This window comes from Nicotiana sylvestris, chromosome 5 (genome assembly GCF_000393655.2).
Source record: "Nicotiana sylvestris chromosome 5, ASM39365v2, whole genome shotgun sequence".
Classification (NCBI taxonomy): domain Eukaryota; kingdom Viridiplantae; phylum Streptophyta; class Magnoliopsida; order Solanales; family Solanaceae; genus Nicotiana; species Nicotiana sylvestris.
Genome location: NC_091061.1, coordinates 181,082,523 through 181,143,470, shown reverse-complemented (window position 1 = coordinate 181,143,470; position 60,948 = coordinate 181,082,523). Strand labels below are relative to the sequence as shown.

Sequence of the window (60,948 nt, the reverse complement as noted above, 5' to 3'; positions counted from 1 at the left end):
CTCTTTTATGTTTTTAACATCCAATAAAACTGGAACTGTATAAACTAGTTAATTAAGTACAATTTCTTTGTTGTTAGAGATTAAAGGTTCACTTAACAGGATATTTTTATTTTGAAAAACATAAATTATTCTAGCTTTTTTCATAAAATGTCTATACCTCGAATATGTAAGTGACTTTTGTCATTCTACTCCTTTTGAAATAATTTTCAGTAAAATAAAAAATTGACAAATACGTTATGATAAAATTGCCAGCCTGAATAAAAACATTAGTACTAAATTTTACTACAATAGGATGAAGTTAAAAATTAAATAAATTCAAATCACTTTAAACAATCTTATACACTGGTTTAGTTACAAATGCATTATCGTAGTTCTAAAGCAAATCACTTAATATCCTTCTACTGACAAATCATAAACAAACATTATTATAGTTCATAATTTTTTTCCTAATCGTGCAGTTAAAACTCCACTAACCTTTTTAAATTTCATATAATAGTTAATCCACATACAACTGCCCTTAGGTACATGTTAACTTGTACATGCTTCTTGAGTTTCTTTTTAATACCTCTTTTTAATATGGAAAGGTATTAAAAAAGGGGTGAATGAGAAATGAAGGAAAATGAAAAATTTAAGTTTTTTTCTCTTTTTAATGAGACATTGTCCCTCATTAGTAGAGGGAAAAGAGTTTGGTGGGTTTATATATAAATGCACTTCATGTAGCTCTTAAAGAGTTAGGAAGAAGGCAAGCCTCACGCCGCCGTCGTCGCTCGGCTTCGGCTTTGGATTTGGTCAAATGATTGATTGATTGATTGATTAATTTTTGGACTAAATTTATTTGTTAATAGTGAATATTAACGTAATATTATCCGTGTTTGTAACAAATATTTTCCAATCATGAGCAAGTGCTCATTCCACCATGTTGAGTGCTTCCTCCATTAATTAAAAGTCTTAGTGCTCCAGCCACCATGAGAAAATGCTTCACCAAATGAGTGTGTTTACCAGCTGATTACACTATAAAAGAAAGGTGCCAGCAGCTTGTTGAAACACAAGAAAAAACGGACAGAAAACAGAAAGCAACGAGCAATCTGATTTCCTCTTCTGTTATCGCTCAACATTGGCTATAAATTGCATTCCTTCCTCTCAGAATTTCCATTCGACTTCTGAGTTCTCCTCCTTTCTTGTGCATTGCTTTAAACTACAAACAAAGCAACCATAGGTGTGATTTGCTGCCGAACTTTGTGTTCGCTGAAACACTGGGGGTTGAAGTAAAGCTACACCAGTGTGTAATTCGTTCTATCCTGGGAGGAAATAATCCATAACCTTGGGTACTAGGAGAGGATTAAATTCCTTAAGAAAACACTATGAATTCAGTGGGCTCAAATTAGTTACTGCTTCATTTATATTTACGTTTATATGCTAACGTTCTTTTCTCTAGAATTATTATTTACAAATACAGGTCAAATAAAAGTTAACAAGTTTAAGGAATTTAATAATTTTAATTTATGTATTTGTATTGTTGTTGTTGTTGTTGTGTATTATTCTTATTATTCTAGAAACTAAAACCTTTGTGGTTTTGGGTACTCCCGTTTGGAGAGTAAAACCTTCGTGGCGGTTTATTGGACATTAAAATCTACGTGATTTTTTTTCTCCAAGTTTAAACGTTTATTAAACGTTTGTTTGTGTCATTCTTTTACAAACAAAGCAACCAAATGGAAAATGACAACGGAAACCGAGTTGTTCCGATGATGACAGCCAACACATCAACAAGCCGAACACCGGCGTTGGCAGCGACAGAGAAACCCGAAAAATTTTCCGGGATTGATTTCAAGCGCTGGAAGCAGAAGATGTTCTTCTACTTGACTACGTTATGTCTACATAAGTTCATCAAGGAAGATGTTCCTGATCTGCCAGATGAAACTCCAGAGAATGAAAGCTTTCTCGTGATTGAGGCGTGGAAGCATTCTGATTTTTTGTGCAAGAATTATATTCTTAGCGGACTGGATGATAATCTGTATAATGTATACAGTGGCGTGGAGACATCAAAAGAATTGTGGAATGTGCTTGAAAAGAAATACAAAACTGAAGATGCCGAGATGAAGAAATTCATCGCTGCAAAATTTTTGGACTACAAAATGGTAGATAGCAAGTCTATTATTACCCAAGTCCAGGAATTGCAAGTAATTATTCATGATCTACTTGCTGAAGGTCTTGTCATCAATGAAGCATTCCAAGTAGCAGCAATAATTGAGAAGTTGCCTCCATTGTGGAAGGACTTCAAAAATTATTTCAAACACAAACGAAAGGAGATGTCCCTTGAAGATCTCATTGTTCGATTGAGAATCGAAGGGGACAATAATGCTGCTGAAAAGAGAGGTCGTAGAAATTCAACAATAATGGGAGAAAATATTGTTGAAGATAACAAAAAGAGAAAGAAGGCTTCTGGTCCGAAATACAACCCAAGCAAGAAGCGGTTCAGTGGAAATTGCTACAACTGTAGGAAAACCGGACACAAATCTACGGAATGTCGTGCTCGAAAGAAAGACAGGAAAATGGGTCAAGCAAACATGGTAGAAAAGCATGATGATGTTGATGACTTGTGTGTCATGCTTTTTGAATGCAACCTGGTAGGAAATCCTAAGGAGTGGTGGATTGATTCTAGAGCCACTCGCCATGTTTGTGCTGTGAGGGAAGCATTTTCTACCTATGCTTCTGCTGGACCCGAAGAGACGCTTTCTATGGGAAATGCTGCTACAGCAAAAATTGAAGGATATGGGAAGATATTTCTCAAGATGACTTCTGGCAAGGTCATGACTTTGAACAACGTCCTTCATGTTCCCGAAATTAGGAAGAATTCAGTCTCTATTGGACTTCTTGTAAAGCACGGTTTCAAGTGCATTTTTGTATCCGACAAGGTTGTAATAAGTAAGAATGAAATGTTTGTAGGAAAAGGTTACCTCACCGAGGGCCTTTTCAAGCTCAATGTAATAGTTGTTGACAATAATAATAAGACTTCAACTTCTTCTTACTTACTTGAGTCAAATGATTTATGGCGTGTACGTTTGGGTCATGTCAATTATAAAACGTTACGGAAAATGATTAAGTTTGAATGCGAAAAATCAAAATATCAAATATGTGTGGAATCTAAGTATGTTAAACATCCTTATAAGTTGGTTGAAAGGAATTCAAATCCTTTAGACTTAATTCACACAGATATTTGTGACATGAAGTCAATACCATCTCGCGGTGGAAAGAAGTATTTCATAACTTGTATTGACGACAGTACTCGATATTGTTATGTTTACTTACTTAATAGTAAAGATGAAGCAATAGATGTATTCAGGCAATATAAAAATGAAGTTGAAACACAACTTAACAAGAAAGTCAAAATGATAAGAAGTGATAGGGGTGGTGAATATGAATCTTCTTTTGAAGAAATATGTCTAGAATATGGAATTATTCACCAAACAACAACCCTTACATGCCCCAATCCAATGGGATTGCGGAAAGAAAGAATCGTTCATTAAAGGAGATGATGAACGCATTGTTGATAGTTCTGGTTTGCCACAAAACTTGTGGGGGGAAGCCGTTCTTACGGCTAGCCGAATACTAAATCGAGTACCCCATAGCAAAACACAATCCATTCCATATGAAAAATAGAAAGGAAGGAAGCCCAACTTGAATTATTTTAAAGTGTGGAGGTGTTTGGCAAAAGTACAAATTCCTAAACCCAAAAGGGTAAAAATAAGACCGAAAATAGTTGATTGTGTTTTCATAGGATATGCGACCAATAGTAAAGCATATCGATTTCTGGTTCATAAATCAGAAAATCCCGACATTCATAATAATACGGTTATAGAATCAGATAATGCTGAGTTCTTTAAAAATATATATCCATATAAAAAGGAATGTGAGTTATTTGGTGAAGGATCTAAACGACCCCGGGAAGAAACAAAAGAAAGTACATTTAATCAGGAGGATCCAAGACGTAGTAAACGTCAAAGAACGTCTACTTCATTTGGACCAAATTTTGTGACTTTCTTATTGGAGAATGAGCCTCAAACATTTAAAGAAGCTATGTCTTCTTCGGAATCATTGTCTTGGAAATAGGCAGTCAATAGTGAAATAGAATCCATTTTGAACAACCATACATGAAAATTGGTTGATCTTCCTCCTGGAAATAAACCTTTGGGTTGTAAATGGATTTTAAAAGAAAAATGAAAGATGATGGCACTATTGATAAATTTAAGGCAAGACTTGTTATCAAAGGATATAGACAACGAGAAAGTCTTGACTACTTTGATACATATTCTCCAGTGACGAGAATTACGTCCATACGAATGTTAGTAGCTTTAGCTGCAGTTTATGGTCTTGAAATTCATCAAATGGACATAAAAACAACCTTCTTAAATAGAGATTTGGAGGAAGAAATTTACATGGAACAACCTGAAGGGTTTGTGGTTCCAGGTAAAGAAAAGAAGGTATGTAGACTTGTTAAGTCCCTTTACGGACTAAAACAAGCACCCAAACAATGACATGCGAAATTTGACCAAACAATGTTGTCAAATAGTTTTAAGATAAATGAATGTGATAAATGTGTGTACATTAAAAATGTTCCAAATCACATAGTCATTGTTTGCCTATATGTGGATGATATGTTGATAATGAGTAATGACATTGCCAACATAAATGCTACGAAGCATATGCTCACTAGCAAGTTTGATATGAAAGACTTGGGAGTTACTGATTTGATTCTGGGAATTAAAATCCATAAGACTCCTTAAGGTCTGGCATTGTCACAATCTCATTATATTAAGACAGTACTTGAAAATACAAGCACTTGGGCTTTAAAGTTGCAAAGACTCCAATTGACGTGAATCTTGCACTAGCAAAGAATAAAGGCCAAAGCATATCACAATTGGATTATGCTCGTGTGTTGGGATGCTTAATGTATATCGAATAGTGTATCTACGAGATAACACATTTAGGAATCACATATGTAAGTGTGAAGTGTTAGCCGCTTCAAGGAGAATTCTGCAAGGCCAATTCTCTAAGCACTTATGAAACCAGGCGGTGTTCATGGCTGAAACGAACACAACAATGAGAACCAAAGACAGTTAAGGGTTGATTGTGTGACTTATGGTTATCTAGGTATACACTAAAGTTCGACGGTTTAAAGATATCAAATCTACCGATTGACCGAGTATATCCGACATAAGTTCACTACGGAAAGTTCAAAGGGAAACCTACGTATCCAGATGCAATTAATCCTTGCTTGCAAATTACATAAGTTTATCATGCATACTTCCGTAATATAGTCATTCCCCATTCATGTGGGGGATTGTTAAGTTTCTTTTTAATATGGAAAGGTATTAAAAAGAGGGTGAATGAGAAATAGAGGGAAATAAAAATTTTGAGTAAAATTTTAAGTTTTTCTCTCTTTTTAATGAGACATTGTCCCTCATTGGTAGAGGAAAAGGAGTTTGGTGGGTTTATATACAAATGCACTTCATGTAGCTCTTAAAGAGTTAGGAAGAAGGCAAGCCTCGCGCCGCCGCCGTCGCTCGCTCGGCTCGGCTTCAGCTTCGGATTTGGATTTGGTCAAATGATCGATTGATTGATTAATTTTTGGACCAAATTTATTTGTTAATAATGAATATTAACGTAATATTATCCGTGTTTGTAACGGATGTTTTCCAATCCGTGAATATTAATAAGCAAGTGTTCATTCCACCATGTTGAGTGTTTCCTCCATTAATTAAAAGCCTTAGTGCTCCAGCCACCATGAGAAAATGCTTCGCCAAATGAATGTGTTTACCAGCTGATTACACTATAAAAGAAAGGTGCCAGCAGCTTGTTGAAACACAGAAAAAAACGGACAGAAAACAGAAAGCAACGAGCAATCTGATTTCCTCTTCTGTTATCGCTCAACATTGGCTATAAATTGCATTCCTTCCTCTCAGAATTTCCATTCGACTTCTGAGTTCTCCTCTTTTCTTGTGCATTGCTTTAAACTACAAACAAAGCAACCGTAAGTGTGATTTGCTGCCGAACTTTGTGTTCGCTGAAATACTAGGGTTTGAAGTACCACTACACCAGTGTGTAATTCGTTTTATCCTGGGAGGAAATAATCCATAACCTTGGGTACTAGGAGAGGATTAAATTACTTAAGGAAACATTGTGAATTCAGTGGGCTCGAATTAATTACTGTTTCATTTATATTTACGTTTATATGCTAACATTCTTTTCTCCAGAATTATTATTTACAAATACAGGTCAAATAAAAGTTAACAATACTTGCTTGTGCGTAAGAAAAAAACTGAATTAAAACAAAGGGGATATTTGTATTAAAAGTTCAACTCGAGAGGAAAGGGAACGATTTTCTCTATTCAATGGAATGATCTCATTCAATCTGAAATCTTAATGGCTTCATAAGTATCCCTTTTTTAAAATCTTTTTTTATAATCGTGATGTCGGACGAGTTTGTGAACACTTTAATTATTCCACCAAAGAGGTACCAGATAAGTTTATCCATTAAGATTCGGACAAACGAGAAGAAATTACCTAATATTCTTATCTCAGATGTAATTTAAACATGAGACTTTATGATTTTCAACCCGTTTACGTCACGTATCACTAAGTTAAGGAAATTAATTGTAACATCATCCAATTATCGTGGCTTATGGACCAGTTTGTGCACACTTTTACTGTTCCATCTGAGAGGTGCCTGCCGATCCACCAAGATCTAATCTAGACAAATGAAAAGAAATTACCGTGTATTTTTTACTTTTGTTGGAATTTGAACTAAAACCTTATGGTTTTCAACCCATATATATTTCATACTGCTCAGTTACCAAAATTAATGGGCAACATCATCCAAAACCGGATGCATATCTCTTAATCTATCCTCAACATCTCTTATTTACAATATACTTAATATACATCACAAGTATAGGAGGTAAATTTTTTGGTTCGATTGATCTTTTATTCTAGTTCAATTCGTTAATTTCAAGACAAATATTGTTTGAGCATGCACGTACGTTGTATTCTTTTGATTGATTTTGCATTGTCAATTGCGCATACAATTTGTCATGTGTCTTAGGTCAAAAACATCTATTGGAACAGATTTCTTATGTTTCGAGGTGTTGTCTAACTTAAACATCTATTAGAATGACTTCTTATGTTTCGAGGTATTGTCAAACTTATGACTTGTATTTAATTTCAAAACAAATGATCTAGTCATGCAAATACACTATCATATGATAATTTTTCTATAACTAGAATAAATTTGGTAATTTTATAGTTTCTTAATGTCTTCTCTGCAAGATATGCCAACGGAGAAAGGTTCTGCAATTGAAATAACAGAAAAGTTCTGGCTCAATATAAATTTCATAGGTGATGAATGTATGTTTTTAAGAGCTAGGAAGTTAAGACTACCCGCTTTAGGGCCTCACAAGCAAATGGTTCTAAGGCATCTAAATTCTCTTGCCGCCTATTTCTTAGGGCAAAGAGCGCTCCTAACTCCTTCTAGTTCTCCCAGGGACAGGAACTACAGCTTGACATTCGGGGAAGAAGTCTATGGAACCTCTACTTCGAGGACACCTAAATAGTGAAAGGTCATCTCTTTTTGCAATGTTGGAAGCTAAGCAAAGTCACGAAGCTGGTTGACTATGCAAGGTGATATGGTTGGGCCTGCAACTATGATTGGAAATATAGTGAATGCAATTTATATGTCGTCTTCCATCAATGTTTTACGAGTGCCAAATGCAATTTATAAGTTGTATATATCAGATTTATCATTTATAAGTAGCACACAACAAATGCGACTTATAAGTCGCATATTAAGAGTGCGATTTATAAGTCTGTATTTTTTGAATGAGATTTATAAGTTAACATTTGACAAGTACGATTTATAAATTGTATTCAGCGAATGCGAGTTATAAGGCTCATCCGAATGTGATTGTAAGTCCAATATAAGCACGATTTATAAGAAGTTCTAATCCCACTTATAAGTTTCAGAGAGAAAACTGAAACGCCTAAAATAGTCCATTATCGTTGTGTTTGGTCTCAAAATCATCCACATTCTTTTATTTGGACCACTAATAGTCCATAAGTTTTTATTAAAATGGTGTACTTTTGATCATAACCAAAATATTATTTTATTTTTAAAATTGAGAGTAAACACAACGTTTCATATCCCTCAACTAAGACACATATCCAACCTTTCCATCCCTTTCTTCACCAAATAACATATCATGTGGACTCTAATTAAGCAAATCTAATAACTTTTTTATACTAACAACTCATAAATAATATTATCTTGTTATAAAATTATACATAATCCATGTATAAATACCCGCATAACTTAACTCATTTCATGATAATAATAACAAATAAATAACTGAAAATTATTTATTGCTTTCACATAAGCTTGCGAAACCAATACAAATTGAAAGTAGAAAACATATTTGATTTAACGACCCTGCTAAGTAAGAACATTGAAGAGTGTGTGATATAATGATTATCCAGCTGTCACGATCCGAATTTCTCATCGTCGGGACAGTGATGGCGCCTAGCATCGCACTCGCTAGGCAAGTCAACGTTAGAGTTCTATTCACCTTTTTCATTTAGTTTTTATAGTTAAAATTTGACAAAATTAAATCAACGAAAATAAAAGCGGAAGTACATAATTAACTGATTATTCTTATACTATTAACAAAATCGAAATAGTTACCACCCAGAAACTGGTGCCACAACTCACGAACATTCTAATGAATATCTACAAGTATTGGTCTGAAAGAAAAGTACATCTGTCTTGAAAGAAAATAAAATAGAAATGTAGAGCATAGGAGGGGATGCCAAGGCCTGCGGACGTCTGGAGGACTACCTTGGGTCTCCTAGACGAATGCCTCCAACCGACCTCTCGATCGGCCATAACCAGCTCCAAAATCTGCACAAAAAGTGTAGAGTGCAATATCAGTACAACCGACACATGTACTGGTAAGTGTAGAGCCTAACCTCGACGAGGTAATGACGAGGCTAAGGCGGGGCATTTACAATATATCCTGCATACATTTGATAATAAAGCAAAAGAAAGTACAGAACGAAATAGAATAGTAACTTGCAGTAAAATAAATACGGAACTCAATTCTTGCCAATACTCAGCTATAACCAATCCTTAAGAGAGTTACAATGCTACAGAATAAAATCACTGTTGGATTTTGTTTAATAACAAAAGAAGGGTGAATGGAAAATGGTGGGAAAGAAATGGAGGGAAGTGAAATTTTGAATGAGTTCACTAATGCACTTTGTCCCTCATTGGTAGGAAGAAAGAAAGTCTTGGTGTTTATATAGAGAAGCTCATCTTTTAGCTCTTAAAGAGCTAGTAAGAAGGCAAGCCTCGCGTCGTCGTCGTCGTCGTCGCTCGCTCGGCTCGGCTTCGGATTTGTCAAAGATTGATTGATTAATCTTTTTGGACAAAATTCTTTTCAAATATTTAATTAAATTAATTAAAGAAAATTCAATCTGAAATAACCAATGACCTGCGACCCAGTCCAGTCCGACCCGCTTTTCTTTCATGGATTAAGTTAAATTCGTTTTAAATTTCCCGCAAAAAATTTCCAACAGTCATGACTGTTCTGAAAGGTTGCAAACCTCTTCAGAGTGTCACACCTGTTCCAACAGCTATGACTGTTCTGAAAGGTTGCAAACCTCTTCAGAGTGTCATACATGTTCCAACAGCCATGACTGTTCTGAAAGGTTGCAAACCTCTTCAGAAACATCACCAAGTTGGCTATAAATAGACCTTCAAATCCCAGAATAAAAACTTACGAAATTTTCTAAATCTTCTTCTTCTTCTGCACAAAATATTCCAGTGTGTTTTACGACCATTGAGTGGTTCGCCGATCACCAGAGTTTTAGGTACCGATACACTAGTGAGTTAAATCGTTCTATCCTGGGAGGATATATTCCAAAACCTCGGATACTTGAGGGGAATAATTTCCTTAAGGACACACTGTGTATTCAGTGGGCTCGATTTGTTCCTACAACGTTTTTTTCAGAATTTATTTTGAAGAAGTTTACTGTTTTCGGAATTTAATTTCTACTAACTTTCTGTTTCTGTTTTCAGAAAGATTATTATTTAATATATTTACAGAAATACAGATTTATAACAATCACAACAGAGGAAGAATACATAAATAACAAAATGATGCGGCACTCATCCCGATCCCACCATATAATCAGTAGCACTATGAACATTCATCCTTATTATTCCTTATTGCGGCGTGCAACCCGATCCCACCAGTCCACACTTATTACTCCTCAATATATCACCCTTATTCCTCATGTTGCGGCGTGCAACCCAATCCCACCTGTCCACCTTTATTACTCCTTGTTGCGGCACGCAACCCGATCCCACCTGACAATCACATTTCACCCTTATTTCTCATGTTGTGACGTGCAACCCGATCCCATCATATCAATACCAATCACACAATAAGAACAAGTATTTCACAATTTAGCTCAACCCTCCACAACATTTATACCTCAAACCAAACTAAACGGAAATCTATACAATTATGAAATCTCATCAATTATTACTATACAGCGAGACCAACCAAAATGTATCATGAACACCAATAAACTAACTTAAACCAATAATGCAACACAATGAAACTACGGAATAATTAATACCTTCAATAAAGAAAACAACATATAACAAGAAGCAGTTAGACATGAAAGCATCAATAAGCATGTAGTAGTTAAGACATGAAGACAATATATTAGAAATGGGGAAGGGAACAGGCTAAACAATTAATTTGGCGGCGCATAAGTATTCGTCACCACACCTATACGCCATGCACATGAAATTTAACATAGCAATTAAGTCGGGGATCCCTAATCTCTCGAGTCAAAGTTAGACCAAACATTTACTTCAATCCAACGGCCAATTCAAAGCTCAATTATCGCTTTACCTCTCGATTCCACCTCCAATCCACTCGTATCTAGTCATAATTAACTTAATAATATTAATTATCGCTAAATAAATCAATTCCAATGCATTATTATAGGTTTCCCAACATTTTTCCCAAAAAGTAAAAAACCGACCCCGTGCTCGCTTGGTCAAAATCCGAAATTTGGACCAAAATCTGATTACCCATTCACTCCCGAGCCCGGATATACAATTGATTTTGGAATCTGACCTCAATTTGAGGTCTAAATTTCCAAAATTCGGAATTCCTAAGTTCTCCCCAAAAATCCCCAATTCCACTATGAAAAACCCTAGATTCTAGAATGAAATTTTGTGAAAAGAAGTAAAAGATTGAAAGAAATGAGATAAAAATCATTTATCTGTGATTTGGGGAAGAACTCACCTTTGGAAAATCGCCTCTTAGAGTTTAGGTTTTGAAAAATGGGATAATGAATGAAAAATTCCCCTCTAAGTCTAAAATTATCAATTGCAAATATCGCATTTGCGACATGAGCTTCGCAAACGCGAAGGAGCCATCGCAAATGCGAAGCCCTTCACAGTCCTGCTGCCTTTGCAAATGCGAGGAAAGTGTCGCATTTGCGAACACTGTTCTTCACAAATGCGAGTAAAAGATCGCATTTGCAATCATACCCCTCCCACCCTCCCTTCGCAATTGAGAAGGTTTGTTCGCATTTGTGAACTCTGCCGGCCCAGCCTTCTAATCGCAATTGCGATGAAAGGCTCGCAAATACAGACCCTACAGGGCTTGCAATTGCGATGCCTGATCTCGCAATTTGCGAGATCAGGGACCTGCAACAAGCTGAAGCACACTAGCAATATTCTCTAAGTTCCAAATTACTCCGTAGCATATACAAAACTCACCCGAGCTCTCGGGGTTCCAAACCAATCATGCACACAAGTCTTAAAACATCATACGAACTTCCTCGCGCGATCAAATCGCCAAAATAACATCTATAACTACAAATTTAGCACCAAATTGCATGAAATTTTCAAGATAGTTTCAAAACTTCTATTTTCGCAACCCAATGTCCGAATCACGTCAAATAAACTCTGTTTTTCACCAAATTTCACAGACATGACTTAAATATTATATTAAACATGTACCGGGCTCTAGAACTAAAATACGGACCCGATACCAACGAGATCAAACACTAATCAATTTATTTAAATCATTGGATTTTCAGTATTACAATTTTCATCAAAAGTTTATTTCTCGGGTCTGGGACCTCGGAATTCGATTCCGGGCATACTTCCAGGTCCCATATTTTATTACGGACCTACCGGGACCGTCAGAATAAGAGTCCGGGTCCGTTTACCCACAACGTTGATCGAAGTCAACAAAAATGAACTTTATAGGCCAAAAATTGTTATTTCATAAATTTTCCAAATAAAGGCTTTCCGGAATCATGCCCGGACTGCACACGTAAATCGAGAAGAGATAAAATGAGGTTTTTAAGGCCTCGGAACACGGATTTGAATTCTAAAATAGAAGACGACCATTTGGGTCATCACACCAACTCTCTTTATTTAACCAGGACTATAAGAAAAACTCCACTAATCTCTTTAAACTTCATAATAGCTTCAATCAAGACATATATTGAATACTACTTGAGCATTCGTAATTGGAGCAAATCCAAACCCGTTAAATTATTCTTTTAGACACTGTGTTAAGGATATTAACTAGCTTGAAGATTCATATAATACATATTTTTGTATTCTAAATTTAAGTAATGTATTTATAATTGGACCAACAACAACATACTCAGTAATATCCTACACAATTGGACCGTATACAATATATAGGTATATATATAGAGTAATTTGCTAAACATTTGAAAAGGACAATTTCAAAATGTACAATGTTATATAGATTATCTAAATCAAAATATTCTACACTTAACATCCATTTCCTTGTAATTTCATTATGATTCTAACATTTGACATTAACTTATAGTTAGATCTTACTATTAAATATGCAACCAACACGTGAGGGTTTGTCTTCATAAAAACCAATAGCTTTTGTTGTAATAAAATCTCTTTTACTTCTAACTTACTTTATTTATACATAGTTAAAGTTTGAAAATTTTAATTGTGTAAATTTTTTATTATTAAAAGAAAAAACATGAACTCTTTCCATTGCCGTTGCTGCATTAATGTGATCAGAATTGAGAAATTCAAGTTCACACAAAAATCCAGGGGTCTAAACAGCAATTTCCCAAACTTGAGGTGGTTATCAAAACAGAACCAGAAAATTACGCGTGGTTCCATCTATAAATACCCGCCTTACTCATCAAATTAACCCATTTTATGCCCGCTTCGGTGCTCTCGATCTAAAAAATTCCTTAACGACAAAATCCATAACTCAAAAGAACAAATTCAAAAACTGCAAATACTGAATCAATACACAATAAGATTAACGGTGAATTTTGATTATTTAGTGAATTTGCCCAAAATTGAATCGCTTAAACGGAACCCTAATTCTGATGAACTGAATGACTTATTTTTGTTTTTGATTGCAGGGAGAAGAGAATTAAGGCGCTATAATGTCGATAGATTTGGTACTGAAACCGTCGTGTAGCAGGTGCGGCTCCACGTCGGAGTTGTACGGAAGCACCTGCAAGCACTTGACTCTTTGCATGTCTTGTGGTAAAAACATGGCTGAGACTCGTGATAAATGCTACGAGTGTGGCACTCCGATCACACGGCTGATTCGAGTATGTTTCCTCTATTGAACTTGTCATGAGTACTAGAATTTGGGTGAATTTCTATATTTGTCATTACTTTGTTTTGATAATCGAGATGTTAGCTCAACATTTCGAAACTTAATACTAGGCTTTTGTCTTTGGTTGGCTCGAACTCGTGATGTGCACCTAACACACGCATTATGCATAGCGCCCTTACCACTGGACCATAGCCCTGGGGGCTTTTGTGAGTAATTTCTTACAAGTATGGTAATGGAATGAGTCCGTATAAAGAGGAGTGTATCAAGGATTTAGGAAGAGTTACAACGGTCTTTGCTCCACATAAAACTGCATAACATGTGTCTATTCCATAAATTTTGTTTTGCGCATACCTCAACTATTCCATCAGGTACCTGCTACCTCCTACCAAAATAACAGTACCAGTTAACTCACCCACCTAGGCTTAGGCAGATGGGAAGAATCACTTAGTGTTTTTGTCTCCGCTAGGATCTATTACATATAATTTTAGTACTTAGGTATGATTGATTAATGTCTCAATTGTGGTTAGTGCTTCTCATAGAGTTATAGTCTATTTGTTTGGAGCAAAGGCATGGTGTAGGTAGGTTTCTGGTGAGTATTCATATTATGGATCCCCACTAGTTTGGGGGGCATAGTTGATAGATGCTAGTAGTTTCTTTGAGTTTTCACCAAAATTTCGTGGAGAATTTGGTTTTTTTCCTGGGCTCTGAAGCCTTATGTCCTTTGTTCTTTTGAGGCAACTGGTTAGGTGGACATAGGCTAGGTTTCGCTTCTGCAAAGATATCAGTGTGTTTGAGTTTGACGGTGCTGATTTGGGAGTGCAATTACAGCAAGTAGATGCTAGAGGTTTCATTGACGTAGTTGAGAGATTCAGAACTTGGTGGATATAGTCACCCAATCTGATTTCCCTTTGCTTCTAAATGATAAATAAAATTGTATGGCAGTCGCAACCAACTTTTAGGCCTTCCGAGAACATTGGATTACTTCGTCACTCAACGATGTGGAGTTACGTGTAAATATTTGGAGATTCGATTATTAAAGGTGATCATTAATCCAAATAGATTGACTCACTTGTTTATTCCATAGGACTCAATTGATAAAAATAAAGCTTCATCTGTTCTTGAATAAAGACAAATTTTTGTTTTCCTTTCCTTTAGACAATGGAGTAAGCGATGGTTGATAGAAGATGATTGATACATATATGATATAGGTAGGTTACATCCGTATACTATCCTCCCCCGTTATCTTCATTTAACCCAAGAACATTATCTTTTCCTCCTTTCTTCCACCAAGATCAAGAGCTTCTGCCACCCTATACTTTCTTCACTACTTTTTTATATTCATCCTTTGCTTCTCTAGTCTTCTGGTTATATTTTTTATCCTTGTTTTCCTGGTTACGTTCTCATTTTCTAAACACAACGATTTGCCATGCCAATATCAACAATTTTGTCTCGAGCTTATATTGATTTAATGCGTGAAGCCGTGAACTAGTTCCTTCTTACTTTTGTTAAGATTATCTGAGACCTGAACAAGGATAGTATAAGAGAAAAATGAGGAATATAAGCACTATTGTATAACCTAGTGCTAAAGCTTGCTTCATTAAGGTACATGTATTGATCTGTAGCATGTGTTTGAGAAGCAAATATTACACCATTCTACTTCTCCAAAATATTCTGTGCTCACCCTGCAGAATGTTTTTGGTTAAGTAAAAGCTGGACCAATTGCACTCTTTTTTGTGCCTTATGTTCAAGAGTTCTGAACGGAAATACCGGATGTAAGCTTTTTCTGTTATGGCACTAGTTTCTCAATTGATGTGTTGGAAAGTTGAATGAAGGGGTCTATTTCTGATTCTTTCATTTTGGATTAGGTAGGTGTTTTGTCTGATATGCTATGATTTTCTGTAATTTTTGTGTAACAGTTCATGTATTCACTTAGAATTGTTCTGGCTTTATTACTATTGATGAAACAACAACAACAACAACAACCCAGTGTAATCCCACTACTGGGGTCTGGAGAGGATAGTGTGTACGCAAACCTTACCCCTACCCTGGAGTAGAGAGGCTGTTTCCGATAGACCCTCGGCATCCTTCCTTCTAAGAACTCCCCACCTTGCTCTTGGGTTGACTCGAACTCACAACCTCTCGGTTGAAAGTGGAGGGTGCTTACCATCAGAGCAATTCAGGTTTAATTGCACGAATGCAATTACTTCACTAGCATGACTGATATTAACTGTGTGAAGGCTTAGGCAGTTAGCAGATATAAGAGGTGAAGTGTGTCAAACAGCCTTAAGTTAGGATGTGCTTGCTGCTGCCTGCTCAATAGAAGTTTTTATTTTTCTGATGCTGAATGGGTTGATTTGCTCTATTTTGTCCAAAATATTTAAGTGAACGTCTTAATCGTGCTAATGATATCAATTAGACTCTTGGTCAGACCACACTTTTGGTAGCTATTGTGGACTGAATTTTTTTTGTCGAAAGCATTCAATTTGTGTCAATTCATGAAAGAATTTGTATGTGATGCATTATTTACTTTACCCATGGTGCAAAATTGGGTATAAAACTGGTTACTGAAACCAACGTTTATGTGCAGGAGTATAATGTTCGGGCTTGCTCCAGCAATGACAAGAATTATTTCATTGCTCGATTTGCTTCAGGCTTACCGAACTTTTCAAAAAAAAAGAATGAGAGTAAATGGACTTTACAAAAAGAAGGTTTGCAAGGACGTCAAGTTACGGATACTTTGCGGGTATGAAATATTTAACAGTATCATCCTCGTTGCATCAGTATACAAATACACACACACAAAAAAAACACATATATATTATATGTATTTCTCAAGTATAATAATTTGTATCAAGACAATGAACCTTGAGTGATTAGTTGGATTTCAGGTTATGGCGAAGAGTAGTGTAACTACGCTTAGTGTCCACGAAAACCTGTAAATTTACTGGTACATAAATGACCATGAAGTGAGAGCTGGAATAAACTATTCAGATTGACCATATGGAATATAAACTGCTTAGATTGACTGCATGATATAACAAGTTGACCATAGGTTGAACATTAATAATATTCTTGATGGATGTCTTCTGTGAAGAATCAATATTCTCAAGGACTTAATTAATTTATACAACTTTAGGAAAGAAAAATGTGTTTTTGAAGCATCAATTCGAAGTCTTAGGCAAAAAGTCGAACCAAAAGAGAGTAAAAAGAAACCGATCGGTCTCGATTTGGTGATGGTTATGCATACATACAAATCAACGATGAATGAAGCTAACTGAATTCTATGCTGCACGGACTCTCCAAAACCGCTGCCGCACCCCGGTTGGATCCTCCAATAATGCACTACTTTTGGAGGATCTTACACGCACCAATCAACATTTTCGGAGAGTCCAAGCATCACACTGAATTAACCCAGATTGATCGGACTGACCAAATGTGCACCCTAGCAGGCAACTTGAAGCAACTTCTAATGTCTATGGGTGAAATATAGTACTAGGACTTTTGAGCTAGCTATAGAAAATAAATGAGAATTGCAACTGTTATTTGCATTGAATTCTTACCATTGATTTGCGACTTGTTAGAGTGGACTTTTCCTTGATTTTCGAGTTGGTGTCTCGTTTGACTCAATTTCTTCTTCAACGCCATAAATGTTTGGTTTCTTTTTTTAATCATCGAGAATCCTCCAAAACTTGATGGATAATCAACCCACCCCTCTACCCTTCTCCACTCAAATGCCAGACTCACTTCACCAGTTAGAATTCGAACTCTTGACATTTGCCTATATACATTTAGTGTTGTACTATCTTTACTATTGAACCAAATCCCTGGAGCTAGATCGTTGGTTTTCTTTGAAACACTGACACTATGGATCACTTGGATGTTGACTAATTCACTTGGTAGTATTCTCCACGTTTTTGGCACAGTTGGTGGTTCACCACTTCCCGCTTGATGCTGAGGGAGTACTTCGCCCTATTCCGTTGAGCCTTTTATGCAGAAGCATGAGAAATATAATTAGATAGAAGGTTCTTAATTATATTTATCAAAAGGTATCTTTTTTTTTGTGAGCAATGTAATAACTAATAGAGACCACATGCTCCGCGTCTTGGATCATAGATATGCTACTATGGGTGCCTGTTCTACTCTTATAAAATTATGATTTTTGGTGGCAGGGCTCTTTTTTCTCCTATTGAATGATTATGAGTTCATTTACGACCTTTATTTTCTATGAATTGCAGGAAAAGTACAAGAATAAACCGTGGCTATTAGAGGATGAAACCGGTCAATTTCAGTTCCATGGTCAGCTTGAGGGAGCACAGTCAGCACAATATTATCTATTGATGATGCAGGGTGAAGAGTTGGTTGCTATTCCAGCTGGTTCTTGGTACGCATCTTAGTTTTTGTTGTTTCTGTAGCATTGACGCCAAAAGTATTCTGCAGCTTCGTTTAGATTCTGGATCTGCATCTATTCATTTTTTCCGTTGAAATCATTAGGTACAACTTCAACAAAGTTGCCCAATATAAGCAACTTACTCTGGAGGAAGCAGAGGAGAAAATGAAAAATAGAAGGAAAACTGCAGATGGGTACCAGAGATGGATGATGAAAGCAGCAAATAATGGACCTGCTGCCTTCGGTGAAGTAGAAAGATTTGATGACAAGGAAAGTGGATCTGGTGGGACAAGGGGGCGTAAGAAAACTTCTGGTGATGAGGACGAAGGCAACGGTTCGGACCATGGGGATGAAGATGAGGAAGAGGAGGCTGCTAGAAAAAGCAGGTTGGGACTCAACAAAAGAGGCGCTGATGATGATGAAGAGGGTCCCAGAGGGGGTGATCTTGACCTGGATGATGATGATATTGAAAAAGGTCAGTCTTTCTTCTTCCTAGAATGCCTTGCATTGCACATTCGAGATTGCTTCCCAACTATTTAATGATCTATGATATGCATTTTCATTCTTAATGGTTATGTTGGAAAGCCCAATATCATTCCTCCGTCTAGCTATCAGCTAGCATGATAGGGCTCTCCTGGTATTTTCTCTTTTATATCATCATTTTAAATTGTTTGCATCTTTTTCTTGTAAATTAAGTGTCCACGAATTACTGCAGTTCACAAACATCTCTTATCCTTTCCTACTTTTGAGAATAGGAAATGGCTTCTAACAGACTAACGACTGTTATTATTGTTTCACTCTAGAGTGGGACATTGTTCATCTGTGGTTCTGTTTTTCTTTTTCGTTGAGGCTTGGGGGCGCAGATTAGCTTGTGCATTAGGTTGTTCCTTGACCATTTGATCAGCTTTTGTTTTCAAATTTCTTTTGTTTCTGCTGAAGGTCTCTCATTTCTTTCAGGGGATGATTGGGAGCATGAAGAGATTTTTACGGATGATGATGAAGCTGTTGGGAATGATCCTGAGGAGAGGGAAGATTTGGCTCCTGAAATTCCTGCTCCTCCAGAGATTAAGCAGGTTAGTTATGTGTGGGATTTGCAAATTCTGATAGTAAATAATTTTACATCATGCTGCACCCTGCAGGACTATGTGACATGTATTTGTGGTATGGAAGTTATTGGATAACTATCTTATACAAAAAGCCAGTGCCATATATTTGCCGTATTTTTGTTTGCTCTGCCAGTAAAATAAGTTTGGTCGTTTAGACACTTTTCTGGCTACTGGGACTGGACTCCCTCAGATTACAAAACTTTTTACCTTGTTAAAAAACTTTGACATCCTACAAAAGGCATTACTTGAAGGATTACTATAATAAGAAAATATTGTAGGAATTTTTCCTGTTGCTCCAAATGTGCAATGTAACTTTTTTCTTGTCAGTTTTTATGATGTGACATTCAAGTTAACTACCCTCATCAAGGGAATCAGATAGCGACAAAGCAAGAGAGTTGAGAATTGGCTTCCTGACCATTAAGATCATACATTAAAAAAATAGTCTATAATGTTTTTTCTGGCCTTGAGTGTGGTTTTGTTGCCAATAGGATGTAGGGAGCCTTTGCCCAGCGCTTATTAAAGTGTAAGTGAATGTATATCTGTTGTGATACAATTTCCTTTTTCTGAATACTAAAAATGATCTTGAAAATGGACCAGTGTACTTGTTCTTAGTTCCATAAACTTTGCGGGGAATATCATTTGTTGTCAGAAGGAGCTCCACTTCTATGTTTAAATGATATCGTATATGTGAATAGTAAGTACTACTAATTGGGACGGGGATTTAGTAGGACCATGGATCGAGAAAGTGTGCTCTTGTATTTTGTTCTGTATTTTGTGTTTTAACGTTCTTCTCTGCAGTTGTGAAGCTCTTATATAATAACTTTTGTCCCTTCTCCGTGTGGTTAGGATGACGAAGACGAGGATGAAGGTGATGAAGAGGGAGGGGGTCTGAGTAAATCTGGTAAAGAGCTGAAAAAGTTGCTTGGAAAAGCTAATGGGTTGAATGAATCAGATGCTGAGGATGACGACGATGACGATGATGTAAGTTTTGATTCATTATTGGTTGCTAAGTGAAGGTCTCTTTTTACTTTTTATGCGCTATTTTCCTTATCCTGGTTGGGAATGATCTAAGTAGGCGGTTTTCTCCATTTGTTAGTTTTGACAGGAGTAATTATGTTTTTCCATTCCATGGTTTTAAAATCCATCTGAATTGTCTTCTCTTGTTCTGTCTTCATCAGACAGAAGAGGATATTTCACCTGTATTAGCTCCTAAGCCGAAGGAAGCTCCTAAAGAAGAACCGATCGACACCAGCAGTCCTTCGAAACCATCTGCTTCTGGACCCACTCGTGGAACTCCAACTTCAAAATCAGCTAAGACTAAAAGAAAAGCTAATGGTGATGACTCAAAACCAACCAATGGTGCTCCCTTGAAAAAAGTGAAAACAGAAACGGTACGAAATTACTAACTATAATATTTATTTGCTTTTGGCGTGATATGTCCTTTGCATGGGAATATGATGCTGGCAAGGCATAAGTTTCATAACCACCTGGAAAACCACTTGTGGTCCTTTTAGTCTGAAGAATTTAGGAGAAGGAAGAAACGCCAAGTCGGAAAGTTGATTTGCAGTTACTGTTTATCAGAACTATGATGTTACGACTAACATGTCCATAACCATTTTCTTGATTTTCTAAGGAGGAATTATTTCCTTTCTCCTGTTATATTATTGCTGATCTCCTTCCATTCATATCGTGCAGGATGCCAAACCTGGGAAAGATGAAACTCCGTCTACTGCGAAGAACAGTGTTCTCCCAAAGGGTGCATCACCCTCTTCCAAAACGGCTCCAAGTCCTGCCACAGGTCCTGTTACTGAAGAAGAAATTAGAGCTGTTCTATTGCAGAGAAAACCAGTGACCACACAGGATCTTGTCAGCCAATTTAAATCTCGTTTAAAATGTAAAGAGGTATGACAAGGCTGGTTTATCGAGATAGAATTGTCCATTGTGGCTCACTGACCTATAGCTGATGCATCTGATCCTCTTCATATTTGAGTTGATTTTGTATATAAGCATCCCAAAAATGTAAAGCACAACTAGATGTCCTCAGCATAGCTGCATGTCAGCCAAGTTTCGGAACTCCTTTTACTTGTGATATTGTAGGTTCCTCCCTCCCTTACGTGACCACATTAATTATATTGGTGCAGGATAAGGCTGCTTTTGCTGATGTATTGAGGAAGATCTCCAAGATACAGAAGACCGGTACAGGAACGAGCTATGTTGTGTTACGAGAGAGGTGAATGTTCGTTTTATGTCCATATTTTTTCTTGTTACCAACTCTATTGCGTTGCAGTCTTAAGTTGTATTATGTAAACCTTTTTTTTCTCCTCTGTATTTGACACAGGACAAATCAATAGGACGAACCAAGATATCACTGGCTACATATTGGTGGAGATTGGAAGAATCTAAGGCGTTGGAAAAGAAACTGAACTTTTTGTCTTGTTGGACGTTCAAAACCTTGTACGGTGAGCAAGCTTTGCTTTGTTTGTAATAGTCTCAAATGATCTTCGTATTGTAATAGACAAATGACCAAAAATGGGCAATAATTCTGTGCAAAGGGTTGGATAAACTCGTAGATGGATTTGTTCCTCACAGAAATTGCAATGTGAAACAAGATTAGTATATCCAGTATCTTTTTTTACATCAGTCTAGTTTAATTGCATCTCATGTATCATATTTTGCGAGTAATGGTTGTTGTACGTTAGATAATGTCTCAACTATTTGAGTTTTAAGCAATTCCATACCGCAATTCGATTTTGCAAGTAATAGTGACAGCTTAAATGTAACAATTCAGATTGACAAGCAATAGTGACAACATAATAAACGTCTAAGAGGACAGAACAAAATCTTTAATATTAATGTGTGTAATGCAACTAATTCGTGGGCGAGCCGTTAGCATACTGGGTAGAATTATAGGAGATCAGGGTTTAAATTTTAATAGAGTTATCACGTAGACGTACCAGAGGATCACATAATGTTAAAGGTTGACATTACGATTAGTTAATAATTACATAAAAATCAAGTAATCGTAATATCAAGGTTCTTAGCTTGTTAATACGTCTCGTCAGTTGCCAGGTACTACAAAATTGAAATTCCTTTTAATTTCAATCATCCCGTAGATGATATTGCAATGGCATTAAAACGACATACCCAATGTATTCCGACAAGGGGAGTCTAAGGCTGGTAGTGTATACATAAACCTTATTGTTACTTTGTGCAAGTAGAGATGTTATTTCTGATAGTTCCCAGGCTCAGGCAAGCACAAACCTGATAGTAAAGCATATTGAAATATAAAACATGGAAAAACAATACAACTAGATAGTAACAAATCAAAGGAGAAACAACATCAAGTAATAGTAGAAATCCAAGCATAAGACAAAACAAGAATAATACTAAAGCTAGAAAGGAAGAACACACTATTACTACTACTCTTCTACCTTAATCCTCGACGTTCACAACCTTCTATCAAGGGTCATGTTCTTAGTCAGCTAAAGAAGTGTCACGTCCTGCCTAATACTTCTCCCCAATACGTCTTTGGTCTTACTCTACCTTTCTGCAGGCCCACCATATTCAACCTCTCACACCTCCTCACAGTGTATGACCACCTCCTCATCACATGTCTGCATTATTCCAACCTCACTTCCCGTATCTTATCCTTCACCTAGTGCCGAATATCTTCATTCCTGACCCTATCTATTCTAGTAAATGCTCAAACATCCATCTCAGCATCATTATCTCCGTTACTTTCATCTTCTGGACATGTTCTTGATTGGCCAACTCCGCCCTATACAGCATAGTCAGTCTAACTACCACTTCGTAGAATTTACCTTTAAGTCTTGCTAGCACATTCTTATTACACAAGACACCTGAAGCAAGATTCTATTTCATCCACTCTGCTCCAATATTGTGTGTGATATCCTCGTCAATCTCCCATTTACCTTGGATTATTGACCCAAGATACTTGAAACTCTCCCTCTTGGGGATGACTTGTGTGATATCCTTACTTCCACTTCAGCTTCATGAGTTACGATACTCAACTTGCACTCCATTTATTAGGTTTTAGTCATGCTCATCTTGAAACCTTAAATTTCGGTGTCTGTCCCCATATCTCCAGCCTAACATTAACTCTGCCTCGTATTTCATCAACCAGTCATCCGAAAATAACATGATCTGAACCTCCCCTTGAATGTGCCACGCCAGTATATCCATCACCAAGGCAAATAAGAACGGGCTAAGAGCTGAATCCCGGTGCAACCCCATAATGACTGAAAAGTGTCCCGAGTCTCCTTCCACTGCCCTTGCCCCGGTCTTAGCTCTATCATACATATTCTTAAGCATCCTAATGTAAGCCACAAGAACACCTCCAGCCTCCAAACACCTCCATAGAACTTCCCTTAGGACTTTATCGTACGCCTTTTTCCAGATCAATGACACCATATGCAAGTCGCTCTTCATTTCCAGATCAATGAACACCATTTGGTAGGAACATTGATGCAGGATAAGGCTGCTTTTGCTGATGTATTGAGGAAGATCTCCAAGATACAGAAGATTGGTACAGGAACGAGCTATGTTACATAATGTTACGAGAGAGGTGAATGTCCATTTTAATTTTTGGGTGTGTTTGGTACGAAGGAAAATATTTTCCAATTTTCCCATGTTTGGTTGACTAAAATGTTTCGGAAAATATTTTCCTCATGAGGAAAATGTTTTCCAAAACTTTTTTTCAACCTTTAATTGGAGGAAAATGAGTTCATGACAAAAATATTTTTCAAAATCTTTTTTCAACATTCTCCACCCTATTTCACATCCCCACCAACTACCACCCACCCACCCCAACCCCAACCCCAACCCCAACCCCATCCCCGTCCATCCGCCCCAACCTCGCCCACCACCCACTCTAAATAGAATTATTAGTAAGAGCACTTTCTTTTCATGTTGTAGATTAGAGTACTTTTTTATTTCAACAAAATGAGTATATTTTTTTATGATGTAGTAAAAGTATTTTCTTTCATTTCAGCAAAACGAGTACTTTCTTTTCATGAAATAGAAAAAGTATATTTTTGCAACAAAATGAATATTTTCTTTTCATGATGTATAAAAAGTATTTTCTTTCATTTCTACAAACTAAATATTTTCTTTTCTTGAAATAAAAAAAGTATTTTGTTTCAACAAAATAAGTAATTTCTTTTCATGTTGTAGAAAAAATACTTTCTTTTTCAGCAAAATAAAGTATTTTATTTTTAGTTATCGAGCTCAAATTTTAATGTTATTTGTGTGAAAAAGTAAAGTAGCACATAAGTTCCTTTGGGTTTGTGTGAATTTGAAAAGAATAATTAAATTCTTGAAGAAAATAGAGTCATTGGAGGAGTACATGAAACATGGAGATTTTAGGCAAGGTGGGTTGAGGACACGGGCAGAAGTAAGCCAGGGGTAGGGGGTCGAACCCGTTGACCTCGGCAAAATTACTAAATATATATTGTATGTATGTAGATATATATCATCAAGGGAGACTTAAATATTTTACTAGTGCCTCCAAAATCTCAGAAGGCCCCGTGGTAGAGTTGGTTGAGTGCTCCATCTTAAAAGGGGAACTGGGACTCGTTCGGGACTCGCCCTGGGGCGGGGCACTCGTAAAACGTCTCTGGGCTTATGTGTGAGGCTTAGTTCCGTGAGACTTACCCCTTGACCGTCAGGGCTTACGCCCCAGACATGCCCAACGTCCAGCGTACTGGGCTCGCCTAATAGATCCGTGGGACTTACGCCCCATATCTCAGGACTTATGCCTCATCTCATCAGAGGTAAAACGTCTTGTCTCATGCCCCGCCTTTTAACATTGATTGAGTGTAGTGCTGAAGCTGCCTGCCCCTCCTTGTTGTTTTGGGATTGAGCACCAACTTTCACTTTTTTAGGTTTTCCTTTCCTTTACTGATTTCAAAGATGACTTTACTTAGTAGTCAATTGATTTTCTTTTAATTTTATCTTTTTAAAATTCAATTATCATTTAATACTTGTACATAATATACAACTTAATTAATGTTATTCTTTTTTAACTCTCTCCCACAAAATCAAAAGCTCCAAACTCCTATCTCTGCAAATAAAAAAAATTACAAACCCTTCTCTCTCTGTTCAACAATCATTTTGATAAAGTAGCCACATCTATCGATTCCAACAACGACGACTGAGAATTTGTACTTTGTTGATAAGTTATCATAATCGTTGAACTTTTAGAGAGTTGCACGCCGAAATTTGTCGCTAGTAATTGGCATATTTAAAGACAGAGTACCCCCGTTGCACTAAAATCCTGGGCCCCCCTCTGATTGAGGAGAGTAGCATAAAAAATTATTTTCCTAAAAATATTTTATAATCTCTGACCAAACACTAGAAAATATTTTCCGGAAATAGTTTTTCACTCACTAATCAAATAATTCCAAGAAAACATTTTTTAGGAAAACAATTTCCGTGAAAAACATTTCCTTTCATATCAAACACACCCTTTATGTCCATGTTTTTTCCCACGTTGTGACGTTGCAGTCTTAAGTTCGTATCATGTAACTCTTTTTGTTTCTCCTCTGTATTTTTATCCCAGGACAAATCAATAGGACAAACCAAGATTTATTGGCTACATATTGGTGGAGATTGGGAGAATATTGTAAGGGGTTGGGACAATAGTATAATTATGACAAATCTAGGAATGGTCTTGAGGAAAGTGAAATTAAATAACAAAAAAAAAAAAAGAATCAAATAATCGGTCAAAACTACTTAATTTGTAGCTGAGGTATAGTAATTAATTGAATTGGGAATAAACAAAATATTCTTTCGACGTACCTATATTTTATTATGTCGAAAGCAATTCATTGTTTTTATTTCATCGTAGAAAGATTATGTCGAAAGCCAATATAATATCATTCCGTATTGGCTTAATGATGAGCAGTGGCTGAGGCAAAATTTTCACGGGTTCAAAAAAGAAAAGGTTAAAAGGGATTATGGCCAATGAAAATTAAACCAACAATCTCGGAAAAGTTTTGAACCCTCTTGATCACTAAACTATTTGATATGATCCTTTTAGCTCTTTTAACTTTCTTTCCGGATTTGGTTGTATACTTAGTCGATTAGTTAGTGAATCAGTAAGAGTTAGTGTTTAGTCGGTCAATTAGTTAGAAGGTCGTTGGTAGTTGGTCAAGGCAGGTGCTGGGCACGTGAGTCAGGAAAGTTTTTATAACTAACTTTCCCGCTCAAGCATAAGGGTGTCTAACGGGCCAGGTCCGCCCGTTTCCGGACCGACCTAGACCGGTCAAAACCGGAACCGGCCCGGATCGGTACAAGAGGGCCGGATGGGGCTGGGTTAAAGGGGTAGGGGGTTTGGTCCGTTCATGTTTTGACAACCGGTTAATCGGACCGGTCAAACCCGGTTAATGCAAATCATTGTTCATCCGGTTAACCGGCCCAGACCGGTATAACGGTAACTAATTTTTTTTTCTTGTGGGCCTAAATCTGACCGTTGGCAACGGTCCATTTCCCATTATTGATGTTGTCATATCTCCTTTTTCCTACACACCCCGTAAATAGAGTATAAGAGAGTTTTTTTCAACTTAAAGTGACAATCGAAACGGGATTATTTTTATTAAATTCAGAGTCGCCACTTGGGATAATTTATGGTGTCCCAAGTCATCGGTTCAAATCTCGAATCGAGGAAAAGATTGACTCTGTATTACAGTCCGCGAACACAGAAATCGGGGTAAGGAATTCTGTTAACCCGGAAAAAGGTGTTAGGCATTCCCGGGTTCCGTGGTTCTAGCACGGTCGCTCAACTGTTATAATTGGCCTATTATCTGATTTTATTACATGTTTTAACCTATGGTGCAATTTTAACTTTATAACCGCTTTTATTTAATTATTTTTGGGGAAGATTTCGACGTCATATAAAACACGTCTTGAACCACGTCACATAAATGCACCCGCGGTCTACGACACATTTCATCTAACGTTGTTGAGATTTGGATTTGGGTCACATAAATGCACACCGAGTTTAGGAAAGTAACTTTTTAAATAGCGTGCCTAAAGCAGCTACGCATTTTCAGGTTTGCGAGAGCCATGAAAAATTCAACTAAATGTCACGACTCGATTTTTAAGGATTAAAATTAAAAGGGTGAGGGCCACACATTTCAAGATTTTATTTGGCACGTCACACCTCAAACTATTTCAAAAGGTTTTATTCAACTTAAAGCAAACTACGGATGTTCATAATTTATTCACCTTTTTTAAAGTTCTAGATTATCAGTAATACATCTAAGAGTTGTGAAAATTATTATAGAAAGAAATGGCATTATTCGATTACTTGGAAATGTGCATCACAAAAATGGAGAAGAACATTTTGGACTCTTGAATTCCAATTATTTTTTGCCCAGAACTTTCTATAGTCAAAATAATCCCAAAAGCCAAATCATTTTCACTAAAACCTACACCTTGTTTTCAACCTCGGCTAACAGACACAATCTCTTTAACAAATTTCAAGATGCTTTATCTCAATTTTAACAAAGGAAAAAGCCCTCCCTACTTCTACACATGTCTCCAAGCTCATAAAACAAAAATATACGTCTAAACCATGGAAATTCTTAAGCAGATACATGACTTAAACATACCAATAATCACATTTAACAAGAATATCATCTAACTTTCATTAGGCAAATAAAATTATAGCAAATATTGTGGAACTAAGAAGCATGTTAAAGAATAAAAATGGACCTTGTATTAGCACGAAAATTCCAAACAAATGTACAAAAAGCCAGTCGATTATCCAAAAGCAGATAAGAGGAAAACTCGACTCAACGCCAAAAGAGACCTCGTCGGGAACCCTCGCTGATCTCGGATCGGGGACCTCAACGATGACAAAACCTTGCTTCTGAACCAACGGAAAACTCGACTGACCGGAAACTTTGATAACAACAACTTTCAGAGCTTAAAAAAGGGGGTCGAAATCTTGTGATGCTTTGAAGAAGAAGAAAGAGTTCAGGCGGGTTTCCTGGGATGGAGAAGCAAAGGCGACGACCTGATGAGGTGGGTTCCGTGTTTGTTAAACAACCAAAGCATTTTTGTTCATGGCTGTTGATTCCCGTTTCTAACGAAGAAGAAGACGGGAGTCAGATGGGTCCTCCTCTATTGAGAATTGCGGCGGATCCTTGTTAGCCAACAAAAAGGAATCTCCGTTTTTTTCTAGCTATTTCTCTAGGTTCCATTCCCTTTTTTCCTTCTGTTTATCGTTTCCCTATCGCTGTTATTTTTCTGTTCCCCTCTTAGGTGTGCGTGTGTGCGCTTTTTATATAAAGATAAAATGACCCCCCTTTTTCTTTTACGTGAGCCTCAGCAAAAATTATCTCCTCATGTATAAGCTGGATATGGATGGATAAAAACAAAAATAATTCTTGAAACCCAAGTTTAGGAGTTGCACTAGGGGAATATTATGTAGGAAATGTGCATGTGAATATTAAAGAGAATCCAAAGTGCCAAAAATGTACTAATTGGTGAATAAGAAAAGATAAAAGAATTAGTAGTGAATGACGTGAAAGTGCCCAGATGATGTCAGAGACTATTAAAATGTGAGAATGGAATAATAAATCTAGGAAGATACTAACCAACTAAATTGAAGGAAATTTTAACAAGTCTTTAGCTTATCGATAAAAGCTAGACTAACAAAAAAGACATTTTCTTCTTCCTTTTTTTTTGAAACTTTTCTTTCTTTCTAAAATGAAAAATTAATACTCTAAAAATATGTAACTTTTTTTGTAATTTTCATTTTTGTGACGAAATAAAGTAAAAGATTAATAACTATTTAAAATATTGAGGTTAGGCCTAAACTAAATATTTTACGCTAAAATGAGTGAAATTTCGGGGAGGGTCAAAAATCACATGTCTACAGCCGTTGCCCAATGGCTGAATTGCACAAATAACCCATTTTGTTTTTTTTTTAAATTAACACCCCTTTGAAAAACTATAAATACCCTCCCCCCCTCTTCTTTATTTCTTCACTCATCTCTCATTTCTCAATCTCAATTCTCAATTCTCATATTCTCTCATTCTTCAATCTTCACCTATTAAATTGCAATCAACTATTTGGCTCTTCTTTTGTTTGGAATTTAATTTATCGTAGTATTTATTATTTGAAGTTTGAACAGTTGAACTTTAAAATTGGAACAATTGACGTTTCTCTGTGGTAACATTGGAGTTGCGAAATCATCAAGTGCTCAATTTATTGTCGAATTCGGTGCACTCCCTCCAACTCTTTCTCTTATTTACTATTTTATTTGCATATTTAATTGTTGCTAGTAGTTAAATTTTTACAATATGTTTAATGCTGCAAAAAGAGCTTGTAATAAGGTTACTAATCGGGAAAATAAAAAAAGAGGTAGTACTTCAACTTCAGCATCTGGTAGTAATTGAAATACCTCTACAAATATTCCCGAAACATTACCTGATAATAATATAGATTATGAACAATTCCAGGAAGATTTCGGTATAGAAGATAATGAATTAAAAATGGAAGATGCGATACCACTTACACCTAGTAGTGTTGGAGCTGGTAACAGGGGTGGTGGTCGTGGTGCTAGTAGTAGACCACCTGTGGCCCCGACTATTAACCACAGAAAAAGAAGTAAGGTTTGGAAATTTTTTGACGAAATAGAAGGTACTGATAGAGTTAAATGCAAACTTTATAATGATACTTTTAAACATAAGATTGGAGGACAATTAGGGGGGACTGTGACACTTAGTAGACATATGAGAATTGAGCATCCTATAGAATGCGGATCTGATGGAGATGAAAATCAATCAACTCTAAACCCTACTACTGGAGGTCTTATGAAATATGATAAAATGAAGGATCGTGAGGAGTTAGCAAAAATGATTGCTTTGGGTTGTCTACCTTTTTCTTTTGCTTCTTCATCATATCTTATTATGTATATTCAAAGGATTTACAATCCTTTATTTAAAGGTATCCCTAGAAGTACTTGTAGATATGATATCTTTAGACTTCATGGACAATATCAAACATACATACGTTATTTGTTTAGCCACCTTCCTGTAGAGTTTCTCTAACTTCTGATATTGGCCATGATGTTAATGGAAATGATTATTTGACAATTACATGTCATTGGATAGATGATAATACTTGTATGCAAAAACGTATTATCGCTTTTAAATATAATGAAGATCAGAGTCATACTGCTGCGTTTATAAGTACTACTATTTGTGAAGTTGTTGAGTTTTATAATCTCAAGCAAAAAGTATTGTGTATGTCTTTTGATAATGCTTCTAACAATAATGCCACAATTTCAATATTAAAACTACATTTGCAACCACCTCTTGATGAAAATTTTCATGTTAGGTGTGCGTGTCATGTTTATAATTTAATTGTTAAAAGTGACCTTGATTTATTTTCAACTGAGATTACTCATGTTAGAAGAGCAGTTGGTGTTATTCAAGGAAATAATAGACAATCTAGAATAAAGGAATTTAAGAATAAGTATATCCAGTATAACCTTAAACTCAGATTCATGCCAGACGAAATTGTTACTAGATGGAATTATACATATATATTTTTAAAATGTTGCGACAAATATAGATTCCCAATAACTGAAGTTGCTAATGCTCATTGTACTGATCCAAACCGTATGTTAACAACTACTATTTGGGAGGTCATTAATGATGTTGTTAAATTTTTACATAAATTTTATATAGCTACTGTTGAGTTTTCTGGAGCATATTACCCTGCTGTTACTATGGCTGTAGTACATATAACTGAAATTTCTTTTCTACTCTTTGAATTTAAGAAGAAAGAAAATATAGGGATGTTGTTGAAAAAATACGAGCAAAATTCAAAAAATATTTCTTTTCAATTCCTCCAATTTACTTAATTGGTGTTGTTTTAATTCCTTCTATTAAGATGTCTGATTGTCACCAATTAATGAATGCTTTATATACTTATATGGAGATTGGACCAACTAAAACCCCAGATTTATATGCTTGTATGAACAAGCTAAATGAATCTTTACAACAATTATATAATTATTATGCAAATGTAATTGATGTGATGCTCTTAATGTAGGCAATGTTAATCCCACTATGCACTGTACCATGTCTGCTACTGTGGATGATGAAGAAGACCTTGATAGTTTTAATATTTTTTCTACATTTTCTAACACTCAAACCAGTAGCATGAACATTGATGAACTTCAATTCTACTTGTAGAAGCAAAAAGAGCCTCGCACAAAGGAATTTTCACCGTTGGGATGGTGGCATGAGAATGGAAAGCAATTTCCAGTTCTTTCCGCTATGGCTCGGGACGTGCTGAATGTGTCAATTTCAACTGTTGCATCAGAGAGTGCATTTAACCAAGCAAGACAATAACTTGGAGACACCCGTCACTCTTGGGAAGCAATGCTTTGGAAGTTTTAGTATGTTTCAGAGATTGGATTAGATCGGAACGAAGAAATCAAGGACGTGAAGATGTTGATAGCCCAGAAGACGAGGAACTTGGAGATATATTAACACATGGTAACTCATCCGAATTTAACACTCCAGAAGAAGGCCACTCATGTCATATTGATCATGACGAACTTACTAAGGCAATGCAAAACCTTTGAATTTACTCTTTTTTGGTTAATTTACTTGTTGTTAAATGTAAACCTTTCAATTTGTAAGTTTGAATTTTGAAATAAATGTAGCACTTACAATTTATAAGTGCAATTTTCCCCCACTTTCATTGTATTCTTTATATTTTTACTTTATATTAATATAACTTACAATAGTTATATAAAATACAAAAAAAAAATTAAAAATTACACTAACCCGGCCCGGCCTGGCCCCTTGAACCCGTAACCCTTACGGTTCAATTTTTACCCGAATGAACCCAAACCCGTTAAACCCGATATGCCCCAATCCGTAACCGGCCCGGACCACAACCCTTACGGTTACTAAATTTCCCTACCTAGCCCGACCCGTCCCACCCGTTAGACACCCATACTCAAGCCCCTCTTCCTTTATTAGCCGATCTTATCTCATTCTGTAAGCATTCTATTCTCAGTTGAATGTTCAATAAAACTCTCTCTTCTCTTTTGAATTCTCATTTATTGCTCATAGAGGGTGGATTGTTCAAGAGTAATTCCTGGTTTTACTCCTGCGGAACACTCGATTTCTTTCCATTTTAGTTTTTTGAAAATTGAGCTCCATCAACTATATTTTTGGGTTGTGGTATAAGAATTCAAAATATAATATATAGAGGTACAAGACTGATTTTGCCTTATATATATACAATGTAATTTTACGGTGAAGGGTTTAAAATAACCCCCTTCCGCCCCCTAAATCCCGGCCCTGATGATGAGTGAGCATAATTATTTTGCCTACAAAATTATTTACCTTTTTTATTCTCTAAAAATAAAGTTTACATTGGATCGTAATTAAATTATTTCTCTAATAGTTAGGACAATAAAATCAACTAAATTATTCTAATTAAATCTTTTATTATTTTACCCTCAGGGGGAAAACATCGCAAACAAATCTATATACTATATTAAAAGCACGAAGGCCCTTAGCGAAATGTCGTTCGCCTTTTTTACCCTTTAACATTAGGTTTCATATTAGACGAAATAGTCATTTAATAATTCCTAATATTTAGGAGTAAATATTTAATTATTTTTCTTATATTTAGGAATGGATAATTAATTTTTTTTTGATAAGGTTAGGAATAGATAATTAATTACTTCCCTAATATTTATGATTCCTTTCCTTTTAGGTTTTAAAGTCCTTTTTTTTTCTCATAGTTTAAATTGTTTACGCATTCCTTTTTTTTTAAAAAAAAAACTGATTACATGTAAACATTTCGCCCACTTACAGTTTTTTTTTTAAAGATTTAGGAGTCATTTTTTTCCCGCATGAGAAAAATTGTCTCTTTTAGCTATCTAAATACAAAAAGACGTCATATTTGTGAACTTGAAATCACAATCTTTGAATGCTCCTCTCCTTTCTTTTTCCAGGGGGAGAAAGAAATTACTTTTTTTATTTGATAATGATTATGTTTATATTATAATTGACGTTACAAAAAATATAACATTGATATGCAGGTTATCTTAGGAATATTTTCTATGTTTAAATAAAGTATAAGCAAATTAATAATGTGGATGTTTGATAGACAATTGCAAATTAAAAGGCTGTCAGTTATGATTTTTTAACTATATCTCATGTATGATTATTAGTTTAAAATGACATATTTACAAATTTTATACATATTGTTTGGACCATTCCCTAACAAAAAATTGGTTAGTTATTTTAACTCATATCAATAAAATAAAAGGAATTCATATAAAAACATTTTTAGAAAATAAACATGCAAATTATTTTTGTAACTTATTTCCCATAAAATGTTTTTATATAATATAAAAAAATCAAAAGATTCTTTTAATTAAATCAGGCTTACTTTTAAAAAGCCTTAATTTTAGATGAGAACTGATTATACATACACAACAAAACTAAAACTAAATTCATGAGATTTGGTTGAAAAAAAATAAATTGTTATTCTGATTTTAACATGAAATTTATATTTTTATACCTTCTAGGATAGTATTAAGTATTAACATAGTCTTTTCAGAACTCGTCAACTGCAAGTAATTTAATTTTAACTATGGACGCTTACTCCATAAAAAAATAATATTTGGATGCATCCAAAATAAACACATGGTTATATAATTGGACAAAGAAAAGAAAGTTTTCTCCAAGACGACAAAAGTAGTGATTTCTTCTTTTCTAATCCGTTGAAAATAATTTCTATATTATTTCTTATTGATTAAATAAATTGAATAATTTGCATTTTCGTTGCGAGAAAAATAAAAGGAGACGTATTTTGTTAGTTAGTTGATCCTTTAAAATGGGTACAATTCCCTATCCATGATTAGTACCTATCATTTTTAGGAGCATATAATTGTATGTTAGTTTTTATTTTATGATATAAATACACTTTGAAAATTATTTTATGTTATTTTTAAATTGTTATTTTCCAATATTCTGTACTATATTAAAAACAAAAAGTCCCATAGTGAAATGTTCTTCACATTTTTTACCCTTTAAAAATACAGTTTGCCTGAGAAAAATAGTAATTTTTTTACTATTTAGGAACAATCATTCAACTAATTATCTAAGTATTTAGGAATTTAAAATCAACTAAAATATTACATATTAAATCTTTCCTTGTTTGAACTATATCAAAAGTCGTTATATGTAGAACTTTAAAATCATTAAAATTTTACCTTCTAAAAATCTTACATTAAGCTATATATAGACTATAAACAAAATAAATAAATAAAATAATTAAAAAGATCAATGAAAGAGGAAGTATGAGGTTTTGGATAATAACGGAGATGGTCAAAGTCTTTTTATAAACTTTTATACATTCTGATTTATATGAAACAATTATCAATTATTCTAACAAAATAATTTATGAGATATTTTGGCATTTTTAAATGAGGTTAAGTTTAGTTGAATATAGGTAGGTTTCTTGACTACAATTATGGCTTTGCATTTTGATTTAAAATTATTTATGGTATATAATGATTTTTAATTATTTGAGATTTACAAAATATTTTCATTTGTTTTTTTCGGGAACATGTCATTCGTGAATTTTTTTTTTACCTAATGGATTGTTTACTATTTGAAAAGGAATTCTTATTGAATAAGAATATTACTATAGTTAAATATTTAAAATATGGTATTAGGTAATACTATTGAAGTACAAATCTGATTTGAATAATGACACTTCAAAATCAAATACGCTCTTCCAATTCCAATTCAGCCATTGAAGTAAATTTTAAGTTGAATTATTGATTGATAATTGAGTACTTATGTTGGACAATTTCTATCATTATAGAGTTAACAATACACGACCAATATTCATCATTTTCAAGAAATTATATTTTATTTTAGAACACAAAGACAAATTTTAAATAAGTTTTTACTCATTAAAATAGGGTACACGCGCAAAGCGCGTACGTTAAAACTAGTTTTTTTATAAGTATGAAATCCAAGGAGTAAGAATGAAGCACAAAAATACCCTTGTAAATTGATGGACTTTTTTAGCCTTTCAGCAATCATTAATGCTTTCGTATAACGTACAAAAATGTAAAATCATTTGAAATAAATAACACTAGGTTAAAAAAATAACGTATCTTCTATTAGGAAAATCAAATCAGCAACTTTATTGCCAACCAAGAGATTTTAAGTCCCATTATTAAAAGACTTTATCTGACAAAACCAACCGTATACTTTTAAATTTAAAGATTACAAAGATTTCTAATGTACAAAAACATTAAATATTTTCAAACTCTTTGCATTATACCCAGTATTTTACTTTCATTGCCTCGAATTTTTTAGCCTCGGTCATCTTTTAGATTTGCCATAGCTCCGGAGTTATTCTTGTATTCTCCACCAAAAACATACTTTGCATCTCCAAAATTCTGAATTTTGCTGTCTTCTTCGACTTTTATTTTTAAATGGAGAAGGGTAGAGGGGCGAAACCATTATCCATCGAGTTTTGGATAGTGCGCCAATGGCCCTCAGGGACTCTGAGCCTAGGAAATATACCAGCATACTTGTGCTACCATATTTCCCTCTGGCTCGTCAATTGGTTGAGGAAGGCATTTATTGGAAAAACAGGAAGAAGATACGTGAACCAAAAAAAAATTGAAGTTGAAGCTATATGTTCAATGATCACGCGATCTGATACAATTGTACCATTTACAAGGTTAGTTTAGTCTTTTTATATACTATTATTAAAAATAAATGAAGCAAGGGTTTAAATAATATTAGGATATTATATGGAGGTGTACTGTGTAGGGTAGTTTACTCTACAAAATAGGATGCTTTTCCCTAGGAACATGGAAATAGCATGAACACATTCTGACAAATAGCAAGAATTAGCAAGATAAACAATGCTTCATCATTTGATCAATGAATTAGTTGTCTTTAACATCAGGTTTCACATCATGAAAGTTAATTAGTAAATACTAAATAACATAACAAAGCACCTCACAAATACGCACATGACAAGTAAAAACACTATATATTTTAAAACACCAGGTGCCAATAGAGAGGACCCTCTAAACGAAGTTAATCCCAAAATCTATTTCTCATGCATTCCTGTTCTATGGTACTATTGTTTCTCATGACTAAACAGATCTACTAGCAATATAGTTAAAAGATATCCTTTACATCCATGTCTTGTTCTATATTAGAAAAACAAACAGAATTTAACAACACTTGAGTCTGAAGCAGTACCAATACTCATAAAGCCGCATCCTGATTATCAGCCCCATCCTGATTATCAAGGCTGATAATCAGGATCACCAGTTTTGTCATCTGGTGGCGATGCCACAGACATCGAGTCTGAATCAGACCTGGCTCCAGCAGGCGCAGCAGCTCCAGTGGGCGCAGCAGCTCCAGCGGGCTCAGCAACATCTTCAACCAGGAACCTGCTTATCATAAAACATTTTAGCAAGTGATTTCTAATCTACCCTAGGAAAAATTACCAAAGACAATGACAATACCTCCGACGTACACCCGACTGAAAAGGGGCAGGAACAACAACCCCAACCGCAACTGGGGCAGGAGCAACAACCTCAACCGCAACCGGGGCAGGAGCAACAACCTCAACCGGGGGAGGAGCAACAATCTCAACCGGGGCAGGAGCAACAATCTCAACCTCAGCACTGTAAAAAAACAATAAAACCATAGCTCTGATTAGCCTAAAACGCTTGAATAAACTTAGAAGAGCTATAAAAGAGTTATTCTTACAGTTGTTTCCTTAAAAGCTCAATTTGAACATTCATTGCTGCTATCTCCTCATCACGAGCATTAAGAATCCTTTCACACAAACAGAAAAGTCTATGATTCTGTACTACATATGGCAAGAGAGAAATGGCATAATTTTCAAAGGAGAACAGCGATTAGATGTAATACTAAGCAAAGAAATAACGCAAGACGTGCATAGGCGAGGGACTAGTAAGCAACGGCTACTAGTCCTAATGTGCATAGGCGAGGGACTAGTCCGCGCGATCTTGAGAACTAAAAAAGTAAACTTTTGTCGTTTATGATGAATAATGATATATATAATAATATTTGATGTTAAAACTTTATTTGACTGCTATAAATAAAAATATAAAAATTAATTTTATTCGTTTTCTAAGTATATATAAAAGATTAAAAAATTACTATCTTAGTTTGACACAATATTATCTATGGGTGTCTAACGGGCCGGGTTAGCCCGTTTCCGGAACGGCCCAGACCGGTACAAGAAGGCCGGGTTGGGCTGGGTTAAAGGGTAGGCGGGTTTGGTCTGTTCACATTTTGTCAACCGGTTAACCGGACCGGTCAAACCCCGTCAACGTAACTTACTATTCAACCGGTTAACCGGCCCGGACCGACCCAGTTTAAAAGCTATTCATTTTTATTTTATTTATTTATTAAGGTTTTAGGGTCTAAGACAATGCAAAACCTTTGAATTTACTCTTTTTTCATTAATTTACTTGTTAAATGTAAACCTTTAAATTTGTAAGTTTGAATTTTGAAATAAAAGTAAAACTTGCAATTTATAAGTGCAATTTTTTTCCATCTTCATTGTATTCTTTATATTTTTACTTTATATTAATATAAATTACAATAGTTATACAAAATACAAAAAAATAAAAAATAAAAACACTAACCCGGACCACAGCCCGTACGGTTACTAATTTTCCTTACCCAGCCCGGCCCGACCCACCCGTTAGACACCCATAATATTATCTTTGTTTCTAAAGGAATAGCTTGATGTCTAAACCCAATTTGATATTAATTATTCTAATCAAGCAATCAAAACGCTTTACGTGAATATATTAACATGATACAAGAAATATTTAATCCAATAAAATAAAATACTTATACTTTAGTGACTAATTTTACAAAAGATCGCACTCTACTAAAGCAGACTAAAGATGTTCATAAATCACTTATTTACCTAAATTTGGTAATGCAGAACTAACAAGGCAGATTCTTCAAAACACTTGAGCAATGGATATATGGTATTAATGATGAAATGCTAACCTCGACTGATTAAAACTCCAACATGGACTAATTATCAACAGTAAACACCAAACCATTTAGCATCTAACAATTGAATATCTAACTTTAACTTACTATGAATTTCAAAGCTTAATAGAGAAGAAATTCGTAAAACCCATTTAGCAAATATACATACCAGATCTAACATTTGAACATGATTAGAGGATACACGGTTCTTTGGTCTAAAAGAGAGAACAATTCAAAACAAAACCAACAGATACACACGATAGATCTATACATTTGAACCCAAATAAAAGATGAACAAATTGGCTTTTCCATATGGAATTCAAACAGAGTAACAGGGGTTTTCTTGTGTTTACCTCACTGCCAGAACAAAACCGAACAGAAAAACCCAATAAAGGCTGAAGAACTAAGGCTGGAGCTAGCCATGAATTCGGCAGAAACAACAGCAGCAAACCAACACTTCTCAAACTTGTTCGCACTTGAATTTCCAGAAAAGTGGAGCAAAGGAGTAAATCTTAAGCTAGCTTTGTTTCAAGGTTGTTCCATGACTGATTTTTCAGCAGTAACACAACCATTTTGGGGCTGATTTGAGGTCAATTTTGAGCTTGCTTTCAGGGATGTTTTTCGGAGCTTCACTTGAGTTGGTTTTAATGGAGTATTGGCTGAGAGGATGGCGTTTCAGGGCTGTTTGGAGAAGGAGGTAAGGCTGGGTTTTTGAGAGTTAAAATGAGGAAGGTGAGCTGAGTTCCATGGCTGGACCTTCAAGGATGAAGAAAGAAATTTCAGAAGAAAATGGAAAATGAGCGGGTCTGACGTTGAACTTGGAGAAAATGAAGGAGAAGATCGAAGCAGGGGGGGGGGGGGGGGGGCTTGCGCCGTTTTTGGGTCTTCTTTGTATTTTCCTAAGGTGAGGGATCTGATCTATTTTTGCTTTAGCTTTTTAACTCTTTTTGGGATTGGGGTTTGTTTTGAAGAAGATGAAGCAGAATCGTGGGAGGGTCCGGGGGTGATGGAGTTGAAGCTCTTTGTGTTTTGAAGATGGAGGAAGAAGAACGACGGGAATGGGGTCTGTTGGTGTCTGTAGTTGATGAAGAGAGTAGGGGTCGTTTTGAAGAAGATGAAGCAGAATCGTGGGAGGGTCCGGGGGTGATGGCCGTGTATTTCAGCTTTTGTTATTAATGGAGAGAATGGAGCTGGTATTTATGCTTCTTTTTTAAGGAGAGAGAGTTGATGAGTGTCTTAAGGTTGTGAATGGTGTGAGTGGAGGAAATATTTTGGGGAGAGTGAGGAACATCAATAGGGAGAGTGGGAACATGAGTGGGCAAAATGGAAAAAGTGGGTAGTGAGTAGAGAAAGTGGAGAAAGTGGGTAGTGAGTAGAGAAAAGTAGGAATAAATTCAAACATGGTAAAAAATAAGCTGCTCACACTAACAATTCCAGGTAACTAAACTCTTGAACCACTGTTGCATCTTCTAATTTCAACTCTGCTCGAAACACTGATCCTATCAAAATTTCTACTGTTAGAAGTGTTATTGTGCGATTGGCTTCTTCTTCTCCACATTTGTCTTTTCGAGCTTCTAGGGTTAATTTTTGGCAGATCAACAAACTGTTCGGCTGGTTTCGTTCTCCTCCACATCTGAATTGGTTAGTTGTTAGAATTCATCTTTCTCTATTTTCCCGATGTCGTTCATACTGTATTAATTGAATTTCTGCCCTTGTGATTACATCATAGTTGTTGACGAATGTGAGAGTTTGATTTATCCAAATACTTGTATGTCCCCTTTTATTTTGCTCCTTTTCCTCCTCGATTTTTGTTGATTAACAATTCATAAAATTCCCGTTCTTGATAAAAATTCAAGCTTTTCACACTTTCTCTAAATACCCATTAAGAGTTTCAGAATTTTCAAACCAATTGGGATCAAGACTTATTTGCTTAAAACAGTCTTAAGTCTAAGCAGCGTCTTGAAACGGGTGTTTTCAATTTTAGATGCTTCGTTACAATCTCTTAAGGCTTTCGGCGCTATTACAAAGAGTTAAACAGAGGGATTTCCTGAGAGGTTATTTTCGATTTCGGCTGCTTCGTTATAATCTCTTAAGGATTGAGGAAATTTCTGGAGATTTAAATGGGCTTCGGCGTGATTACAAAGAGCTAAACAAACGAATTTTCTCTGTTTTGAGAGGTTATTTGAATCAAGATTTTTGTGGGTGTTTGGATTCTTTTGTTGGAACTATTTGAATGAGATGGAAATGTAATTACTGGCTCTATTTTACCGAGAAAAATATTTTCGTACAAGAAACAGGGAGACACCCTGAACAAAAGCTTTGATTGGCACCATTAAGAGTATAAGTTTCACAAAGCCTGGGTGTCTAATCACAAAATAAAAATTATCTATGAAGACATGATTCTGTCATATTCCTATCTCTTTAAAAAGCATTTGCATATGTTGTCTTGATTTGCTGTGATAATTGCACTTCAGATTTTTGTCGTAATGTTAATTTCATTCTTCTTCTCTATCTTTTAAATCCAAGAAATTAAAATTTCGGTGTTGATGTTGTTTTCAATAGTTCCTAATTTGTATTTTTGTTTTGGTAAAGTTTTTATCGCATCAGGTAATGTGAGTTCCTGAAATTAAATTAACACTGAGTTTCATCAAGTGTTTTCTATTTAATGAATTTTTTACTGTAGGTCTTGCACCAACGCATATTTGGGAGCGCGAAATTTGAATATCGATGGACTATAGACAAACAAACAAGCGTCCATGCTTTGGAAAAAAAATGTCTAGATCGAAATGTTAAACGACGTGAACAATATAAACTTAAGATGGCGAATGAAAAGAGTGCCTTAGCATTACAAGAGGTACCTACAAAGCAGGTGCTGAAACATAATCCCTTTGAAAGAGCGACTTCTATCATTCCTACTGAGATAACAACAACATCAGGACATCTCCAGTGTACGTCTACAAAGGACTCTTGCTCTACTCTCAAAACAGGTTAGTATATCAATTTTGTATCGCAATCTCTATAGTATGCGCAATTGTTTCATTATTTAGTGCAACTGAAATTTTTGTGTGTGCATGAATATGTATCATAAATTTAATATTGTGAACATCTGTTGTGCTTACTGCCTATCTGTATATAGTGACGTCACAATCTTTCCAACATTCCCTGCTTTTGACAAAGAAAATCCTTTTTCCACTTATGAGAAAGGCAAATTACTGAAAGTTACCATAAGCTTATGCCAATATACAAGATATACTATTGTTCACTAAAAGACTATTTATCTGTTAGGTTCAACATCAGCTGCACCAAATGAACAATATGATACAACTAAGATCGGAATGTTACAACTTCTAGAACGTGCAGGTCGCAATCAAAATAACACAACTGCTATGAATATTAAACTACGATCAGACTATATACCATTAAAAAAGGTTCTCAGCTGTAAATTCTGCTCTGCGAAAAGATTTGAATATGAATATGCTGGATTTTGTTGTAGCAATGGTACAATTAAGATAATTTCACATTGAATGCCCGCTAAGCTACATGATCTATATTTCGAGAATAATGAAAAATCCCAACACTTTCGGACATACATCAGAACATATAATAATTCGTTTTCATTTACATCACTTGGTGTAAACTATGATACAGACTTAGCGAGAAGGAATCGTGGTATCTATACTTTCAGAGTTCAAGGACGGATGTATCACCTAATAGACGATTTGTATCCCGGAGAAAAAAACCTAAGAAATCTATACTTTTACGACAACAACAATGAGTTAGCAAATAGAATGGCATGCTCTAACAAAGTTAATAAATCTATAGTGAGAGAGCTAATAGATATATTCAGAGTTAACCCATACTCCTTTTTTATTCGATCTTTGATAGATATTCCCGAGCTACAAAACTTCCATATTGGACTCAAATGTGATCCTGGTTTAGATCAACGAGTATATAATTTGCCAACTTCATCAGAAATTGCTGCAATATGGGTTGAGGATAATGACAATAGTATAAATCAAGCACCACATATTCAAATTTACACTCATATATATATAAAATCACAAAACTAGTAATATTAAATTGGGCGGTTGATTTATAAATAAAATTTTCAATAAGTACAAGTTGTCGTATTTTGAACTTAATAAAGGAAGAAATTATGTCATAAAAATTATTCTAATATCTTATCACAACTCCAATACTAGATGATTTTTGCCCAACGATTTAAATTTAGTGGTAGTTTTTTGTCTTCTACTTGTTAATTTGCTTGCTTTAATACATGGTGTTATTGTCTCAACTAAAATCTAGGTGTAGCTCATTTGATTGCATGTACAAGTTACTATAATACCTTTCTAAAATTCTGCATTAATAATACAATGTTAGTTGTTCAAAATTGGTATAAAACTCATCATTATAGTACTATTCACTTGTTATAAAATCAAGAGAGACCAGGAAAGATTGCTTGAAATAAAAATAAATATTTGAAAAATTATATCCTAAGCCCACGTTACTGTTCAATAAAATTACTAATCTTTTACCGTTACCTGCATAAAGACAGATGTTTTTATCTTGAAAAATGTGAGTAACAATTAAAGATGATTTGTGGTTTTAAAAATATGTGATTTATTGCAATACTAGTGAATATACAAGTAATATTAGGTTTAAGTAAGAAGAATTGATGAACCAAACCAGTATTGCTAGAGCAACGGGGACCTCGAGCTCGATTATCTTGGGGGCCTCGAGGTGAGTTAAGAGCAAGTGAAGTATGAATAATAAAGTAAAAACAATAAAGCTGAAGAATAATTGTGGAGCACAGTAAATGAGAAAAGCATAGTAGAATGTTCTATTGTAGTGAATGAGATCTCTTTTTACAAAGATTGGGGTCCCCTTTATAGGGGAAAACCCTAATATGGTACATTTTCAATTATGATAAAAAGATTTATTGGTACAGCTGTATAACAACCTAGTACGGACTTGTACTATTTCATACAAATCTTATCCCTTAATTTATAACCTGACTCACGTGACGCTCTTTCTTGAGTGTCATCGAAATTATACTTTCTTCGTGGCAGATTATGGCGGGTCTCCGATTTGCTTCTCGAGATGCACACATCCCGGCCAGGGTATGATCAAGTCTTCGATTCTTACTCCGAGCTTCCGAACTCAGGCTTGGGGTATGATCAAGTCTTCGAAATTGAGCTCTCCGACTTAGACCGTATACAGATAGTCCCCGTGTTTCTTAGAATGAAATGATATGAAATGATTTCAATTCCCAAGTCCTTTATGATGGCATCACTCTTATGACGTAAGCGTTGAAATGACTGAAGCGTCCCGTTGGTTCTCTTCCCCAAAAGCATTAAGTGCACGTCAGAGATGGCCGGCCATCAATATTAATGAACAGTCGTCGCCTTCCTCTATATATACTTGTTTTCTCTTCTCTTTAAGGACTTTCCCACCTTGCAACACCTATTTTCCTCTATTCGTTTCCTTTTCACCACCAGTTCCTCTGCTATATTGTCTCAAAACCTCGCTGGTTCATTCATTTCTTCCTTCTTTTTCTAAAGAACTGATGGCAAAAACTTCCAAGTCCATTCTTCAGAAAAAAGGAAACTCTACTTCTACTTCCCGTCCGACCAGTGGTAAGCCGCATGTGCTTCACGAGATCATACCAAGAAATTTTCCTTAACGAAGTACTTTATAGTCGAGAACCCTCCCGACATCGCCGACCGTCGAGAGCATTCATCGAGATACATAAGGTCAATTGAGGAAAAACACCTCGATGTTGTGAGAAGAGAGTGTAAATGGGAAGAGAAGTTCGTTTTGCAAATACCTTCTCTAGGGGAGCACATCACAACTTACGTAGAAGGGTTCCTGAGTGTATATACATACCCCTTTACGCTGGGTCTCCTCGACCCGCTCACGCTTGAATTCTGCCGAAGATATCAAGTAACCCTAGGCCAGATTCATCCGTTCTTTTGGCGGATCATAATAATGATGCGATTCTTTAGCGAAAAAGGCCGGGCTCGAGTTCACCCTCAGCCACCTCATCTAATTATATCGACCTCAACATTTTCGAGGTTTAATCAAACTCTAACACCGATTAACCAAATCCTTTTTCGCCAGTAATGACGAAGGCAATAATCGAGGTTGGATGAGCCGGTTCATCCGAGTGAGGACCGCCGATATTATTCCCGAAGAGTTCTTGTCGTTCCCCGAGGAATGGAACTTCAAACGTGAGTGGAATTCTTCGATTTAGTTCTTTTCCATAAATTTTGCTAAACTTCGCATAATTACTCATTTCCCCTCTCCGCAACGGTTGTGTGGATGCCTAATGCAATCACCATACGACAAACGCAAATGGCGGGACTTGTCGAAGGGCAAGTGGGAAGAGAAACACCACGGTACGCGTCATATTGTTTCTTTACTCATTAAGAATGTCTTTCTTTATGTGACTTGATTCCTCTATCACAAGTATTGGTGAGTTATTCGAGATGAGGCCGCCCCCTTCCGGGGAGGAAGTAGGATTTTCGGCTCTAAAGTCAAAGAAGGATAACAAGAGAAAAAGGTCCTCGAAAAATGAGGACACTCAAATCCAAGCAGAGTCCGCTCGGAGGCGTTAGAAAAGTGTCGTCATCAACGTGGATGTTGACTTGGTCCACCAGTTCATGGACGATGACAGTGACGAGGTGGAGGGTCCGACGCTAGTGGCTCGAACCAGGAAATCTTCCGAGGCTATCAAGCATGCTGAGATCGGGGCCCCTAGTCTCGAGGAAGGAACTTTAAAAGAAAAGAGGGATGAAGGCCCTACATCACCTGGCGCGACAATTGCTTCTCGGACTTCTGGAAATACTCCAAAGGGAGTGAGCTTCGAAGCACTTCTACCTGAACAGAGCGCCTCTGGTGATCTCCCTGAGGCCATAACAGTAGGTTAACCCTCGTCGTTTCTATCCTTCTCTGAGGATACCATTATGGATGCTCAAAACTTGAAGACGTCCGAGCTAGGTGGAGTCCCGAGTGAAAATGACCCCTTCTGGGGTTACTTTGTCGGGGTCGATGAGGCCGACCCAGCGGATGCAAGCTTAATCTTCGAGGAGGCTCGGCGTCTTTTCTCAATTATAAGTTTTTATTCTTCAGATAGGGCGGTGGCCATCTATTTAAAGGATGATGTCGATGCTCAGATGGAGTTGAGGGAGGTTTCTAATCGCTTCCAACTTTGCACTACTAATAAGTAGCAAGAGAGGGTCACAATAGCTTTTACCCAATTTTGGGTCGGGATCGATATCCACAGAGAGCTAGAATTGGAATCGAGTATCTATCTAGTTTAGGATTGCGTATTTGTTCCAAATTACTCTTCTAATAATTTTTGGGGTTTTCGTTATAATTCTACCTTTATCAAACAACAAATTGTAAATGCAACTAGATTAAGCTAAGAGTTAATATTGCAAGTTGTATCAAATGGTTTAAAAGGCACTAGGGTAGTGACTTCCGTCTAGGTGGTCAATTGACGGGTCATTGCATATAAGGCACGATTGACATAATTGGGGAGTATGAGATAACCGTTGCACTATTTTACCCACTCTACACCTCTCGGTGGTTCGAGTGATTTCGCCCGAATTGACTTTCTCAAGACCAACTGGGTATGCAATTTTGCATAAGCAACTAGGGTTCAAGTCGGGTATTACTCTCTCGAGGTTTAACCCTTCAATTGGGGCTATCAATCTCTTGATTATGCCTCAATTCCTTGTTGGACCAATTTCGGAGACTTAGGCTCTCTTTATCAAGCAGAGCCCAAGTCAACTAAGAACAAACTAGTGTTTGCAACCACTAATTCACCAATTAACCATGAAATTGGTCCAAATAACAAGCACCCATAGTCAATCTAGCCCTAAAATACAATACCCATCAATTACCCACACTAGGGTTGAGCCACAACCCTAGCTAATGGGTATAGCTACTCATATTTGAAGAAAGAAACAAAGAAATGGATGAAGATAAACACATATTAATTAATTGCTAAGTTAAATACAAAGATTCAATATGAAAAGTAAGTAAAATTGCCCAAAATGGCTACAAAAGTTGTTCCCACGAGTGCAACTGCCTCTAAAACTATCTTATACCCTAAAGATGGGAAAAGATTCTATTTATACTAAGCTAGAAAATCTGGACAAAAATACCCCTGCGGGGTTAGTGCAGACCACACAGAATGGACTGCGGCCTCACTAGGGCTCTTGACTTCAAAATCTAACTCTCTGAACTCAGGCATTGCGGTCCGCACAAAATGGAATGCGGACCGCACAACTTTCAATCCTTAAACTTGGCATCTCTCTGATTCTCCTCACTGCAGACCGCACAGAAATGAGTGCGGCCGCATTGCTTTAAGTGCGGACCGCACAAATCCTAGTGCGGCCGCATTGGGCTTGTGCCTGATTTTCGACCTCTCTGAATATCCCAGTGCGGACCGCACAAAGTGTAGTGCGGCTGCACTGGGCTTGTTTTGCTTGAGCTTGCCTTGTCTTTGTCACTTGTGCAAGTTTCACTCCTTTTGAGCTGATCTTTGACATCTTGTCACTTTGTTGATCAAACCTACAATGAAGCACAACTTGTGAGCCTTTTGGGACTATTTTGTATGAATTTCTAATCAATGCATAAGCGAGAAGGAGTATAAAATGCGTCAAAATCCCTAGTTATCAGTTTTCGGCCGAGAAAAAAGAAGCAATGACTATGCCCGAAGCCGATCCAGGAGGGAGACCCTCGAAGAGGTTCATGATAAGGGCTTTGATCTTTCCGAGGAGATAAAGCAAGCTAAGGCAGATGAGTCTAATGCCAAATTTGATTCCTCCGACGATGATGATGACGTCAAAGATGATGAAGACGAGGAGGCTGTCAAAGAAGCTTCCCCCGGGGAAGCGACAGGTCCGGGGGGAATGCCCCTCTAGAGTAGGTAGAATTTCTTCTATATTTTTGTAATTTTTTGCTTTGTAGGACTCCTGTGTAATATCTTTTTGTATATATAAAAATAAAGGAGTTTCCTTGATTGTTTGCCTTCAATTTTTCTTCAAAGTTGCTCGATTTTTCCTTTAAAGTTTGCTTGATTTTTGATGCTATAACCTCCGAACATTGAATCAAATTCGGGGTAGAGTAGACCCTCAAGTTTTATGTTTTGATCAACGATCGATAATAGGTTACCATTTAAGGTTCGATCTTCGAGCTAATTTTGAGCTTGGGACTTTTGAATCCGAGCTGGGTAAGGTCTCGAGCATGGTGTGCTTTGGCCTTCAAGCTCTTTTAAATATTGGCCTTTAGGCTCTTTAGGTTGGCCCTTAGGATCTTTTAGGTTGGCCCTTAGGCTATTTAGGTAGGGCCAATTCGACCTCTAAAATGGCTATAAACCTTTCCCTCTTTTCGGCTAAAAGACTTAGTAAAAATTTTATATGCCTTAGCATGTATTTTTTTACCCATTTGGATTTTTCGAAGGTTCGATTGATTGGAACCTCGTTTGTAATTTGATATGCAATGTTAATCGAATACCTCTTGAGTTTTTTTGAAGGCTGATGTTATCGAAGCCTTCGCTTTATTCAAGGGTTGATTATATCGAAGCCCCTTATAATTTGCTTTTACCAATGGTAGCCTGATTTAACTAATTTTTTCGAAGTATATGAAGGCTTTTTAGTTTTATGGCGGAGGTCGGACGTCTCCGAGCCACATTATTTCTCCGTAACCTTTTATATGACCATAGTCTTTTATATGGCCATAGCCTTTAGTCCCCAAATGTGATGGCCTTAGCCTTAATATCTAGGGGATGCCTCTTTGAGGTCTTGTGAGCTCGAGTGTGCCTCTTTGAGGTCTTATAAGTTCGAGTGTGCCTCTTTGAGGTCTTATAAGTTCGAGTGTTAGATTACTCGATGCGTCGATTGTCGATGACAGTCCCCGAGTATTTGGGGTTTTGGCCCTAGAGCCGTTAAATGTGAAAATAGTAGACTTCTTTGAGGCACAAAGTATTTTGATATATTAAAAATGCTTCTTCAAATAATTGATACATGCGTACATGTTTTGCCGCTGGGGGCTCGACTATTCTATATGGACACGGTTTATTTGGCTGTTTGGCCCATTACAACATTCCCCTATCGAGGCCTTCCTTGGCATGAATTACTTTCTTCGAGACTCCGAGGGTGAGTCCCCCCAGTGTTCGAGATTGATTGAAAAGAAACATTGAATACTTGTTGAATATTCCTTAGGTAGCATGTAAGTGTTGCATTGTTAAAAACCTTGCCGGTAAAACCCATTTGGGATAAAACTCGATCTAAGGGAAAACGAGTGCAACACATGATTTAAAACCCAAGGCGAGTTGAAAAGTGCCTCGATGTTTCCAATCGAACATCTGCAAAGGAGTTAGTTTTAAATACAAATGGAAAAAAGGTATAAGGTCATACCTCAATAGTAATAGCGTTTGAGCAACGATACATTCCAATTGTTTGGTAGTTACTCGCCTTCCATTATGCTAAGTTTATAGGATCCTTTCCCTACGACTCCGAGGATACGGTACGGTCCTTCCCAAGTGGGGCCTAGCTTTCCTTCATTTGGGTCTCGAGTGTTGAGAGTGACCTTCCTTAGGACTAAGTCCCCGACTCCGAAATATCGAAGGTTCGTCCTTCTATTGTAATACCTTTTGATCCTTTGTTTTTGCGCGGCCATTCGAATTAATGCGGCCTCACGTTTTTCATCTAGTAGTTGAGAGAAGTGTTCATAGCTTCGGGATTTGAGTCCTCAATTGCATGCTGAAACCTGACGCTAGGTTCCCCGACTTCGATTGGGATCAATGCTTCAGACCCGTATACCAAAGAAAACAGGGTCTCCCCCGTGCTCGATTTTGACGTCGTTCGATATGACCATAGCACTTCGGGCAACACTTCTCTCCATTTCCCCTTTGCATCATCTAACCTTTTCTTTAAGTTTCGAATGATGGTTCTGTTCATGGACTCAGCTTGACCATTTGCATTTGGATGGTAAGGCGCTGATAGAACCCTTTTGATTTTATGGTCCTCGAGGAATTTTGTTACTTTTCTGCCGATAAATTGTTTTCCATTGTCACATGCTATTTCAGCAGGTATCCCGAACCGACATATGATGTGGTCCCACATGAAGTCGATGACTTCATTTTCTCGAAGGCCTGCGCTTCTACCCATTTTGAGAAGTAATCAGTCATAAACAAAATAAATTTAGCTTTACATGGCGCCATTGGTAGGGTGTCGACGATGTCCATCCCCCATTTCATGAATGTCGGGGATATGACCAAATGGAGTTGTTCACCGGGTTGATGGATCATCGGAGCAAATCTTTGGCATTTATCACACCTTCGAACGAACTCTTTGGTATTTGTTTCCATGTTATCCTAATAATACCACGCTCTGATCACCTTGCGAACCAAAGAGTCGACACCAGAATAGTTCCCACAAGTACCATCGTGGATTTCTCGTAATACATAATCGGTGTCCCTGGGTCCCAAACATATTGCTAGTGGTCAATCGAAGGTTCTTCTATACAACGTTCCATTTTCGTCAAGTGAGAATCGAGCTGCTTTGGCTCGAAGTGCTCTCGACTCTTTTGAGTCAGTGGGGAGCTTTCCATGCTTCAAGTAGTCGGTGTACTTATTCCTCCAATCTTACGTTAAACTTGTTGAATTAATTTCTGCATGGCCTTCTTCGACCACCGACCTTGATACTTGGACGACAGTTCCTAGGATGATATCATCCTCTTCAATCGATGACCCCAAGTTTGCAAGTGCATCGACCTCGCTATTTTGTTCTCGGGGTACATGGTCCAGTGTCCATTCCTCGAAGCGATGCAGTTCACTTGAAGTTTGTCTAAGTACCTCTGCATTCGATTGTCTCGAACCTGGAAGCTCCCATTTACTTGATTTACCACCAAAAGGGAGTCACACTTTGCCTCGATGACCTCTGCTCCAAGGCCCTTGGCTAGTTCGATACCTACAATCATGGCCTTATACTCGGCCTCATTGTTAGTCAATTTAGAAGTTTTGATAGAGTCCTTTGACTTTTTTAATGTGGATGGTGTCAATACCGGTGCCAAGTTGTGTACTGCAAACATCTAGTTAGCTGCATGTTGCTCTTCATATACTGTTTTCACGCCATCCTTTGTTGGGAACTTCATCATCTGTTGAAGGGTCGATGGCACCGCCCTCATACTATGGATCTATGGCCTTCCAAGCAAAGCATTATACCTCATGTCACCTTCGATGACATGAAATTTGGTATCTTGTATGGTTCCGGCCACGTTGACTGGGAGTATGATTTCCCTCATTGCCATTTCACTTAACATGTTAAAGCCATTCAAGACTCGAGATGCTGGTATGATTTGACCGAGCAACCCGAGCTGCTCCACGACCCTTGACCTGATTATATTTGCCGAACTACCTGAATCCACGAAAACATGTTTAACTTGAACTTTCTTTAAAAGGATAGAAATTACCAGAGCATCATTGTGAGGCTAAGATAAGGCCTCAATATCTTCTTCGCTGAATGTGAGGGTGTCCTCGGGCATGTAGTCCCGACTCTGTTTCTCCCTTGTGATGGATACTTTGGTACGCTTGAATATAGGTCCCTCTGGGACGTCGACTCCACCAATGATCATGTGGATGACATGTTGAGGTTCTTCAGATTCATTCTTCCTATTTGCATCTCTCTCTCAAAAATGGTTCTTGGCCCGGTCACTGATTCACAAAGATGCCCCTCATTGAACAACTAGGCTACCTCCCCTCTAAGCTGACTGCAATCCTCGGTCCTACGCCCATGAGTACCGTGATATTTGCACATCAAGTTGGGGTTCCTTTGAGAAGGATCGGTCAGTATAGGCTTGGGCCATCTAGTATCTCTAATTTTGCCAATGGCTGAGACGATACCCAAGGCATCGGTACTGAAGTTGTACTCCGATAATCGGGGTGCCTCTGCCGGTCCCAAGTTCCTTTCAAACTCGATTTTTCTCATCAGTTCTCGAGAACTTTGACCTCGATCTGCTCTTCGATCATTTCGAGGTATGTTACGCCTTGAAATGTTCCTTCGATCCTCGACGTATGGCTGATATCTTTCCTTATTCGACCTTGACCCCTGTGTGTGCATTTCTTGACTCCTTTGCTAGTAACCTGCTTGGATAAACTAATCCCGGGGGGGCTTCCAACTCGTCGTCCTCGATCCTAATTTTTGATTGGTACCTGTTATGCACATCCGCCCAAGTCACGACGGGATACTCGATCAAGTTCTACTTCAGCTGCTTCGAAGCTATTGAATTTCCTTCATTTAGCCCATGAGTGAAGGCTTGTACGGCCCAATCATCGGAGACCAGTGGTAACTCTATCCGTTCTAACTAGAAGCAGGAGAAAAATTCCCTCAGCAACACGTTTTCCCTTTGCTTTATTTTGAATACATCGGATTTCCTTGTTGAGACTTCTATGGCACCGGCATGAGCCTTTAAAAATGAGTCTGCCAACATGGAAAACGAATCAATAGAGTTCGGGTGTAAGTTATTGTACCAGATCATGGCACCCTTAGACAGAGTTTCCCCAAACATTTTTGGCAGAACAGATTCAATCTCATCGTCTTCCAAATCATTTCCTTTTATGCCACAAGTATATGTGGTGATGTGCTCATTGGGATCAGTGGTCCCGTTGTATTTTGGGATGTCTGGAATCCGAAACTTCTTCGGTATAGGCTTTGGAGCAGCACTTTAGGAGAATGGTTTTTGCACGAACTTCTTTGAGTCCAGTCCTTTCAAAACTGGAGGTGGTCCTAGTATTTGGTCGACCCTCGACTTGTATGTTTCCACCTTTTTTTCATTGTACTCAATCCTTTTTAATCTTGACTCTATCCTCTTTATGAGTTCCTTGAGCATTCTCATGATGGTGGGGTCAGTTCCCGGGCCGTTGTTGCTCGATCTCTCGGGGGCCGGCTCAACACGATGAGCGGTTTCTGGCCCAGCCACGCTCGGAGTCTTTTACGGACTCTGTAACTGGGCGATAGCAACTTGTTGTGCTTGAAACATCTCAAAAATCACTTGTAGACTAACTTCTCTTTTTCTTTGAGCCTGTGTCCTTTGACCATCAAGTTGATCCCCTTCGCGTACACTTCCTTCGACATCAGTGTCCAAATCAACGTTCTCGGCAATGTGTGAACCAACATCGACGGGGTTTAGCGCTGGTGCTACCCCAGGGTTTAGCGGTGGCACACCGGTCCCTGCAGTTGTTGCACTGTTTTCTCCATGGGATCCGAGACCGTCGTTTCCATGCACGAGTGCGTTTGCTGAGCTAGACATATCTTAGCCTGAAATCAAAGAATCTTTGATAAGAAAAAGTGTGAAGAATAACGTGTGTTATCAGAAAACTAGCACTAAAATAATCACTATAATCTTTAGCCCCTCGGTGGGCGCCAAACTGTTTACCTCAAAAAACGCGAGTAACAATTAAAAATGACTTGTAGTTTTAAAGATATGTGATTTATTCCAATACTAGTGAATATACAAGTAATATTAGGTTTAAGTAAGAAGAATTGATGAACCAAACCAGTGTTGCTAGAGCAACGGGGACCTCGAGCTCGATTATCTCGGGGGCCTCGAGGTGAGTTAAGAGCAAGTGAAGTATGAACAATAAAGTAAAAATAATAAACCTGAAGAACGATTGTGGAGCAGATAAACGAGAAAAGCAAAGTAGAATGTTCTATTGCAGTGAATGAGATGTCTTTTACAAATATTGGGGTCCCATTTATATAGAAGGGGAAAACCTTAATATGGTACATTTTCAATTATGGTAAAGAATTTTATTGGTACAGTTGTATATCAACCTAGTACGGACTTGTACTGTTTTGTACAAATCTTTTCTCTTAATTTATAACTTGACTCACGTGTCCTTGAGAAATTCCCACTCTTTCTTGACGAAATTATAATTTTCTCGTGGCAGATTATGGCGGGTCTCCGATTTGCTTCTCGAGGTTCACACATCCCGACCAGGGTATGATCAAGTCTTTGATTCTTACTCTGAGCTTCCGAACTCAAGCTCGGGGTATGATCAAGTCTTTGAAATAGAGCTCTCCGATTTAGACCGTATACAAGATGTAATGTATATTCAAATTAAATGGACATAACCTTTGAAAACTAAATAAAACCTCCAAGTATCTCAAGATCTGTTTTAATACAGTTAAGGAAACAAAACAGATATATTAGCAATTAAATAAACAAAATACAGTGAAAATTCATTGTCTCACTCTAATGCTGTATTTTGAAATAATTTATATCACATTGCAAAGTTACTAAGTTGAATTAAAAATCATTTAATTTTAACCATCTCTATGCCACCTCATTGAAACGTCGTCCCCCCTCCCCCTCACATACTCCATTCGTTTTTTTTTTTTTAACAAACAACACATTTTATTCATCTCCAAAAGAGTACATTGAGCTGAAGGACAAACAACATCTCCTCCCTAGTTCATCTTGAAAGATAGAGAAACTTATCTTTCTACATTTTGAGATGAAGTAAATGCATTTGAACTGGGAACACATTAACATTGTGAAGTATGCTTTAATACTGCATTTTATACAAAAGTTACCTCTAGTACTAACTACCTTACTATTATACAAAAACTTGATGATCATGGCGGTTGAAATAAAATGTTGCCTTTCTTCAATTTGATCCTTAGAAAGGAAGGGAAAGACCATCTATCCATGTTCATCAGGCCTCTAACTTGCGGAGGGAGTTCAGTAAATTCATGAAATTTTTTAGAATGAGCGAGTGTATGGCTATAATTGGCAAGTTTATCAGCAACTTAATTGCTCTCTATGTAACAATGCTTAAGACTACAATCGTGAATTCTTTAAGCTCCTCAACTTCTTTAGATATCCTCCATAGGATTGTACATTGCCCATTCACACAATAAACAATCAATTTGGAATCACTCTCAGCATTGATGTTCTGCACTCCATTTAACATGCACCATCTTATGCCATAATGAAGAGCAGAAGCTTCTACCCAATTGTTAGTACCTGGGCCTAGATATAAGGAATAAGCAAAAATTAGGCACCCTTTTTCATCCTTAATCACACTTCCACCATCACAATTCCCTTGTTTGCAACTACCATCAGAGTTCAACTACTCCATTCATTCCAAAATTTCAATCTCATTTAATGTCTAAGAAATGGATTTTGATATAAAAAAAAAATCATTAGAAAGAATTCAAATTTTAAACAAAATTTTTGCCTTATTTTTCCAGAAAAAACTTTTCCGTTCTAAAACAATTACATTTTATTTATTCTTAATGACATAATTTAAAGTCACAAAAATATCAATGACTGGTTTAAAATCACAAGATTAAAAAAAAAATTATTTTTATTTTTTAGTCAAAAACACAAATTATAATGGAAAAAATGCCATGGTTAAATCATCTTGAGGGCATCTCCAACCCTAGCACCATTTTTTACACCAAAATGGTGCAAGTAACTCCAACCCATTACACTATTTTTTACACCAAAAAAGAATATTCCGTTTATATTATTTTATCTCTTCTATATTATATTATTTTCTTTATAAAACAAATTCTTTCTTTTTTCTTATTTACATATTTATCCCTTATAATTCATATTTCTTTCTTATATAACTATTTAATATAAAATTATTTTATACCTTTAATTTTTAGATAAATCTAAATTATAAGCAAATATTTTACATTATACATATTAATGTATAATTCAAATAAAAATAAAATCCTTGATATGATATAATTAAATAAATATTACATTATGGTAAAATTTAGTTTATTTCATACATAAATATTTAACTTAGAAGATTAGTATGTTGCTCCCATAAATGCTTTATTAATGCATTACGAAGTGCAAAGTGAGTATTTTTGTCCTTAATTTATTTCTGCCGAGCTAAAAATTGTTCAAATCAGTAATTTTCTCATCTCATTATGTTATTCAATGTATTTTCAATTTAATCTATTTCAGCCGCTATTGTATTAAATATTTGTTTTTATGATAATTAGTGAATATTGTATTATTTATTAACAACATATTATATTTCAGTTTTGCACTTTTTTTTATGGTTATATATTTTATAATATTATAATTTATAATAAAATTAACTTACAATATTATATAAAATAAATACACAAAAATTAATTTATAAAAATTATACACCAAATTAAAATATAAAATTAATATTATAAAGATATTACATAAAAATTATAATTAATTACAAAATTATAATATGTTAATTAAAAGTGTTATAATAAAAGATAATATTAAAATAATGGTGAATAGTAATAGTGTTGATGAATAGTGTCACATACCAAAATGACATAAGAAATGGTGTTGGGTTAGAGCAAAAAATACCAAATCTTATATTAAAATGGTATTTGGTGTCAAAATTGGTGTTGGGTTGGAGATGGTCTGAGTATCTAAATTTAGTTGTTGAGATTAAGGATCCAAAATAGATGAATAAATTTAATTGTCTTCAAAGTTTGTTGTATTTACCAAAGTGTATAAGGGCAACTCATGTATTAACTATAGAAAGACGAGCAAAGGTGAATACCGTCATTTATCACTTTACCAAAAAAGACCCCAAAGGTGCATAATTTACGTAAGTGTTAAGTAGAATGTGAAATAATAAATGCTACACCCACGAGTGACAAATGGACGGGTTGGACTGAATTTGGGTGGGTCAAGATGAGTTAGGTCAATAAATAGGTCATTGCCCAACCCAGCCCAAAGTGTACTTGGACTAAGATGGACTGAGTCAAGGTGGACTAAACATTGGGTCATAACCCAACCCGCCCAACTTGACCCATATTTTAGAATCATGCTCATCTTACATAAAAAAGTCTTTTACCTTAAAATGTGTAAGTTGAAAATTTTTTGGGGGTGAGGGATGGGGGGATAGGGAGGGTTGAGGCGGGTGGGTAATGCAGAAAAACGAAAAAAAAACAGAAAACAGAAAATAAAAAAATTTAAAACTTTTTTTAGGGGTTTTGCGCTGGGTGGGGGTGAGGGTGGGTGGTACAGAAAAAAAAAATAAAAAAATTGAGGGGTTTGCGGGGGGAGGGGGGAAAATAAAAGTAAAAAATTAGGCAGGGGTGGATGTGTGGTGCAGAAAAATAAAAATAAAATAGAAATTTGAAAATACAAAATAAATAAAAAAAATTTTGAGAGGTTTGCGGTGGGAGGGGTGCAGAAAAATAAAAGAACAGAAAATTACAAAATACAAAAATTGTAATACCTCTTGTTTTGTATGAGTTTTATGGGTTGTATTTGGGCTGCTTAATGGGTCAGAATGGGCTATAAAAAATAATAGGTTAACTTAGGCTCAGCCCAAATTGACCCAGGAGCTAAAATGTTTGTAGCCCAACCCATTAATCTCTAGGCAAGTTGGATGGGTTTGGGTTCAAATTGCCACCCCTAGCTACACCTAGGGGTAGCAGTGACCTGCAAATTAACCACGTGATGGGGCATGGTGTAATTATTACATTTGTTGTAGCTAGGAGTGGTAAACGGGCGGGTCAGGTCGGATATGGTTCGGGTTGAAAACGGGTAATGAAAAAACGGATTAATTATCCGACCCGACTCATATTTAATACGGATAAAAAATGGTTTAACTGGCGGATAATATGGGTTTTACCCATATTATCAATGACTTCTTGTATATGATCACTTTTGAGAGACTTCTTAGTCTCTCTAACTTGAGGAACCTCCAATTTGAGGCTTTACAAATGTAAAAGTTAGACTTATTGGTTATCCATTTTCTAAATAGATAATGTGGTTCTTATCCATATTTGACCCGTTTTTTAAAAAGTTCATTATCCAACTCATTTTTTAGTGGATAATATGGATGGTTAACTATTTTCTTTGAACCATTTTGCCACCTCTGGTTGTAGCTTTTGAATGGCGAGGGTTAAAATGGTGAAGCTACAAAAATATACCGTCATGATATTCTTTAGACCAATAAAATTATTTGATATATAATGAATTAAACAGTCATTGGTCGGCGGAGGCGGAGCTAGAATTTTAAGTGTATGGGTTCTAAATTACAAATACAGGATCTCGAAAAAAGTCACTGGGTTTTCTTCCACTGTTGCTCTACTGTAGACATATGAAAGTTTTCTTCTTAATAAGGGCATAAGTATAGAAGTAAGTAAAACATGACTCTATTCTAACAAATAAGCAAATCAAGAGTAAGGGATGATGTAGTTAAACGAGACCCAAATGCCAAAAATGAATACTTGAAAGAGACCTTGGCCAACCTCAATCGCTGGAGCTATTTTGGAATTGTTGTTTTTGTGTACGAAAGGGCTGCTTTAATAGCATTTTTCAGGTGATTTATGGTTGTAAAAGGGGAATTTTGGGAGCTAATTTTCGCTGATTTTTGTGGGAGTTTATTTGTAGCTGAAATTTGGGGTATTTTGGAGTTGGAGTTTGAGGCAGTTTCCATGGAGAAAAGCTATTGATTTTCAATTGAGTAAGAAGGCTCCTTTAATGGTGGAAAATAGTATTTTGTTGTTGGACAGGAAGGAGTTGGTGCACCTCTTTTCATCTAGTTTTTTTTTAATCTCTTGACAGAACCCCAACTTTTTTTGCTTTGAAAGCTTGAGAAGATTAGAAGAAACAGTCACGACGTCGTTTAATTTGTGCTTTTTTCATCTAAGGTTTTTTAAATTTTTTGGCTGAACCCCAAATTTTTTTATTTGGAAGCTTGAGAAGATTACAAGAAACAGCCACGACGTCGTTTGATTTGTGGTATTTGTGCTTTCTTAAAAAGAAAAGGCTAAATACATATACAACCCATCTAACTTGGCATCATTTTTAATTTTGGCACTCTATCTCTACCTTGTTCCATTTTGATCCTCAAACTCTATTTTATATATTCCATTTTGGTCCTCCAACTCTATTTCTTATGTTCCATTTTAACACAAAAGCTGAAACCAATGCAAAAAATATAGCCCGTTAAATATGAGGTGTAATAAATATTCAATTAAATGTTGCCACCTGATTTTTTTATCCATGTCAAGCGGGTCAATAGTAAAATACCTAAACCCGACTGTATTTTTTGTGGGTTTATTTCATCTAAACGGGCCAGGTATGAAATCGACAGATGAAAGCTTTGGAACTTAGAGAATGAAGATGGGGCAACAGTGGATGAAAATATACGATCGAGTTCAGGTATTTTAATATTGACCTGTTTGACATGGATGAGAATATCAGGTGGCAACATTTAATTGGATATTTATTATACCTCAGATTTAACGGGCTATATTTTTTGCATTGGTTTCAGCTTTTGTGTTAAAGTGGAACATAAGAAATAGAGTTGGAGGGCCAAAATGGAACATATAAAATAGAGTTAGAGGGCCAAAATGGAACAAGGTAGAAATAGAGTGCCAAAATAAAAAATGGTGCCAAATTAGATGGGCTGTATATGTATTTGGCCAAAAGAAAAACTGTAAAAAGAACAAGAAAATAGCTATGCTTTCAGCGTGATTCGACCTGCATGACGCGTGTTCTCCAAGCGAACCCAAAACTCTTACCATTGAATCCAGACCCCTTTTGTTACTGGGTTCGCCATGATATATTTATATATAAACAGTACATTTTTAATACAAATACAGAGTCTCGGAAAAAGTCACTAAATTCGCCCGCACCCTTTACCGTAGCTCCGCCCCTGTTGGTCGGCAAGCATGGATGTCAATGAAGACCTCCCTGCTTCACCTACTTCTACCGTGCTTCTTATATAGGAGAAGAAAATAAGAGTTAGGCAGTTGTATTAGTAGCTCATATATAGTAAAATAATATGTTAACGTGTACACAAATACCATGCAACTATATTACAGTATATGTTTATGGCCTTATAAAATCAATTCTATATACTCAAGTATAAAGAAAAAGTACCTAACATGAATGTCATATTATTCCATATTGCTAGGTTTAGTTATCATACGAAGAATTAACTTGAATGGGTAATATTTAACCCAACTAAATTTGTTTCTGGAAAAAAATAAAATGATTAATTGTCATAAAATTAACAAAGAAAATTAATGTTTGTTATTATTTTAATCTAAAATGAAGTGCATCGTAATGTAATATAATTATCAAAAGTATAAAAGTCTATTATTAACAATCCATGTAATTTAACATGTATTGATATAGATCATTACAATAATATTTAGAATATTCTTTATCTCTAGACACATTTTAAGCTTTTCTTGAGTTATAAAATAATTACATAACTAATTAAAAATTATTCATTGGTAATACTTTAGTGATAGAGTACTTGAATTCAACTGACTGAATATTATTTTATTAATTCATGAATGCGCGAATATATGTTCTCTCTAATACTGATATTTGTCGTGAATTTTATAGAAATATTATAATTAAAAGAATAATTTACTAAAATAAAATCTTAATTGATTTTAAAATTTTAAAACTGAAAAGTTAAAGATCGCACATAGAACAGCTCATCTCAATACCAAAAGTCACTTAACCCAATCATAGTCCTCACATAAAGATCTTCCTAAGATGCTAATCTCCATCATTCAAGAGATCTTACTAACTGAAAACAATATTTGTTAGATTGACCAAATTAAAATATTTTTATTCTATATTTTCTGTTCCATGGTGATTATCTTGGGCAACGTCGGATGTATATCTAAATTCTCCATAAAAAAGAATAAAGAATAAATAAATAAATAAATAAATAATAAATAAATAAAGGAAGCAACATGGTAGTTATAGTCATTATTGTGAACATATACATATTGAATTCACGTAATGAATTATACAAATAAAATCTTACTTTATTTTCAATTCTTAACCATAAGGGGGCTCTACCTAATTCAAATAAGAAAATATATAATAGTCAATATTTAGTTAGTTTCAAAATCGTAAATTAGGAAAACAATTATATGATAATTTTATAATGTAAAATCTATCTTTAAAGGCGTGTACCACATCTCAAATTAGTAAATCTTTGTGAAGATCATATTAAAATAATACCAAAGTTATTTTGTATAATAAATTAAAAGCATCAGTTCCTAAAAATAACTAAATAAAGAAAGAAATTCTACCACATAAAAGTAGAGGAGGGCATAATTTGGGCAAATCCGAAATCCAAACTGAAATTCGAATTTTTTGGACTTTTGGTTTGGATTTTCGAATTATGGATTGGATTTTGGATTAATTTTTAAAATTTTTTGATTTTGGATTGGATATTGGATTTGGTACTTCGGATTTTTGGAAATCCGAAAATCCAAAACTTTTATACTTAATATTTAATTCATTATCCATATGCCAATTGTCACGACCCAACACCCGACCCGTCGTGATGACGCCTATCGTGGAACTAGGTCAGCCTCAACTCAACAATCAACACAATAATAATAAGTTTGAAAATATTTACGGAAGCTTTTAACAGTTAAAGAACTTTTGAAACATAAGAAATTCCAAGAAGAGATACAATCCGGCCCAAAATCGGGATGTCACTGAGCGTATGAGCGTCTAAGGAAAAATACATAGTCTAATGTATTGTCTAAGGGAACAACTGAAATATAACTGGAAAGCAAGGTGGAGAGCCAAGGCCTGCGAACACGGTGCAGATACCTCAATAATCTCC

The 60,948-nt window shown here is 36.1% G+C and overlaps 2 protein-coding genes across 3 annotated transcripts; one reads left to right on the top strand and one right to left on the bottom strand.

Moving 5' to 3' along the window:
- The first annotated feature begins 13,291 nt into the window (after positions 1-13,291).
- On the top strand, positions 13,292-21,840 carry LOC104210488 (transcription initiation factor IIF subunit alpha). 2 transcript variants are annotated; one of them, XM_070145725.1, is made up of 11 exons: positions 13,292-13,409; positions 13,510-13,704; positions 16,300-16,455; positions 17,948-18,093; positions 18,204-18,574; positions 19,057-19,172; positions 20,052-20,186; positions 20,384-20,596; positions 20,901-21,107; positions 21,347-21,435; positions 21,544-21,840. In XM_070145725.1, the coding sequence occupies exons 2-11, from the start codon at positions 13,534-13,536 to the stop codon at positions 21,554-21,556; spliced, it is 1,617 nt and encodes a 538-aa protein (XP_070001826.1). In that variant the 5' UTR covers positions 13,292-13,409; positions 13,510-13,533; the 3' UTR covers positions 21,557-21,840. The 2 variants fall into 2 exon arrangements, with proteins under 2 accessions (XP_070001826.1, XP_009757698.1); XM_009759396.2 differs by lacking the exon at positions 21,544-21,840 and having other exon boundaries at positions 21,347-21,439.
- Positions 21,841-36,278: 14,438 nt separating this feature from the next.
- On the bottom strand, positions 36,279-39,570 carry LOC104210489 (uncharacterized). The gene is made up of 4 exons (XM_009759397.2): positions 38,651-39,570; positions 37,029-37,097; positions 36,782-36,943; positions 36,279-36,706 (listed from the first exon to the last, which is right to left on the bottom strand). The coding sequence occupies exons 2-4, from the start codon at positions 37,061-37,063 to the stop codon at positions 36,559-36,561; spliced, it is 345 nt and encodes a 114-aa protein (XP_009757699.1). The 5' UTR covers positions 37,064-37,097; positions 38,651-39,570; the 3' UTR covers positions 36,279-36,558.
- Positions 39,571-60,948: the final 21,378 nt, after the last annotated feature.

Excerpts from the sequence above, each read along its gene's own strand:
- LOC104210488 (XM_070145725.1), top strand. The coding sequence starts at position 13,534 with ATGTCGATAGATTTGGTACTGAAACCGTCGTGTAGCAGGTGCGGCTCC. Across the intron at positions 16,456-17,947 it reads AAGTTACGGATACTTTGCGG|GAAAAGTACAAGAATAAACC; the intron begins GTATGAAATATT and ends TATGAATTGCAG. Across the intron at positions 20,597-20,900 it reads AAAAAGTGAAAACAGAAACG|GATGCCAAACCTGGGAAAGA; the intron begins GTACGAAATTAC and ends CATATCGTGCAG.
- LOC104210489 (XM_009759397.2), bottom strand. The coding sequence starts at position 37,063 with ATGAATGTTCAAATTGAGCTTTTAAGGAAACAACT. Across the intron at positions 36,944-37,028 it reads GAGCTTTTAAGGAAACAACT|TGCTGAGGTTGAGATTGTTG; the intron begins GTAAGAATAACT and ends GTTTTTTTACAG. Across the intron at positions 36,707-36,781 it reads CAGTCGGGTGTACGTCGGAG|GTTCCTGGTTGAAGATGTTG; the intron begins GTATTGTCATTG and ends TATGATAAGCAG.